We start from the raw sequence: 72,089 nt of genomic DNA, 5'->3' as shown, positions 1-72,089 counted from the left end.
TACACAATGGAATAATAGCCATGGAAAACAATGAACCACTGCTCTCTGAGGCACCACAAATGAGTCTGGAGATAATCACGAAACATGAGGTAAGTCGGAAAGCAAAAGACCTATATTCTATGATATCACTTATTGGCGTTATCTAATAACTGACACAAAGGAACATATTTCCACAGAGAAAGACACTCACAGACTTAGAAAACAAACTATGCTCATCTAAAGGGAAAGGTGGGGGGAATGGATAAATTAAGATTAGTGTTACTCTATGTATACAAACACATATTATATCCGTATCTCAAAAAGACCAACCATATAGCAAGGGAGGTGTGCGGAACCCTCAGTAACATTTTACATGGGAAGAGGATCTGTACTTGAATAGACATATATAATGTACAAACGAACCAGATTGTGTTCACCTAGGACAAACAATATTCTAAGCTTTACCCCAATTTAAAAAAAAAAAATTTAAAACCAAGAAGAAATAATGAGACATAAACTTATGGGGCTTTCTCCATGCACATTCCAATGTAATTTACAAACTAGGAACACGACTTCCAGAAAGGCTCTGCTGCCCTAGTAGCCAGATATGGGAATGGAGATATGCTGCCTGCTTGAGGCCACTTCCTACAACAGCAGCTTTAAACCCATTGCTAAAGGTCACTAAATATTCACCAAACTTGCAGTTCGGTAAAAGACACCTGCTTTCTAAAAAAATTCTGGGGTGGAAAATCGACCAAAAATTTCAAAAGAGGGCAACCTTCCAAGAACACAATTTCAAGAGTTCTATTGTACTCCCAATTGTTTCCTTTTTTTTAACAGAAAAGGAAACGGTGGAGAAAAATGATGAGTTTTACGAATTTTCAAAGACATGCAAACCCAAATTACAAAAACCTATCAGCTCACAGCAGCCAGTAGGGCCATTAGCATAAATGCTGCAAACAATAAATGCTGAAGCGATTGTGGAGAAATGCGTACCCTGGATTCTAAGGGGGACGTGGTAAGAGCCACTAATGAAAACACAAAGAAGGTGCTTTGAAAAGGGAAACACGGTGCTACCAGTCAATCAATCACACCCACTGCTGGGCCTATCACCTGAGAAAATGAGAATCGAAAAGTCACAGCCTGGCAATCCTGCACTCCAACAATATTTACCATAGCCAACACTTGGAAGCAATGAAAATGTCCATCAACCGAGGAATGCACAAAGTAGAAGTGGTCCACGTACACAGTGGAAAATTACTCCAATAAAAAATAAAAATTAAATGTAAAAATCCAACAAAAGTAAGGAGACATCAGCTTGTGTGGGTTTGTCCGGGCACACTCCACTCTAATTTATAACCGAGAAACACCACAGGCCGCAAGGGCTTTTCCCTAGTTACCAGGGTGGGGGACATAGAAAGGCTGCCGCCCTCTGGCAGTTACCTGCAAAAGCAGCTTTAAAGCCTGTGCTAATGGTCACTTCATAGGAACAAGTACTGCAGAACTGTAAATGAAACAGGCCCTCAAAATGTCTTGAGGGAGGTAAAGGCCAAAACATTTCAAAATGTGACACATACTTAAAGAGAACACTTTGAAGAACTAAGGGGTAATCACAGCTTGAAAAATAGAAAAGGATATGCCTTAAAGCTCAATTTCAACAGAATATGTGGCACATTCGAATTCAACCACAGACAGGTATCAGCTCACACTTGTCAGAATAACCATCAGCAAGAAAACTACAAACAATAAATGCTGAAGGTGTTGTGGAGAAATGCATACCCTCAACTTCAAAGGGGACGTAACTTGGAAAGGGCCACGAATGAGAACAGAATGGAGGTGCCTTAAAAAGGTAAACATTGAGCTACTATATGATCCAGCAGGCCCACTGCTCGACGTAAAACCTAAGAAGAGAGAATTGGAAAGGCACAGGCAGGCAAATCTGCACTGCACAGTATTACAATAGCCAAGATATGGAAGTAACCAAAAAGTCCACCAACAGATGGATGGACAAAGAAGAACTCCTCCATGTACAGATGGAATATTCGCTAGTGAAAAAAATGAAACAATGCCGTTTGCAGCACCATAGATGAGTCTAGACGTAATCACGCCACGTGTAGTAAGTGAGAAAGCAAAAGACACATATCCTATCATATCACTTTTAAGAGTTACTTAAAAATTGATACCAATGAAGATATTTCCACAGAGAAAGGCAATCACAGATTCATTAAAAAACTTATGGTTCACCAAATAGAAAGGGATGAGGATTGGATACATTACCACATTGGGGTTAACAGAGATATACAAACCATGTGAAATATATAACCACCAAAGACGTACGGAAGACCAGGAGAAGACTACTCAACATTGTGTCATAACCTACATGGGAAAAGGATGCGAGGAAGAATAGATGCATGTATATGTGTGAAAGAACCACATCTTGCACACCTAGAACAAACAAACCATTGTAATCATATATGCTGGGATAAAAAATAAAAAGTAAATTACAAATATGAACAAGAAGTAATGAGACATAAACTTAAAGGGCTTTTCCCTGGCACATTCCATTCTAATTTACAACCTAGAACACCACTTCCATTAAGGCTCTGTTTCCCTAGTAACCAAATATGGTAAAGGGGAAATGCTGCCACCTTGTGGCCGTTTCCTGCAAGAACAGCTTTAAACTCACAGCTGATGGTCACTTAACATTCCCAAGGACTCAGGGCTGTAAAGGACACCTGCCCTAAAAAATTGTGCTGAAGGAGGGAATGGACAAAACAATTCAAAACAGGCAAATGTTTCAAGAAGAGAGTATGAAGAGTTAAGTTTTACTCACGCTCTTTTAAAAAAAAGGAAAATGGATAAAAGCTCAACCTCAGGGAGTGTTAGACCCATGCAATCTAATCTACAAAAAGTTTCAACTTACACCAGTTGACTTACTATCAGCAAAAAGTCTACAAACAATAAATGCTGAAAGGGTTTTAGAGAACTGTGTACACTCTACCTGCTGGTGAGACGTGAAGGGGTAACAGCCAATAATGAGAACAGAAAGGAGCTGTGTTTAAAAGTAAAACTGCAGGCACCATTCGATGCAGCAGGCGCACCATTGGACCTCTCACCTGAGAAGACAAGAATCGAGAAGACACAGGCCGCAAAAGCTGCAGTGCAGCCTTATTCACAATAGCCAAGACAGTGAAGCAATCAAAATGTCCAACAACAGGTGAATGGATAAAGAAGAAGTGGTCCATGTACACAATGGAATAATAGCCATGGAAAACAATGAACCACTGCTCTCTGAGGCACCACAAATGAGTCTGGAGATAATCACGAAACATGAGGTAAGTCGGAAAGCAAAAGACCTATATTCTATGATATCACTTATTGGCGTTATCTAATAACTGACACAAAGGAACATATTTCCACAGAGAAAGACACTCACAGACTTAGAAAACAAACTATGCTCATCTAAAAGGAAAGGTGGGGGGAATGGATAAATTAAGATTAGTGTTACTCTATGTATACAAACACATATTATATCCGTATCTCAAAAAGACCAACCATATAGCAAGGGAGGTGTGCGGAACCCTCAGTAACATTTTACATGGGAAGAGGATCTGTACTTGAATAGACATATATAATGTACAAACGAACCAGATTGTGTTCACCTAGGACAAACAATATTCTAAGCTTTACCCCAATTTAAAAAAAAAATTTAAAACCAAGAAGAAATAATGAGACATAAACTTATGGGGCTTTCTCCATGCACATTCCAATGTAATTTACAAACTAGGAACACGACTTCCAGAAAGGCTCTGCTGCCCTAGTAGCCAGATATGGGAATGGAGATATGCTGCCTGCTTGAGGCCACTTCCTACAACAGCAGCTTTAAACCCATTGCTAAAGGTCACTAAATATTCACCAAACTTGCAGTTCGGTAAAAGACACCTGCTTTCTAAAAAAATTCTGGGGTGGAAAATCGACCAAAAATTTCAAAAGAGGGCAACCTTCCAAGAACACAATTTCAAGAGTTCTATTGTACTCCCAATTGTTTCCTTTTTTTTAACAGAAAAGGAAACGGTGGAGAAAAATGATGAGTTTTACGAATTTTCAAAGACATGCAAACCCAAATTACAAAAACCTATCAGCTCACAGCAGCCAGTAGGGCCATTAGCATAAATGCTGCAAACAATAAATGCTGAAGCGATTGTGGAGAAATGCGTACCCTGGATTCTAAGGGGGACGTGGTAAGAGCCACTAATGAAAACACAAAGAAGGTGCTTTGAAAAGGGAAACACGGTGCTACCAGTCAATCAATCACACCCACTGCTGGGCCTATCACCTGAGAAAATGAGAATCGAAAAGTCACAGCCTGGCAATCCTGCACTCCAACAATATTTACCATAGCCAACACTTGGAAGCAATGAAAATGTCCATCAACCGAGGAATGCACAAAGTAGAAGTGGTCCACGTACACAGTGGAAAATTACTCCAATAAAAAATAAAAATTAAATGTAAAAATCCAACAAAAGTAAGGAGACATCAGCTTGTGTGGGTTTGTCCGGGCACACTCCACTCTAATTTATAACCGAGAAACACCACAGGCCGCAAGGGCTTTTCCCTAGTTACCAGGGTGGGGGACATAGAAAGGCTGCCGCCCTCTGGCAGTTACCTGCAAAAGCAGCTTTAAAGCCTGTGCTAATGGTCACTTCATAGGAACAAGTACTGCAGAACTGTAAATGAAACAGGCCCTCAAAATGTCTTGAGGGAGGTAAAGGCCAAAACATTTCAAAATGTGACACATACTTAAAGAGAACACTTTGAAGAACTAAGGGGTAATCACAGCTTGAAAAATAGAAAAGGATATGCCTTAAAGCTCAATTTCAACAGAATATGTGGCACATTCGAATTCAACCACAGACAGGTATCAGCTCACACTTGTCAGAATAACCATCAGCAAGAAAACTACAAACAATAAATGCTGAAGGTGTTGTGGAGAAATGCATACCCTCAACTTCAAAGGGGACGTAACTTGGAAAGGGCCACGAATGAGAACAGAATGGAGGTGCCTTAAAAAGGTAAACATTGAGCTACTATATGATCCAGCAGGCCCACTGCTCGACGTAAAACCTAAGAAGAGAGAATTGGAAAGGCACAGGCAGGCAAATCTGCACTGCACAGTATTACAATAGCCAAGATATGGAAGTAACCAAAAAGTCCACCAACAGATGGATGGACAAAGAAGAACTCCTCCATGTACAGATGGAATATTCGCTAGTGAAAAAAATGAAACAATGCCGTTTGCAGCACCATAGATGAGTCTAGACGTAATCACGCCACGTGTAGTAAGTGAGAAAGCAAAAGACACATATCCTATCATATCACTTTTAAGAGTTACTTAAAAATTGATACCAATGAAGATATTTCCACAGAGAAAGGCAATCACAGATTCATTAAAAAACTTATGGTTCACCAAATAGAAAGGGATGAGGATTGGATACATTACCACATTGGGGTTAACAGAGATATACAAACCATGTGAAATATATAACCACCAAAGACGTACGGAAGACCAGGAGAAGACTACTCAACATTGTGTCATAACCTACATGGGAAAAGGATGCGAGGAAGAATAGATGCATGTATATGTGTGAAAGAACCACATCTTGCACACCTAGAACAAACAAACCATTGTAATCATATATGCTGGGATAAAAAATAAAAAGTAAATTACAAATATGAACAAGAAGTAATGAGACATAAACTTAAAGGGCTTTTCCCTGGCACATTCCATTCTAATTTACAACCTAGAACACCACTTCCATTAAGGCTCTGTTTCCCTAGTAACCAAATATGGTAAAGGGGAAATGCTGCCACCTTGTGGCCGTTTCCTGCAAGAACAGCTTTAAACTCACAGCTGATGGTCACTTAACATTCCCAAGGACTCAGGGCTGTAAAGGACACCTGCCCTAAAAAATTGTGCTGAAGGAGGGAATGGACAAAACAATTCAAAACAGGCAAATGTTTCAAGAAGAGAGTATGAAGAGTTAAGTTTTACTCACGCTCTTTTAAAAAAAAGGAAAATGGATAAAAGCTCAACCTCAGGGAGTGTTAGACCCATGCAATCTAATCTACAAAAAGTTTCAACTTACACCAGTTGACTTACTATCAGCAAAAAGTCTACAAACAATAAATGCTGAAAGGGTTTTAGAGAACTGTGTACACTCTACCTGCTGGTGAGACGTGAAGGGGTAACAGCCAATAATGAGAACAGAAAGGAGCTGTGTTTAAAAGTAAAACTGCAGGCACCATTCGATGCAGCAGGCGCACCATTGGACCTCTCACCTGAGAAGACAAGAATCGAGAAGACACAGGCCGCAAAAGCTGCAGTGCAGCCTTATTCACAATAGCCAAGACAGTGAAGCAATCAAAATGTCCAACAACAGGTGAATGGATAAAGAAGAAGTGGTCCATGTACACAATGGAATAATAGCCATGGAAAACAATGAACCACTGCTCTCTGAGGCACCACAAATGAGTCTGGAGATAATCACGAAACATGAGGTAAGTCGGAAAGCAAAAGACCTATATTCTATGATATCACTTATTGGCGTTATCTAATAACTGACACAAAGGAACATATTTCCACAGAGAAAGACACTCACAGACTTAGAAAACAAACTATGCTCATCTAAAAGGAAAGGTGGGGGGAATGGATAAATTAAGATTAGTGTTACTCTATGTATACAAACACATATTATATCCGTATCTCAAAAAGACCAACCATATAGCAAGGGAGGTGTGCGGAACCCTCAGTAACATTTTACATGGGAAGAGGATCTGTACTTGAATAGACATATATAATGTACAAACGAACCAGATTGTGTTCACCTAGGACAAACAATATTCTAAGCTTTACCCCAATTTAAAAAAAAAATTTAAAACCAAGAAGAAATAATGAGACATAAACTTATGGGGCTTTCTCCATGCACATTCCAATGTAATTTACAAACTAGGAACACGACTTCCAGAAAGGCTCTGCTGCCCTAGTAGCCAGATATGGGAATGGAGATATGCTTCCTGCTTGAGGCCACTTCCTACAACAGCAGCTTTAAACCCATTGCTAAAGGTCACTAAATATTCACCAAACTTGCAGTTCGGTAAAAGACACCTGCTTTCTAAAAAAATTCTGGGGTGGAAAATCGACCAAAAATTTCAAAAGAGGGCAACCTTCCAAGAACACAATTTCAAGAGTTCTATTGTACTCCCAATTGTTTCCTTTTTTTTAACAGAAAAGGAAACGGTGGAGAAAAATGATGAGTTTTACGAATTTTCAAAGACATGCAAACCCAAATTACAAAAACCTATCAGCTCACAGCAGCCAGTAGGGCCATTAGCATAAATGCTGCAAACAATAAATGCTGAAGCGATTGTGGAGAAATGCGTACACTGGATTCTAAGGGGGACGTGGTAAGAGCCACTAATGAAAACACAAAGAAGGTGCTTTGAAAAGGGAAACACGGTGCTACCAGTCAATCAATCACACCCACTGCTGGGCCTATCACCTGAGAAAATGAGAATCGAAAAGTCACAGCCTGGCAATCCTGCACTCCAACAATATTTACCATAGCCAACACTTGGAAGCAATGAAAATGTCCATCAACCGAGGAATGCACAAAGTAGAAGTGGTCCACGTACACAGTGGAAAATTACTCCAATAAAAAATAAAAATTAAATGTAAAAATCCAACAAAAGTAAGGAGACATCAGCTTGTGTGGGTTTGTCCGGGCACACTCCACTCTAATTTATAACCGAGAAACACCACAGGCCGCAAGGGCTTTTCCCTAGTTACCAGGGTGGGGGACATAGAAAGGCTGCCGCCCTCTGGCAGTTACCTGCAAAAGCAGCTTTAAAGCCTGTGCTAATGGTCACTTCATAGGAACAAGTACTGCAGAACTGTAAATGAAACAGGCCCTCAAAATGTCTTGAGGGAGGTAAAGGCCAAAACATTTCAAAATGTGACACATACTTAAAGAGAACACTTTGAAGAACTAAGGGGTAATCACAGCTTGAAAAATAGAAAAGGATATGCCTTAAAGCTCAATTTCAACAGAATATGTGGCACATTCGAATTCAACCACAGACAGGTATCAGCTCACACTTGTCAGAATAACCATCAGCCAGAAAACTACAAACAATAAATGCTGAAGGTGTTGTGGAGAAATGCATACCCTCAACTTCAAAGGGGACGTAACTTGGAAAGGGCCACGAATGAGAACAGAATGGAGGTGCCTTAAAAAGGTAAACATTGAGCTACTATATGATCCAGCAGGCCCACTGCTCGACGTAAAACCTAAGAAGAGAGAATTGGAAAGGCACAGGCAGGCAAATCTGCACTGCACAGTATTACAATAGCCAAGATATGGAAGTAACCAAAAAGTCCACCAACAGATGGATGGACAAAGAAGAACTCCTCCATGTACAGATGGAATATTCGCTAGTGAAAAAAATGAAACAATGCCGTTTGCAGCACCATAGATGAGTCTAGACGTAATCACGCCACGTGTAGTAAGTGAGAAAGCAAAAGACACATATCCTATCATATCACTTTTAAGAGTTACTTAAAAATTGATACCAATGAAGATATTTCCACAGAGAAAGGCAATCACAGATTCATTAAAAAACTTATGGTTCACCAAATAGAAAGGGATGAGGATTGGATACATTACCACATTGGGGTTAACAGAGATATACAAACCATGTGAAATATATAACCACCAAAGACGTACGGAAGACCAGGAGAAGACTACTCAACATTGTGTCATAACCTACATGGGAAAAGGATGCGAGGAAGAATAGATGCATGTATATGTGTGAAAGAACCACATCTTGCACACCTAGAACAAACAAACCATTGTAATCATATATGCTGGGATAAAAAATAAAAAGTAAATTACAAATATGAACAAGAAGTAATGAGACATAAACTTAAAGGGCTTTTCCCTGGCACATTCCATTCTAATTTACAACCTAGAACACCACTTCCATTAAGGCTCTGTTTCCCTAGTAACCAAATATGGTAAAGGGGAAATGCTGCCACCTTGTGGCCGTTTCCTGCAAGAACAGCTTTAAACTCACAGCTGATGGTCACTTAACATTCCCAAGGACTCAGGGCTGTAAAGGACACCTGCCCTAAAAAATTGTGCTGAAGGAGGGAATGGACAAAACAATTCAAAACAGGCAAATGTTTCAAGAAGAGAGTATGAAGAGTTAAGTTTTACTCACGCTCTTTTAAAAAAAAGGAAAATGGATAAAAGCTCAACCTCAGGGAGTGTTAGACCCATGCAATCTAATCTACAAAAAGTTTCAACTTACACCAGTTGACTTACTATCAGCAAAAAGTCTACAAACAATAAATGCTGAAAGGGTTTTAGAGAACTGTGTACACTCTACCTGCTGGTGAGACGTGAAGGGGTAACAGCCAATAATGAGAACAGAAAGGAGCTGTGTTTAAAAGTAAAACTGCAGGCACCATTCGATGCAGCAGGCGCACCATTGGACCTCTCACCTGAGAAGACAAGAATCGAGAAGACACAGGCCGCAAAAGCTGCAGTGCAGCCTTATTCACAATAGCCAAGACAGTGAAGCAATCAAAATGTCCAACAACAGGTGAATGGATAAAGAAGAAGTGGTCCATGTACACAATGGAATAATAGCCATGGAAAACAATGAACCACTGCTCTCTGAGGCACCACAAATGAGTCTGGAGATAATCACGAAACATGAGGTAAGTCGGAAAGCAAAAGACCTATATTCTATGATATCACTTATTGGCGTTATCTAATAACTGACACAAAGGAACATATTTCCACAGAGAAAGACACTCACAGACTTAGAAAACAAACTATGCTCATCTAAAAGGAAAGGTGGGGGGAATGGATAAATTAAGATTAGTGTTACTCTATGTATACAAACACATATTATATCCGTATCTCAAAAAGACCAACCATATAGCAAGGGAGGTGTGCGGAACCCTCAGTAACATTTTACATGGGAAGAGGATCTGTACTTGAATAGACATATATAATGTACAAACGAACCAGATTGTGTTCACCTAGGACAAACAATATTCTAAGCTTTACCCCAATTTAAAAAAAAAATTTAAAACCAAGAAGAAATAATGAGACATAAACTTATGGGGCTTTCTCCATGCACATTCCAATGTAATTTACAAACTAGGAACACGACTTCCAGAAAGGCTCTGCTGCCCTAGTAGCCAGATATGGGAATGGAGATATGCTTCCTGCTTGAGGCCACTTCCTACAACAGCAGCTTTAAACCCATTGCTAAAGGTCACTAAATATTCACCAAACTTGCAGTTCGGTAAAAGACACCTGCTTTCTAAAAAAATTCTGGGGTGGAAAATCGACCAAAAATTTCAAAAGAGGGCAACCTTCCAAGAACACAATTTCAAGAGTTCTATTGTACTCCCAATTGTTTCCTTTTTTTTAACAGAAAAGGAAACGGTGGAGAAAAATGATGAGTTTTACGAATTTTCAAAGACATGCAAACCCAAATTACAAAAACCTATCAGCTCACAGCAGCCAGTAGGGCCATTAGCATAAATGCTGCAAACAATAAATGCTGAAGCGATTGTGGAGAAATGCGTACCCTGGATTCTAAGGGGGACGTGGTAAGAGCCACTAATGAAAACACAAAGAAGGTGCTTTGAAAAGGGAAACACGGTGCTACCAGTCAATCAATCACACCCACTGCTGGGCCTATCACCTGAGAAAATGAGAATCGAAAAGTCACAGCCTGGCAATCCTGCACTCCAACAATATTTACCATAGCCAACACTTGGAAGCAATGAAAATGTCCATCAACCGAGGAATGCACAAAGTAGAAGTGGTCCACGTACACAGTGGAAAATTACTCCAAAAAAATAAAAATTAAATGTAAAAATCCAACAAAAGTAAGGAGACATCAGCTTGTGTGGGTTTGTCCGGGCACACTCCACTCTAATTTATAACCGAGAAACACCACAGGCCGCAAGGGCTTTTCCCTAGTTACCAGGGTGGGGGACATAGAAAGGCTGCCGCCCTCTGGCAGTTACCTGCAAAAGCAGCTTTAAAGCCTGTGCTAATGGTCACTTCATAGGAACAAGTACTGCAGAACTGTAAATGAAACAGGCCCTCAAAATGTCTTGAGGGAGGTAAAGGCCAAAACATTTCAAAATGTGACACATACTTAAAGAGAACACTTTGAAGAACTAAGGGGTAATCACAGCTTGAAAAATAGAAAAGGATATGCCTTAAAGCTCAATTTCAACAGAATATGTGGCACATTCGAATTCAACCACAGACAGGTATCAGCTCACACTTGTCAGAATAACCATCAGCAAGAAAACTACAAACAATAAATGCTGAAGGTGTTGTGGAGAAATGCATACCCTCAACTTCAAAGGGGACGTAACTTGGAAAGGGCCACGAATGAGAACAGAATGGAGGTGCCTTAAAAAGGTAAACATTGAGCTACTATATGATCCAGCAGGCCCACTGCTCGACGTAAAACCTAAGAAGAGAGAATTGGAAAGGCACAGGCAGGCAAATCTGCACTGCACAGTATTACAATAGCCAAGATATGGAAGTAACCAAAAAGTCCACCAACAGATGGATGGACAAAGAAGAACTCCTCCATGTACAGATGGAATATTCGCTAGTGAAAAAAATGAAACAATGCCGTTTGCAGCACCATAGATGAGTCTAGACGTAATCACGCCACGTGTAGTAAGTGAGAAAGCAAAAGACACATATCCTATCATATCACTTTTAAGAGTTACTTAAAAATTGATACCAATGAAGATATTTCCACAGAGAAAGGCAATCACAGATTCATTAAAAAACTTATGGTTCACCAAATAGAAAGGGATGAGGATTGGATACATTACCACATTGGGGTTAACAGAGATATACAAACCATGTGAAATATATAACCACCAAAGACGTACGGAAGACCAGGAGAAGACTACTCAACATTGTGTCATAACCTACATGGGAAAAGGATGCGAGGAAGAATAGATGCATGTATATGTGTGAAAGAACCACATCTTGCACACCTAGAACAAACAAACCATTGTAATCATATATGCTGGGATAAAAAATAAAAAGTAAATTACAAATATGAACAAGAAGTAATGAGACATAAACTTAAAGGGCTTTTCCCTGGCACATTCCATTCTAATTTACAACCTAGAACACCACTTCCATTAAGGCTCTGTTTCCCTAGTAACCAAATATGGTAAAGGGGAAATGCTGCCACCTTGTGGCCGTTTCCTGCAAGAACAGCTTTAAACTCACAGCTGATGGTCACTTAACATTCCCAAGGACTCAGGGCTGTAAAGGACACCTGCCCTAAAAAATTGTGCTGAAGGAGGGAATGGACAAAACAATTCAAAACAGGCAAATGTTTCAAGAAGAGAGTATGAAGAGTTAAGTTTTACTCACGCTCTTTTAAAAAAAAGGAAAATGGATAAAAGCTCAACCTCAGGGAGTGTTAGACCCATGCAATCTAATCTACAAAAAGTTTCAACTTACACCAGTTGACTTACTATCAGCAAAAAGTCTACAAACAATAAATGCTGAAAGGGTTTTAGAGAACTGTGTACACTCTACCTGCTGGTGAGACGTGAAGGGGTAACAGCCAATAATGAGAACAGAAAGGAGCTGTGTTTAAAAGTAAAACTGCAGGCACCATTCGATGCAGCAGGCGCACCATTGGACCTCTCACCTGAGAAGACAAGAATCGAGAAGACACAGGCCGCAAAAGCTGCAGTGCAGCCTTATTCACAATAGCCAAGACAGTGAAGCAATCAAAATGTCCAACAACAGGTGAATGGATAAAGAAGAAGTGGTCCATGTACACAATGGAATAATAGCCATGGAAAACAATGAACCACTGCTCTCTGAGGCACCACAAATGAGTCTGGAGATAATCACGAAACATGAGGTAAGTCGGAAAGCAAAAGACCTATATTCTATGATATCACTTATTGGCGTTATCTAATAACTGACACAAAGGAACATATTTCCACAGAGAAAGACACTCACAGACTTAGAAAACAAACTATGCTCATCTAAAAGGAAAGGTGGGGGGAATGGATAAATTAAGATTAGTGTTACTCTATGTATACAAACACATATTATATCCGTATCTCAAAAAGACCAACCATATAGCAAGGGAGGTGTGCGGAACCCTCAGTAACATTTTACATGGGAAGAGGATCTGTACTTGAATAGACATATATAATGTACAAACGAACCAGATTGTGTTCACCTAGGACAAACAATATTCTAAGCTTTACCCCAATTTAAAAAAAAAATTTAAAACCAAGAAGAAATAATGAGACATAAACTTATGGGGCTTTCTCCATGCACATTCCAATGTAATTTACAAACTAGGAACACGACTTCCAGAAAGGCTCTGCTGCCCTAGTAGCCAGATATGGGAATGGAGATATGCTTCCTGCTTGAGGCCACTTCCTACAACAGCAGCTTTAAACCCATTGCTAAAGGTCACTAAATATTCACCAAACTTGCAGTTCGGTAAAAGACACCTGCTTTCTAAAAAAATTCTGGGGTGGAAAATCGACCAAAAATTTCAAAAGAGGGCAACCTTCCAAGAACACAATTTCAAGAGTTCTATTGTACTCCCAATTGTTTCCTTTTTTTTAACAGAAAAGGAAACGGTGGAGAAAAATGATGAGTTTTACGAATTTTCAAAGACATGCAAACCCAAATTACAAAAACCTATCAGCTCACAGCAGCCAGAAGGGCCATTAGCATAAATGCTGCAAACAATAAATGCTGAAGCGATTGTGGAGAAATGCGTACCCTGGATTCTAAGGGGGACGTGGTAAGAGCCACTAATGAAAACACAAAGAAGGTGCTTTGAAAAGGGAAACACGGTGCTACCAGTCAATCAATCACACCCACTGCTGGGCCTATCACCTGAGAAAATGAGAATCGAAAAGTCACAGCCTGGCAATCCTGCACTCCAACAATATTTACCATAGCCAACACTTGGAAGCAATGAAAATGTCCATCAACCGAGGAATGCACAAAGTAGAAGTGGTCCACGTACACAGTGGAAAATTACTCCAAAAAAATAAAAATTAAATGTAAAAATCCAACAAAAGTAAGGAGACATCAGCTTGTGTGGGTTTGTCCGGGCACACTCCACTCTAATTTATAACCGAGAAACACCACAGGCCGCAAGGGCTTTTCCCTAGTTACCAGGGTGGGGGACATAGAAAGGCTGCCGCCCTCTGGCAGTTACCTGCAAAAGCAGCTTTAAAGCCTGTGCTAATGGTCACTTCATAGGAACAAGTACTGCAGAACTGTAAATGAAACAGGCCCTCAAAATGTCTTGAGGGAGGTAAAGGCCAAAACATTTCAAAATGTGACACATACTTAAAGAGAACACTTTGAAGAACTAAGGGGTAATCACAGCTTGAAAAATAGAAAAGGATATGCCTTAAAGCTCAATTTCAACAGAATATGTGGCACATTCGAATTCAACCACAGACAGGTATCAGCTCACACTTGTCAGAATAACCATCAGCAAGAAAACTACAAACAATAAATGCTGAAGGTGTTGTGGAGAAATGCATACCCTCAACTTCAAAGGGGACGTAACTTGGAAAGGGCCACGAATGAGAACAGAATGGAGGTGCCTTAAAAAGGTAAACATTGAGCTACTATATGATCCAGCAGGCCCACTGCTCGACGTAAAACCTAAGAAGAGAGAATTGGAAAGGCACAGGCAGGCAAATCTGCACTGCACAGTATTACAATAGCCAAGATATGGAAGTAACCAAAAAGTCCACCAACAGATGGATGGACAAAGAAGAACTCCTCCATGTACAGATGGAATATTCGCTAGTGAAAAAAATGAAACAATGCCGTTTGCAGCACCATAGATGAGTCTAGACGTAATCACGCCACGTGTAGTAAGTGAGAAAGCAAAAGACACATATCCTATCATATCACTTTTAAGAGTTACTTAAAAATTGATACCAATGAAGATATTTCCACAGAGAAAGGCAATCACAGATTCATTAAAAAACTTATGGTTCACCAAATAGAAAGGGATGAGGATTGGATACATTACCACATTGGGGTTAACAGAGATATACAAACCATGTGAAATATATAACCACCAAAGACGTACGGAAGACCAGGAGAAGACTACTCAACATTGTGTCATAACCTACATGGGAAAAGGATGCGAGGAAGAATAGATGCATGTATATGTGTGAAAGAACCACATCTTGCACACCTAGAACAAACAAACCATTGTAATCATATATGCTGGGATAAAAAATAAAAAGTAAATTACAAATATGAACAAGAAGTAATGAGACATAAACTTAAAGGGCTTTTCCCTGGCACATTCCATTCTAATTTACAACCTAGAACACCACTTCCATTAAGGCTCTGTTTCCCTAGTAACCAAATATGGTAAAGGGGAAATGCTGCCACCTTGTGGCCGTTTCCTGCAAGAACAGCTTTAAACTCACAGCTGATGGTCACTTAACATTCCCAAGGACTCAGGGCTGTAAAGGACACCTGCCCTAAAAAATTGTGCTGAAGGAGGGAATGGACAAAACAATTCAAAACAGGCAAATGTTTCAAGAAGAGAGTATGAAGAGTTAAGTTTTACTCACGCTCTTTAAAAAAAAAGGAAAATGGATAAAAGCTCAACCTCAGGGAGTGTTAGACCCATGCAATCTAATCTACAAAAAGTTTCAACTTACACCAGTTGACTTACTATCAGCAAAAAGTCTACAAACAATAAATGCTGAAAGGGTTTTAGAGAACTGTGTACACTCTACCTGCTGGTGAGACGTGAAGGGGTAACAGCCAATAATGAGAACAGAAAGGAGCTGTGTTTAAAAGTAAAACTGCAGGCACCATTCGATGCAGCAGGCGCACCATTGGACCTCTCACCTGAGAAGACAAGAATCGAGAAGACACAGGCCGCAAAAGCTGCAGTGCAGCCTTATTCACAATAGCCAAGACAGTGAAGCAATCAAAATGTCCAACAACAGGTGAATGGATAAAGAAGAAGTGGTCCATGTACACAATGGAATAATAGCCATGGAAAACAATGAACCACTGCTCTCTGAGGCACCACAAATGAGTCTGGAGATAATCACGAAACATGAGGTAAGTCGGAAAGCAAAAGACCTATATTCTATGATATCACTTATTGGCGTTATCTAATAACTGACACAAAGGAACATATTTCCACAGAGAAAGACACTCACAGACTTAGAAAACAAACTATGCTCATCTAAAAGGAAAGGTGGGGGGAATGGATAAATTAAGATTAGTGTTACTCTATGTATACAAACACATATTATATCCGTATCTCAAAAAGACCAACCATATAGCAAGGGAGGTGTGCGGAACCCTCAGTAACATTTTACATGGGAAGAGGATCTGTACTTGAATAGACATATATAATGTACAAACGAACCAGATTGTGTTCACCTAGGACAAACAATATTCTAAGCTTTACCCCAATTTTAAAAAAAAATTTAAAACCAAGAAGAAATAATGAGACATAAACTTATGGGGCTTTCTCCATGCACATTCCAATGTAATTTACAAACTAGGAACACGACTTCCAGAAAGGCTCTGCTGCCCTAGTAGCCAGATATGGGAATGGAGATATGCTTCCTGCTTGAGGCCACTTCCTACAACAGCAGCTTTAAACCCATTGCTAAAGGTCACTAAATATTCACCAAACTTGCAGTTCGGTAAAAGACACCTGCTTTCTAAAAAAATTCTGGGGTGGAAAATCGACCAAAAATTTCAAAAGAGGGCAACCTTCCAAGAACACAATTTCAAGAGTTCTATTGTACTCCCAATTGTTTCCTTTTTTTTAACAGAAAAGGAAACGGTGGAGAAAAATGATGAGTTTTACGAATTTTCAAAGACATGCAAACCCAAATTACAAAAACCTATCAGCTCACAGCAGCCAGTAGGGCCATTAGCATAAATGCTGCAAACAATAAATGCTGAAGCGATTGTGGAGAAATGCGTACCCTGGATTCTAAGGGGGACGTGGTAAGAGCCACTAATGAAAACACAAAGAAGGTGCTTTGAAAAGGGAAACACGGTGCTACCAGTCAATCAATCACACCCACTGCTGGGCCTATCACCTGAGAAAATGAGAATCGAAAAGTCACAGCCTGGCAATCCTGCACTCCAACAATATTTACCATAGCCAACACTTGGAAGCAATGAAAATGTCCATCAACCGAGGAATGCACAAAGTAGAAGTGGTCCACGTACACAGTGGAAAATTACTCCAATAAAAAATAAAAATTAAATGTAAAAATCCAACAAAAGTAAGGAGACATCAGCTTGTGTGGGTTTGTCCGGGCACACTCCACTCTAATTTATAACCGAGAAACACCACAGGCCGCAAGGGCTTTTCCCTAGTTACCAGGGTGGGGGACATAGAAAGGCTGCCGCCCTCTGGCAGTTACCTGCAAAAGCAGCTTTAAAGCCTGTGCTAATGGTCACTTCATAGGAACAAGTACTGCAGAACTGTAAATGAAACAGGCCCTCAAAATGTCTTGAGGGAGGTAAAGGCCAAAACATTTCAAAATGTGACACATACTTAAAGAGAACACTTTGAAGAACTAAGGGGTAATCACAGCTTGAAAAATAGAAAAGGATATGCCTTAAAGCTCAATTTCAACAGAATATGTGGCACATTCGAATTCAACCACAGACAGGTATCAGCTCACACTTGTCAGAATAACCATCAGCAAGAAAACTACAAACAATAAATGCTGAAGGTGTTGTGGAGAAATGCATACCCTCAACTTCAAAGGGGACGTAACTTGGAAAGGGCCACGAATGAGAACAGAATGGAGGTGCCTTAAAAAGGTAAACATTGAGCTACTATATGATCCAGCAGGCCCACTGCTCGACGTAAAACCTAAGAAGAGAGAATTGGAAAGGCACAGGCAGGCAAATCTGCACTGCACAGTATTACAATAGCCAAGATATGGAAGTAACCAAAAAGTCCACCAACAGATGGATGGACAAAGAAGAACTCCTCCATGTACAGATGGAATATTCGCTAGTGAAAAAAATGAAACAATGCCGTTTGCAGCACCATAGATGAGTCTAGACGTAATCACGCCACGTGTAGTAAGTGAGAAAGCAAAAGACACATATCCTATCATATCACTTTTAAGAGTTACTTAAAAATTGATACCAATGAAGATATTTCCACAGAGAAAGGCAATCACAGATTCATTAAAAAACTTATGGTTCACCAAATAGAAAGGGATGAGGATTGGATACATTACCACATTGGGGTTAACAGAGATATACAAACCATGTGAAATATATAACCACCAAAGACGTACGGAAGACCAGGAGAAGACTACTCAACATTGTGTCATAACCTACATGGGAAAAGGATGCGAGGAAGAATAGATGCATGTATATGTGTGAAAGAACCACATCTTGCACACCTAGAACAAACAAACCATTGTAATCATATATGCTGGGATAAAAAATAAAAAGTAAATTACAAATATGAACAAGAAGTAATGAGACATAAACTTAAAGGGCTTTTCCCTGGCACATTCCATTCTAATTTACAACCTAGAACACCACTTCCATTAAGGCTCTGTTTCCCTAGTAACCAAATATGGTAAAGGGGAAATGCTGCCACCTTGTGGCCGTTTCCTGCAAGAACAGCTTTAAACTCACAGCTGATGGTCACTTAACATTCCCAAGGACTCAGGGCTGTAAAGGACACCTGCCCTAAAAAATTGTGCTGAAGGAGGGAATGGACAAAACAATTCAAAACAGGCAAATGTTTCAAGAAGAGAGTATGAAGAGTTAAGTTTTACTCACGCTCTTTTAAAAAAAAGGAAAATGGATAAAAGCTCAACCTCAGGGAGTGTTAGACCCATGCAATCTAATCTACAAAAAGTTTCAACTTACACCAGTTGACTTACTATCAGCAAAAAGTCTACAAACAATAAATGCTGAAAGGGTTTTAGAGAACTGTGTACACTCTACCTGCTGGTGAGACGTGAAGGGGTAACAGCCAATAATGAGAACAGAAAGGAGCTGTGTTTAAAAGTAAAACTGCAGGCACCATTCGATGCAGCAGGCGCACCATTGGACCTCTCACCTGAGAAGACAAGAATCGAGAAGACACAGGCCGCAAAAGCTGCAGTGCAGCCTTATTCACAATAGCCAAGACAGTGAAGCAATCAAAATGTCCAACAACAGGTGAATGGATAAAGAAGAAGTGGTCCATGTACACAATGGAATAATAGCCATGGAAAACAATGAACCACTGCTCTCTGAGGCACCACAAATGAGTCTGGAGATAATCACGAAACATGAGGTAAGTCGGAAAGCAAAAGACCTATATTCTATGATATCACTTATTGGCGTTATCTAATAACTGACACAAAGGAACATATTTCCACAGAGAAAGACACTCACAGACTTAGAAAACAAACTATGCTCATCTAAAGGGAAAGGTGGGGGGAATGGATAAATTAAGATTAGTGTTACTCTATGTATACAAACACATATTATATCCGTATCTCAAAAAGACCAACCATATAGCAAGGGAGGTGTGCGGAACCCTCAGTAACATTTTACATGGGAAGAGGATCTGTACTTGAATAGACATATATAATGTACAAACGAACCAGATTGTGTTCACCTAGGACAAACAATATTCTAAGCTTTACCCCAATTTAAAAAAAAAAAATTTAAAACCAAGAAGAAATAATGAGACATAAACTTATGGGGCTTTCTCCATGCACATTCCAATGTAATTTACAAACTAGGAACACGACTTCCAGAAAGGCTCTGCTGCCCTAGTAGCCAGATATGGGAATGGAGATATGCTGCCTGCTTGAGGCCACTTCCTACAACAGCAGCTTTAAACCCATTGCTAAAGGTCACTAAATATTCACCAAACTTGCAGTTCGGTAAAAGACACCTGCTTTCTAAAAAAATTCTGGGGTGGAAAATCGACCAAAAATTTCAAAAGAGGGCAACCTTCCAAGAACACAATTTCAAGAGTTCTATTGTACTCCCAATTGTTTCCTTTTTTTTAACAGAAAAGGAAACGGTGGAGAAAAATGATGAGTTTTACGAATTTTCAAAGACATGCAAACCCAAATTACAAAAACCTATCAGCTCACAGCAGCCAGTAGGGCCATTAGCATAAATGCTGCAAACAATAAATGCTGAAGCGATTGTGGAGAAATGCGTACCCTGGATTCTAAGGGGGACGTGGTAAGAGCCACTAATGAAAACACAAAGAAGGTGCTTTGAAAAGGGAAACACGGTGCTACCAGTCAATCAATCACACCCACTGCTGGGCCTATCACCTGAGAAAATGAGAATCGAAAAGTCACAGCCTGGCAATCCTGCACTCCAACAATATTTACCATAGCCAACACTTGGAAGCAATGAAAATGTCCATCAACCGAGGAATGCACAAAGTAGAAGTGGTCCACGTACACAGTGGAAAATTACTCCAATAAAAAATAAAAATTAAATGTAAAAATCCAACAAAAGTAAGGAGACATCAGCTTGTGTGGGTTTGTCCGGGCACACTCCACTCTAATTTATAACCGAGAAACACCACAGGCCGCAAGGGCTTTTCCCTAGTTACCAGGGTGGGGGACATAGAAAGGCTGCCGCCCTCTGGCAGTTACCTGCAAAAGCAGCTTTAAAGCCTGTGCTAATGGTCACTTCATAGGAACAAGTACTGCAGAACTGTAAATGAAACAGGCCCTCAAAATGTCTTGAGGGAGGTAAAGGCCAAAACATTTCAAAATGTGACACATACTTAAAGAGAACACTTTGAAGAACTAAGGGGTAATCACAGCTTGAAAAATAGAAAAGGATATGCCTTAAAGCTCAATTTCAACAGAATATGTGGCACATTCGAATTCAACCACAGACAGGTATCAGCTCACACTTGTCAGAATAACCATCAGCCAGAAAACTACAAACAATAAATGCTGAAGGTGTTGTGGAGAAATGCATACCCTCAACTTCAAAGGGGACGTAACTTGGAAAGGGCCACGAATGAGAACAGAATGGAGGTGCCTTAAAAAGGTAAACATTGAGCTACTATATGATCCAGCAGGCCCACTGCTCGACGTAAAACCTAAGAAGAGAGAATTGGAAAGGCACAGGCAGGCAAATCTGCACTGCACAGTATTACAATAGCCAAGATATGGAAGTAACCAAAAAGTCCACCAACAGATGGATGGACAAAGAAGAACTCCTCCATGTACAGATGGAATATTCGCTAGTGAAAAAAATGAAACAATGCCGTTTGCAGCACCATAGATGAGTCTAGACGTAATCACGCCACGTGTAGTAAGTGAGAAAGCAAAAGACACATATCCTATCATATCACTTTTAAGAGTTACTTAAAAATTGATACCAATGAAGATATTTCCACAGAGAAAGGCAATCACAGATTCATTAAAAAACTTATGGTTCACCAAATAGAAAGGGATGAGGATTGGATACATTACCACATTGGGGTTAACAGAGATATACAAACCATGTGAAATATATAACCACCAAAGACGTACGGAAGACCAGGAGAAGACTACTCAACATTGTGTCATAACCTACATGGGAAAAGGATGCGAGGAAGAATAGATGCATGTATATGTGTGAAAGAACCACATCTTGCACACCTAGAACAAACAAACCATTGTAATCATATATGCTGGGATAAAAAATAAAAAGTAAATTACAAATATGAACAAGAAGTAATGAGACATAAACTTAAAGGGCTTTTCCCTGGCACATTCCATTCTAATTTACAACCTAGAACACCACTTCCATTAAGGCTCTGTTTCCCTAGTAACCAAATATGGTAAAGGGGAAATGCTGCCACCTTGTGGCCGTTTCCTGCAAGAACAGCTTTAAACTCACAGCTGATGGTCACTTAACATTCCCAAGGACTCAGGGCTGTAAAGGACACCTGCCCTAAAAAATTGTGCTGAAGGAGGGAATGGACAAAACAATTCAAAACAGGCAAATGTTTCAAGAAGAGAGTATGAAGAGTTAAGTTTTACTCACGCTCTTTTAAAAAAAAGGAAAATGGATAAAAGCTCAACCTCAGGGAGTGTTAGACCCATGCAATCTAATCTACAAAAAGTTTCAACTTACACCAGTTGACTTACTATCAGCAAAAAGTCTACAAACAATAAATGCTGAAAGGGTTTTAGAGAACTGTGTACACTCTACCTGCTGGTGAGACGTGAAGGGGTAACAGCCAATAATGAGAACAGAAAGGAGCTGTGTTTAAAAGTAAAACTGCAGGCACCATTCGATGCAGCAGGCGCACCATTGGACCTCTCACCTGAGAAGACAAGAATCGAGAAGACACAGGCCGCAAAAGCTGCAGTGCAGCCTTATTCACAATAGCCAAGACAGTGAAGCAATCAAAATGTCCAACAACAGGTGAATGGATAAAGAAGAAGTGGTCCATGTACACAATGGAATAATAGCCATGGAAAACAATGAACCACTGCTCTCTGAGGCACCACAAATGAGTCTGGAGATAATCACGAAACATGAGGTAAGTCGGAAAGCAAAAGACCTATATTCTATGATATCACTTATTGGCGTTATCTAATAACTGACACAAAGGAACATATTTCCACAGAGAAAGACACTCACAGACTTAGAAAACAAACTATGCTCATCTAAAAGGAAAGGTGGGGGGAATGGATAAATTAAGATTAGTGTTACTCTATGTATACAAACACATATTATATCCGTATCTCAAAAAGACCAACCATATAGCAAGGGAGGTGTGCGGAACCCTCAGTAACATTTTACATGGGAAGAGGATCTGTACTTGAATAGACATATATAATGTACAAACGAACCAGATTGTGTTCACCTAGGACAAACAATATTCTAAGCTTTACCCCAATTTAAAAAAAAAATTTAAAACCAAGAAGAAATAATGAGACATAAACTTATGGGGCTTTCTCCATGCACATTCCAATGTAATTTACAAACTAGGAACACGACTTCCAGAAAGGCTCTGCTGCCCTAGTAGCCAGATATGGGAATGGAGATATGCTTCCTGCTTGAGGCCACTTCCTACAACAGCAGCTTTAAACCCATTGCTAAAGGTCACTAAATATTCACCAAACTTGCAGTTCGGTAAAAGACACCTGCTTTCTAAAAAAATTCTGGGGTGGAAAATCGACCAAAAATTTCAAAAGAGGGCAACCTTCCAAGAACACAATTTCAAGAGTTCTATTGTACTCCCAATTGTTTCCTTTTTTTTAACAGAAAAGGAAACGGTGGAGAAAAATGATGAGTTTTACGAATTTTCAAAGACATGCAAACCCAAATTACAAAAACCTATCAGCTCACAGCAGCCAGTAGGGCCATTAGCATAAATGCTGCAAACAATAAATGCTGAAGCGATTGTGGAGAAATGCGTACCCTGGATTCTAAGGGGGACGTGGTAAGAGCCACTAATGAAAACACAAAGAAGGTGCTTTGAAAAGGGAAACACGGTGCTACCAGTCAATCAATCACACCCACTGCTGGGCCTATCACCTGAGAAAATGAGAATCGAAAAGTCACAGCCTGGCAATCCTGCACTCCAACAATATTTACCATAGCCAACACTTGGAAGCAATGAAAATGTCCATCAACCGAGGAATGCACAAAGTAGAAGTGGTCCACGTACACAGTGGAAAATTACTCCAATAAAAAATAAAAATTAAATGTAAAAATCCAACAAAAGTAAGGAGACATCAGCTTGTGTGGGTTTGTCCGGGCACACTCCACTCTAATTTATAACCGAGAAACACCACAGGCCGCAAGGGCTTTTCCCTAGTTACCAGGGTGGGGGACATAGAAAGGCTGCCGCCCTCTGGCAGTTACCTGCAAAAGCAGCTTTAAAGCCTGTGCTAATGGTCACTTCATAGGAACAAGTACTGCAGAACTGTAAATGAAACAGGCCCTCAAAATGTCTTGAGGGAGGTAAAGGCCAAAACATTTCAAAATGTGACACATACTTAAAGAGAACACTTTGAAGAACTAAGGGGTAATCACAGCTTGAAAAATAGAAAAGGATATGCCTTAAAGCTCAATTTCAACAGAATATGTGGCACATTCGAATTCAACCACAGACAGGTATCAGCTCACACTTGTCAGAATAACCATCAGCCAGAAAACTACAAACAATAAATGCTGAAGGTGTTGTGGAGAAATGCATACCCTCAACTTCAAAGGGGACGTAACTTGGAAAGGGCCACGAATGAGAACAGAATGGAGGTGCCTTAAAAAGGTAAACATTGAGCTACTATATGATCCAGCAGGCCCACTGCTCGAAGTAAAACCTAAGAAGAGAGAATTGGAAAGGCACAGGCAGGCAAATCTGCACTGCACAGTATTACAATAGCCAAGATATGGAAGTAACCAAAAAGTCCACCAACAGATGGATGGACAAAGAAGAACTCCTCCATGTACAGATGGAATATTCGCTAGTGAAAAAAATGAAACAATGCCGTTTGCAGCACCATAGATGAGTCTAGACGTAATCACGCCACGTGTAGTAAGTGAGAAAGCAAAAGACACATATCCTATCATATCACTTTTAAGAGTTACTTAAAAATTGATACCAATGAAGATATTTCCACAGAGAAAGGCAATCACAGATTCATTAAAAAACTTATGGTTCACCAAATAGAAAGGGATGAGGATTGGATACATTACCACATTGGGGTTAACAGAGATATACAAACCATGTGAAATATATAACCACCAAAGACGTACGGAAGACCAGGAGAAGACTACTCAACATTGTGTCATAACCTACATGGGAAAAGGATGCGAGGAAGAATAGATGCATGTATATGTGTGAAAGAACCACATCTTGCACACCTAGAACAAACAAACCATTGTAATCATATATGCTGGGATAAAAAATAAAAAGTAAATTACAAATATGAACAAGAAGTAATGAGACATAAACTTAAAGGGCTTTTCCCTGGCACATTCCATTCTAATTTACAACCTAGAACACCACTTCCATTAAGGCTCTGTTTCCCTAGTAACCAAATATGGTAAAGGGGAAATGCTGCCACCTTGTGGCCGTTTCCTGCAAGAACAGCTTTAAACTCACAGCTGATGGTCACTTAACATTCCCAAGGACTCAGGGCTGTAAAGGACACCTGCCCTAAAAAATTGTGCTGAAGGAGGGAATGGACAAAACAATTCAAAACAGGCAAATGTTTCAAGAAGAGAGTATGAAGAGTTAAGTTTTACTCACGCTCTTTTAAAAAAAAGGAAAATGGATAAAAGCTCAACCTCAGGGAGTGTTAGACCCATGCAATCTAATCTACAAAAAGTTTCAACTTACACCAGTTGACTTACTATCAGCAAAAAGTCTACAAACAATAAATGCTGAAAGGGTTTTAGAGAACTGTGTACACTCTACCTGCTGGTGAGACGTGAAGGGGTAACAGCCAATAATGAGAACAGAAAGGAGCTGTGTTTAAAAGTAAAACTGCAGGCACCATTCGATGCAGCAGGCGCACCATTGGACCTCTCACCTGAGAAGACAAGAATCGAGAAGACACAGGCCGCAAAAGCTGCAGTGCAGCCTTATTCACAATAGCCAAGACAGTGAAGCAATCAAAATGTCCAACAACAGGTGAATGGATAAAGAAGAAGTGGTCCATGTACACAATGGAATAATAGCCATGGAAAACAATGAACCACTGCTCTCTGAGGCACCACAAATGAGTCTGGAGATAATCACGAAACATGAGGTAAGTCGGAAAGCAAAAGACCTATATTCTATGATATCACTTATTGGCGTTATCTAATAACTGACACAAAGGAACATATTTCCACAGAGAAAGACACTCACAGACTTAGAAAACAAACTATGCTCATCTAAAAGGAAAGGTGGGGGGAATGGATAAATTAAGATTAGTGTTACTCTATGTATACAAACACATATTATATCCGTATCTCAAAAAGACCAACCATATAGCAAGGGAGGTGTGCGGAACCCTCAGTAACATTTTACATGGGAAGAGGATCTGTACTTGAATAGACATATATAATGTACAAACGAACCAGATTGTGTTCACCTAGGACAAACAATATTCTAAGCTTTACCCCAATTTTAAAAAAAAATTTAAAACCAAGAAGAAATAATGAGACATAAACTTATGGGGCTTTCTCCATGCACATTCCAATGTAATTTACAAACTAGGAACACGACTTCCAGAAAGGCTCTGCTGCCCTAGTAGCCAGATATGGGAATGGAGATATGCTTCCTGCTTGAGGCCACTTCCTACAACAGCAGCTTTAAACCCATTGCTAAAGGTCACTAAATATTCACCAAACTTGCAGTTCGGTAAAAGACACCTGCTTTCTAAAAAAATTCTGGGGTGGAAAATCGACCAAAAATTTCAAAAGAGGGCAACCTTCCAAGAACACAATTTCAAGAGTTCTATTGTACTCCCAATTGTTTCCTTTTTTTTAACAGAAAAGGAAACGGTGGAGAAAAATGATGAGTTTTACGAATTTTCAAAGACATGCAAACCCAAATTACAAAAACCTATCAGCTCACAGCAGCCAGTAGGGCCATTAGCATAAATGCTGCAAACAATAAATGCTGAAGCGATTGTGGAGAAATGCGTACCCTGGATTCTAAGGGGGACGTGGTAAGAGCCACTAATGAAAACACAAAGAAGGTGCTTTGAAAAGGGAAACACGGTGCTACCAGTCAATCAATCACACCCACTGCTGGGCCTATCACCTGAGAAAATGAGAATCGAAAAGTCACAGCCTGGCAATCCTGCACTCCAACAATATTTACCATAGCCAACACTTGGAAGCAATGAAAATGTCCATCAACCGAGGAATGCACAAAGTAGAAGTGGTCCACGTACACAGTGGAAAATTACTCCAATAAAAAATAAAAATTAAATGTAAAAATCCAACAAAAGTAAGGAGACATCAGCTTGTGTGGGTTTGTCCGGGCACACTCCACTCTAATTTATAACCGAGAAACACCACAGGCCGCAAGGGCTTTTCCCTAGTTACCAGGGTGGGGGACATAGAAAGGCTGCCGCCCTCTGGCAGTTACCTGCAAAAGCAGCTTTAAAGCCTGTGCTAATGGTCACTTCATAGGAACAAGTACTGCAGAACTGTAAATGAAACAGGCCCTCAAAATGTCTTGAGGGAGGTAAAGGCCAAAACATTTCAAAATGTGACACATACTTAAAGAGAACACTTTGAAGAACTAAGGGGTAATCACAGCTTGAAAAATAGAAAAGGATATGCCTTAAAGCTCAATTTCAACAGAATATGTGGCACATTCGAATTCAACCACAGACAGGTATCAGCTCACACTTGTCAGAATAACCATCAGCAAGAAAACTACAAACAATAAATGCTGAAGGTGTTGTGGAGAAATGCATACCCTCAACTTCAAAGGGGACGTAACTTGGAAAGGGCCACGAATGAGAACAGAATGGAGGTGCCTTAAAAAGGTAAACATTGAGCTACTATATGATCCAGCAGGCCCACTGCTCGACGTAAAACCTAAGAAGAGAGAATTGGAAAGGCACAGGCAGGCAAATCTGCACTGCACAGTATTACAATAGCCAAGATATGGAAGTAACCAAAAAGTCCACCAACAGATGGATGGACAAAGAAGAACTCCTCCATGTACAGATGGAATATTCGCTAGTGAAAAAAATGAAACAATGCCGTTTGCAGCACCATAGATGAGTCTAGACGTAATCACGCCACGTGTAGTAAGTGAGAAAGCAAAAGACACATATCCTATCATATCACTTTTAAGAGTTACTTAAAAATTGATACCAATGAAGATATTTCCACAGAGAAAGGCAATCACAGATTCATTAAAAAACTTATGGTTCACCAAATAGAAAGGGATGAGGATTGGATACATTACCACATTGGGGTTAACAGAGATATACAAACCATGTGAAATATATAACCACCAAAGACGTACGGAAGACCAGGAGAAGACTACTCAACATTGTGTCATAACCTACATGGGAAAAGGATGCGAGGAAGAATAGATGCATGTATATGTGTGAAAGAACCACATCTTGCACACCTAGAACAAACAAACCATTGTAATCATATATGCTGGGATAAAAAATAAAAAGTAAATTACAAATATGAACAAGAAGTAATGAGACATAAACTTAAAGGGCTTTTCCCTGGCACATTCCATTCTAATTTACAACCTAGAACACCACTTCCATTAAGGCTCTGTTTCCCTAGTAACCAAATATGGTAAAGGGGAAATGCTGCCACCTTGTGGCCGTTTCCTGCAAGAACAGCTTTAAACTCACAGCTGATGGTCACTTAACATTCCCAAGGACTCAGGGCTGTAAAGGACACCTGCCCTAAAAAATTGTGCTGAAGGAGGGAATGGACAAAACAATTCAAAACAGGCAAATGTTTCAAGAAGAGAGTATGAAGAGTTAAGTTTTACTCACGCTCTTTTAAAAAAAAGGAAAATGGATAAAAGCTCAACCTCAGGGAGTGTTAGACCCATGCAATCTAATCTACAAAAAGTTTCAACTTACACCAGTTGACTTACTATCAGCAAAAAGTCTACAAACAATAAATGCTGAAAGGGTTTTAGAGAACTGTGTACACTCTACCTGCTGGTGAGACGTGAAGGGGTAACAGCCAATAATGAGAACAGAAAGGAGCTGTGTTTAAAAGTAAAACTGCAGGCACCATTCGATGCAGCAGGCGCACCATTGGACCTCTCACCTGAGAAGACAAGAATCGAGAAGACACAGGCCGCAAAAGCTGCAGTGCAGCCTTATTCACAATAGCCAAGACAGTGAAGCAATCAAAATGTCCAACAACAGGTGAATGGATAAAGAAGAAGTGGTCCATGTACACAATGGAATAATAGCCATGGAAAACAATGAACCACTGCTCTCTGAGGCACCACAAATGAGTCTGGAGATAATCACGAAACATGAGGTAAGTCGGAAAGCAAAAGACCTATATTCTATGATATCACTTATTGGCGTTATCTAATAACTGACACAAAGGAACATATTTCCACAGAGAAAGACACTCACAGACTTAGAAAACAAACTATGCTCATCTAAAAGGAAAGGTGGGGGGAATGGATAAATTAAGATTAGTGTTACTCTATGTATACAAACACATATTATATCCGTATCTCAAAAAGACCAACCATATAGCAAGGGAGGTGTGCGGAACCCTCAGTAACATTTTACATGGGAAGAGGATCTGTACTTGAATAGACATATATAATGTACAAACGAACCAGATTGTGTTCACCTAGGACAAACAATATTCTAAGCTTTACCCCAATTTAAAAAAAAAAATTTAATACCAAGAAGAAATAATGAGACATAAACTTATGGGGCTTTCTCCATGCACATTCCAATGTAATTTACAAACTAGGAACACGACTTCCAGAAAGGCTCTGCTGCCCTAGTAGCCAGATATGGGAATGGAGATATGCTTCCTGCTTGAGGCCACTTCCTACAACAGCAGCTTTAAACCCATTGCTAAAGGTCACTAAATATTCACCAAACTTGCAGTTCGGTAAAAGACACCTGCTTTCTAAAAAAATTCTGGGGTGGAAAATCGACCAAAAATTTCAAAAGAGGGCAACCTTCCAAGAACACAATTTCAAGAGTTCTATTGTACTCCCAATTGTTTCCTTTTTTTTAACAGAAAAGGAAACGGTGGAGAAAAATGATGAGTTTTACGAATTTTCAAAGACATGCAAACCCAAATTACAAAAACCTATCAGCTCACAGCAGCCAGTAGGGCCATTAGCATAAATGCTGCAAACAATAAATGCTGAAGCGATTGTGGAGAAATGCGTACCCTGGATTCTAAGGGGGACGTGGTAAGAGCCACTAATGAAAACACAAAGAAGGTGCTTTGAAAAGGGAAACACGGTGCTACCAGTCAATCAATCACACCCACTGCTGGGCCTATCACCTGAGAAAATGAGAATCGAAAAGTCACAACCTGGCAATCCTGCACTCCAACAATATTTACCATAGCCAACACTTGGAAGCAATGAAAATGTCCATCAACCGAGGAATGCACAAAGTAGAAGTGGTCCACGTACACAGTGGAAAATTACTCCAAAAAAATAAAAATTAAATGTAAAAATCCAACAAAAGTAAGGAGACATCAGCTTGTGTGGGTTTGTCCGGGCACACTCCACTCTAATTTATAACCGAGAAACACCACAGGCCGCAAGGGCTTTTCCCTAGTTACCAGGGTGGGGGACATAGAAAGGCTGCCGCCCTCTGGCAGTTACCTGCAAAAGCAGCTTTAAAGCCTGTGCTAATGGTCACTTCATAGGAACAAGTACTGCAGAACTGTAAATGAAACAGGCCCTCAAAATGTCTTGAGGGAGGTAAAGGCCAAAACATTTCAAAATGTGACACATACTTAAAGAGAACACTTTGAAGAACTAAGGGGTAATCACAGCTTGAAAAATAGAAAAGGATATGCCTTAAAGCTCAATTTCAACAGAATATGTGGCACATTCGAATTCAACCACAGACAGGTATCAGCTCACACTTGTCAGAATAACCATCAGCAAGAAAACTACAAACAATAAATGCTGAAGGTGTTGTGGAGAAATGCATACCCTCAACTTCAAAGGGGACGTAACTTGGAAAGGGCCACGAATGAGAACAGAATGGAGGTGCCTTAAAAAGGTAAACATTGAGCTACTATATGATCCAGCAGGCCCACTGCTCGACGTAAAACCTAAGAAGAGAGAATTGGAAAGGCACAGGCAGGCAAATCTGCACTGCACAGTATTACAATAGCCAAGATATGGAAGTAACCAAAAAGTCCACCAACAGATGGATGGACAAAGAAGAACTCCTCCATGTACAGATGGAATATTCGCTAGTGAAAAAAATGAAACAATGCCGTTTGCAGCACCATAGATGAGTCTAGACGTAATCACGCCACGTGTAGTAAGTGAGAAAGCAAAAGACACATATCCTATCATATCACTTTTAAGAGTTACTTAAAAATTGATACCAATGAAGATATTTCCACAGAGAAAGGCAATCACAGATTCATTAAAAAACTTATGGTTCACCAAATAGAAAGGGATGAGGATTGGATACATTACCACATTGGGGTTAACAGAGATATACAAACCATGTGAAATATATAACCACCAAAGACGTACGGAAGACCAGGAGAAGACTACTCAACATTGTGTCATAACCTACATGGGAAAAGGATGCGAGGAAGAATAGATGCATGTATATGTGTGAAAGAACCACATCTTGCACACCTAGAACAAACAAACCATTGTAATCATATATGCTGGGATAAAAAATAAAAAGTAAATTACAAATATGAACAAGAAGTAATGAGACATAAACTTAAAGGGCTTTTCCCTGGCACATTCCATTCTAATTTACAACCTAGAACACCACTTCCATTAAGGCTCTGTTTCCCTAGTAACCAAATATGGTAAAGGGGAAATGCTGCCACCTTGTGGCCGTTTCCTGCAAGAACAGCTTTAAACTCACAGCTGATGGTCACTTAACATTCCCAAGGACTCAGGGCTGTAAAGGACACCTGCCCTAAAAAATTGTGCTGAAGGAGGGAATGGACAAAACAATTCAAAACAGGCAAATGTTTCAAGAAGAGAGTATGAAGAGTTAAGTTTTACTCACGCTCTTTTAAAAAAAAGGAAAATGGATAAAAGCTCAACCTCAGGGAGTGTTAGACCCATGCAATCTAATCTACAAAAAGTTTCAACTTACACCAGTTGACTTACTATCAGCAAAAAGTCTACAAACAATAAATGCTGAAAGGGTTTTAGAGAACTGTGTACACTCTACCTGCTGGTGAGACGTGAAGGGGTAACAGCCAATAATGAGAACAGAAAGGAGCTGTGTTTAAAAGTAAAACTGCAGGCACCATTCGATGCAGCAGGCGCACCATTGGACCTCTCACCTGAGAAGACAAGAATCGAGAAGACACAGGCCGCAAAAGCTGCAGTGCAGCCTTATTCACAATAGCCAAGACAGTGAAGCAATCAAAATGTCCAACAACAGGTGAATGGATAAAGAAGAAGTGGTCCATGTACACAATGGAATAATAGCCATGGAAAACAATGAACCACTGCTCTCTGAGGCACCACAAATGAGTCTGGAGATAATCACGAAACATGAGGTAAGTCGGAAAGCAAAAGACCTATATTCTATGATATCACTTATTGGCGTTATCTAATAACTGACACAAAGGAACATATTTCCACAGAGAAAGACACTCACAGACTTAGAAAACAAACTATGCTCATCTAAAAGGAAAGGTGGGGGGAATGGATAAATTAAGATTAGTGTTACTCTATGTATACAAACACATATTATATCCGTATCTCAAAAAGACCAACCATATAGCAAGGGAGGTGTGCGGAACCCTCAGTAACATTTTACATGGGAAGAGGATCTGTACTTGAATAGACATATATAATGTACAAACGAACCAGATTGTGTTCACCTAGGACAAACAATATTCTAAGCTTTACCCCAATTTAAAAAAAAAATTTAAAACCAAGAAGAAATAATGAGACATAAACTTATGGGGCTTTCTCCATGCACATTCCAATGTAATTTACAAACTAGGAACACGACTTCCAGAAAGGCTCTGCTGCCCTAGTAGCCAGATATGGGAATGGAGATATGCTTCCTGCTTGAGGCCACTTCCTACAACAGCAGCTTTAAACCCATTGCTAAAGGTCACTAAATATTCACCAAACTTGCAGTTCGGTAAAAGACACCTGCTTTCTAAAAAAATTCTGGGGTGGAAAATCGACCAAAAATTTCAAAAGAGGGCAACCTTCCAAGAACACAATTTCAAGAGTTCTATTGTACTCCCAATTGTTTCCTTTTTTTTAACAGAAAAGGAAACGGTGGAGAAAAATGATGAGTTTTACGAATTTTCAAAGACATGCAAACCCAAATTACAAAAACCTATCAGCTCACAGCAGCCAGTAGGGCCATTAGCATAAATGCTGCAAACAATAAATGCTGAAGCGATTGTGGAGAAATGCGTACCCTGGATTCTAAGGGGGACGTGGTAAGAGCCACTAATGAAAACACAAAGAAGGTGCTTTGAAAAGGGAAACACGGTGCTACCAGTCAATCAATCACACCCACTGCTGGGCCTATCACCTGAGAAAATGAGAATCGAAAAGTCACAGCCTGGCAATCCTGCACTCCAACAATATTTACCATAGCCAACACTTGGAAGCAATGAAAATGTCCATCAACCGAGGAATGCACAAAGTAGAAGTGGTCCACGTACACAGTGGAAAATTACTCCAAAAAAATAAAAATTAAATGTAAAAATCCAACAAAAGTAAGGAGACATCAGCTTGTGTGGGTTTGTCCGGGCACACTCCACTCTAATTTATAACCGAGAAACACCACAGGCCGCAAGGGCTTTTCCCTAGTTACCAGGGTGGGGGACATAGAAAGGCTGCCGCCCTCTGGCAGTTACCTGCAAAAGCAGCTTTAAAGCCTGTGCTAATGGTCACTTCATAGGAACAAGTACTGCAGAACTGTAAATGAAACAGGCCCTCAAAATGTCTTGAGGGAGGTAAAGGCCAAAACATTTCAAAATGTGACACATACTTAAAGAGAACACTTTGAAGAACTAAGGGGTAATCACAGCTTGAAAAATAGAAAAGGATATGCCTTAAAGCTCAATTTCAACAGAATATGTGGCACATTCGAATTCAACCACAGACAGGTATCAGCTCACACTTGTCAGAATAACCATCAGCAAGAAAACTACAAACAATAAATGCTGAAGGTGTTGTGGAGAAATGCATACCCTCAACTTCAAAGGGGACGTAACTTGGAAAGGGCCACGAATGAGAACAGAATGGAGGTGCCTTAAAAAGGTAAACATTGAGCTACTATATGATCCAGCAGGCCCACTGCTCGACGTAAAACCTAAGAAGAGAGAATTGGAAAGGCACAGGCAGGCAAATCTGCACTGCACAGTATTACAATAGCCAAGATATGGAAGTAACCAAAAAGTCCACCAACAGATGGATGGACAAAGAAGAACTCCTCCATGTACAGATGGAATATTCGCTAGTGAAAAAAATGAAACAATGCCGTTTGCAGCACCATAGATGAGTCTAGACGTAATCACGCCACGTGTAGTAAGTGAGAAAGCAAAAGACACATATCCTATCATATCACTTTTAAGAGTTACTTAAAAATTGATACCAATGAAGATATTTCCACAGAGAAAGGCAATCACAGATTCATTAAAAAACTTATGGTTCACCAAATAGAAAGGGATGAGGATTGGATACATTACCACATTGGGGTTAACAGAGATATACAAACCATGTGAAATATATAACCACCAAAGACGTACGGAAGACCAGGAGAAGACTACTCAACATTGTGTCATAACCTACATGGGAAAAGGATGCGAGGAAGAATAGATGCATGTATATGTGTGAAAGAACCACATCTTGCACACCTAGAACAAACAAACCATTGTAATCATATATGCTGGGATAAAAAATAAAAAGTAAATTACAAATATGAACAAGAAGTAATGAGACATAAACTTAAAGGGCTTTTCCCTGGCACATTCCATTCTAATTTACAACCTAGAACACCACTTCCATTAAGGCTCTGTTTCCCTAGTAACCAAATATGGTAAAGGGGAAATGCTGCCACCTTGTGGCCGTTTCCTGCAAGAACAGCTTTAAACTCACAGCTGATGGTCACTTAACATTCCCAAGGACTCAGGGCTGTAAAGGACACCTGCCCTAAAAAATTGTGCTGAAGGAGGGAATGGACAAAACAATTCAAAACAGGCAAATGTTTCAAGAAGAGAGTATGAAGAGTTAAGTTTTACTCACGCTCTTTTAAAAAAAAGGAAAATGGATAAAAGCTCAACCTCAGGGAGTGTTAGACCCATGCAATCTAATCTACAAAAAGTTTCAACTTACACCAGTTGACTTACTATCAGCAAAAAGTCTACAAACAATAAATGCTGAAAGGGTTTTAGAGAACTGTGTACACTCTACCTGCTGGTGAGACGTGAAGGGGTAACAGCCAATAATGAGAACAGAAAGGAGCTGTGTTTAAAAGTAAAACTGCAGGCACCATTCGATGCAGCAGGCGCACCATTGGACCTCTCACCTGAGAAGACAAGAATCGAGAAGACACAGGCCGCAAAAGCTGCAGTGCAGCCTTATTCACAATAGCCAAGACAGTGAAGCAATCAAAATGTCCAACAACAGGTGAATGGATAAAGAAGAAGTGGTCCATGTACACAATGGAATAATAGCCATGGAAAACAATGAACCACTGCTCTCTGAGGCACCACAAATGAGTCTGGAGATAATCACGAAACATGAGGTAAGTCGGAAAGCAAAAGACCTATATTCTATGATATCACTTATTGGCGTTATCTAATAACTGACACAAAGGAACATATTTCCACAGAGAAAGACACTCACAGACTTAGAAAACAAACTATGCTCATCTAAAAGGAAAGGTGGGGGGAATGGATAAATTAAGATTAGTGTTACTCTATGTATACAAACACATATTATATCCGTATCTCAAAAAGACCAACCATATAGCAAGGGAGGTGTGCGGAACCCTCAGTAACATTTTACATGGGAAGAGGATCTGTACTTGAATAGACATATATAATGTACAAACGAACCAGATTGTGTTCACCTAGGACAAACAATATTCTAAGCTTTACCCCAATTTAAAAAAAAAATTTAAAACCAAGAAGAAATAATGAGACATAAACTTATGGGGCTTTCTCCATGCACATTCCAATGTAATTTACAAACTAGGAACACGACTTCCAGAAAGGCTCTGCTGCCCTAGTAGCCAGATATGGGAATGGAGATATGCTTCCTGCTTGAGGCCACTTCCTACAACAGCAGCTTTAAACCCATTGCTAAAGGTCACTAAATATTCACCAAACTTGCAGTTCGGTAAAAGACACCTGCTTTCTAAAAAAATTCTGGGGTGGAAAATCGACCAAAAATTTCAAAAGAGGGCAACCTTCCAAGAACACAATTTCAAGAGTTCTATTGTACTCCCAATTGTTTCCTTTTTTTTAACAGAAAAGGAAACGGTGGAGAAAAATGATGAGTTTTACGAATTTTCAAAGACATGCAAACCCAAATTACAAAAACCTATCAGCTCACAGCAGCCAGTAGGGCCATTAGCATAAATGCTGCAAACAATAAATGCTGAAGCGATTGTGGAGAAATGCGTACCCTGGATTCTAAGGGGGACGTGGTAAGAGCCACTAATGAAAACACAAAGAAGGTGCTTTGAAAAGGGAAACACGGTGCTACCAGTCAATCAATCACACCCACTGCTGGGCCTATCACCTGAGAAAATGAGAATCGAAAAGTCACAGCCTGGCAATCCTGCACTCCAACAATATTTACCATAGCCAACACTTGGAAGCAATGAAAATGTCCATCAACCGAGGAATGCACAAAGTAGAAGTGGTCCACGTACACAGTGGAAAATTACTCCAAAAAAATAAAAATTAAATGTAAAAATCCAACAAAAGTAAGGAGACATCAGCTTGTGTGGGTTTGTCCGGGCACACTCCACTCTAATTTATAACCGAGAAACACCACAGGCCGCAAGGGCTTTTCCCTAGTTACCAGGGTGGGGGACATAGAAAGGCTGCCGCCCTCTGGCAGTTACCTGCAAAAGCAGCTTTAAAGCCTGTGCTAATGGTCACTTCATAGGAACAAGTACTGCAGAACTGTAAATGAAACAGGCCCTCAAAATGTCTTGAGGGAGGTAAAGGCCAAAACATTTCAAAATGTGACACATACTTAAAGAGAACACTTTGAAGAACTAAGGGGTAATCACAGCTTGAAAAATAGAAAAGGATATGCCTTAAAGCTCAATTTCAACAGAATATGTGGCACATTCGAATTCAACCACAGACAGGTATCAGCTCACACTTGTCAGAATAACCATCAGCAAGAAAACTACAAACAATAAATGCTGAAGGTGTTGTGGAGAAATGCATACCCTCAACTTCAAAGGGGACGTAACTTGGAAAGGGCCACGAATGAGAACAGAATGGAGGTGCCTTAAAAAGGTAAACATTGAGCTACTATATGATCCAGCAGGCCCACTGCTCGACGTAAAACCTAAGAAGAGAGAATTGGAAAGGCACAGGCAGGCAAATCTGCACTGCACAGTATTACAATAGCCAAGATATGGAAGTAACCAAAAAGTCCACCAACAGATGGATGGACAAAGAAGAACTCCTCCATGTACAGATGGAATATTCGCTAGTGAAAAAAATGAAACAATGCCGTTTGCAGCACCATAGATGAGTCTAGACGTAATCACGCCACGTGTAGTAAGTGAGAAAGCAAAAGACACATATCCTATCATATCACTTTTAAGAGTTACTTAAAAATTGATACCAATGAAGATATTTCCACAGAGAAAGGCAATCACAGATTCATTAAAAAACTTATGGTTCACCAAATAGAAAGGGATGAGGATTGGATACATTACCACATTGGGGTTAACAGAGATATACAAACCATGTGAAATATATAACCACCAAAGACGTACGGAAGACCAGGAGAAGACTACTCAACATTGTGTCATAACCTACATGGGAAAAGGATGCGAGGAAGAATAGATGCATGTATATGTGTGAAAGAACCACATCTTGCACACCTAGAACAAACAAACCATTGTAATCATATATGCTGGGATAAAAAATAAAAAGTAAATTACAAATATGAACAAGAAGTAATGAGACATAAACTTAAAGGGCTTTTCCCTGGCACATTCCATTCTAATTTACAACCTAGAACACCACTTCCATTAAGGCTCTGTTTCCCTAGTAACCAAATATGGTAAAGGGGAAATGCTGCCACCTTGTGGCCATTTCCTGCAAGAACAGCTTTAAACTCACAGCTGATGGTCACTTAACATTCCCAAGGACTCAGGGCTGTAAAGGACACCTGCCCTAAAAAATTGTGCTGAAGGAGGGAATGGACAAAACAATTCAAAACAGGCAAATGTTTCAAGAAGAGAGTATGAAGAGTTAAGTTTTACTCACGCTCTTTTAAAAAAAAGGAAAATGGATAAAAGCTCAACCTCAGGGAGTGTTAGACCCATGCAATCTAATCTACAAAAAGTTTCAACTTACACCAGTTGACTTACTATCAGCAAAAAGTCTACAAACAATAAATGCTGAAAGGGTTTTAGAGAATTGTGTACACTCTACCTGCTGGTGAGACGTGAAGGGGTAACAGCCAATAATGAGAACAGAAAGGAGCTGTGTTTAAAAGTAAAACTGCAGGCACCATTCGATGCAGCAGGCGCACCATTGGACCTCTCACCTGAGAAGACAAGAATCGAGAAGACACAGGCCGCAAAAGCTGCAGTGCAGCCTTATTCACAATAGCCAAGACAGTGAAGCAATCAAAATGTCCAACAACAGGTGAATGGATAAAGAAGAAGTGGTCCATGTACACAATGGAATAATAGCCATGGAAAACAATAAACCACTGCTCTCTGAGGCACCACAAATGAGTCTGGAGATAATCACGAAACATGAGGTAAGTCGGAAAGCAAAAGACCTATATTCTATGATATCACTTATTGGCGTTATCTAATAACTGACACAAAGGAACATATTTCCACAGAGAAAGACACTCACAGACTTAGAAAACAAACTATGCTCATCTAAAAGGAAAGGTGGGGGGAATGGATAAATTAAGATTAGTGTTACTCTATGTATACAAACACATATTATATCCGTATCTCAAAAAGACCAACCATATAGCAAGGGAGGTGTGCGGAACCCTCAGTAACATTTTACATGGGAAGAGGATCTGTACTTGAATAGACATATATAATGTACAAACGAACCAGATTGTGTTCACCTAGGACAAACAATATTCTAAGCTTTACCCCAATTTAAAAAAAAAAATTAAAACCAAGAAGAAATAATGAGACATAAACTTATGGGGCTTTCTCCATGCACATTCCAATGTAATTTACAAACTAGGAACACGACTTCCAGAAAGGCTCTGCTGCCCTAGTAGCCAGATATGGGAATGGAGATATGCTTCCTGCTTGAGGCCACTTCCTACAACAGCAGCCTTAAACCCATTGCTAAAGGTCACTAAATATTCACCAAACTTGCAGTTCGCTAAAAGACACCTGCTTTCTAAAAAAATTCTGGGGTGGAAAATCGACCAAAAATTTCAACAGAGGGCAACCTTCCAAGAACACAATTTCAAGAGTTCTATTGTACTCCCAATTGTTTCCTTTTTTTTAACAGAAAAGAAAACGGTGGAGAAAAATGATGAGTTTTACGAATTTTCAAAGACATGCAAACCCAAATTACAAAAACCTATCAGCTCACAGCAGCCAGAAGGGCCATTAGCATAAATGCTGCAAACAATAAATGCTGAAGCGATTGTGGAGAAATGCGTACCCTCGATTCTAAGGGGGACATGGTAAGAGCCACTAATGAAAACACAAAGAAGGTGCTTTGAAAAGGGAAACACGGTGCTACCAGTCAATCAATCACACCCACTGCTGGGCCTATCACCTGAGAAAATGAGAATCGAAAAGTCACAACCTGGCAATCCTGCACTCCAACAATATTTACCATAGCCAACACTTGGAAGCAATGAAAATGTCCATCAACCGAGGAATGCACAAAGTAGAAGTGGTCCACGTACACAGTGGAAAATTACTCCAAAAAAATAAAAATTAAATGTAAAAATCCAACAAAAGTAAGGAGACATCAGCTTGTGTGGGTTTGTCCGGGCACACTCCACTCTAATTTATAACCGAGAAACACCACAGGCCGCAAGGGCTTTTCCCTAGTTACCAGGGTGGGGGACATAGAAAGGCTGCCGCCCTCTGGCAGTTACCTGCAAAAGCAGCTTTAAAGCCTGTGCTAATGGTCACTTCATAGGAACAAGTACTGCAGAACTGTAAATGAAACAGGCCCTCAAAATGTCTTGAGGGAGGTAAAGGCCAAAACATTTCAAAATGTGACACATACTTAAAGAGAACACTTTGAAGAACTAAGGGGTAATCACAGCTTGAAAAATAGAAAAGGATATGCCTTAAAGCTCAATTTCAACAGAATATGTGGCACATTCGAATTCAACCACAGACAGGTATCAGCTCACACTTGTCAGAATAACCATCAGCAAGAAAACTACAAACAATAAATGATGAGGGTGTTGTGGAGAAATGCATACCCTCAACTTCAAAGGGGACGTAACTTGGAAAGGGCCACGAATGAGAACAGAATGGAGGTGCCTTAAAAAGGTAAACATTGAGCTACTATATGATCCAGCAGGCCCACTGCTCGACGTAAAACCTAAGAAGAGAGAATTGGAAAGGCACAGGCAGGCAAATCTGCACTGCACAGTATTACAATAGCCAAGATATGGAAGTAACCAAAAAGTCCACCAACAGATGGATGGACAAAGAAGAACTCCTCCATGTACAGATGGAATATTCGCTAGTGAAAAAAATGAAACAATGCCGTTTGCAGCACCATAGATGAGTCTAGACGTAATCACGCCACGTGTAGTAAGTGAGAAAGCAAAAGACACATATCCTATCATATCACTTTTAAGAGTTACTTAAAAATTGATACCAATGAAGATATTTCCACAGAGAAAGGCAATCACAGATTCATTAAAAAACTTATGGTTCACCAAATAGAAAGGGATGAGGATTGGATACATTACCACATTGGGGTTAACAGAGATATACAAACCATGTGAAATATATAACCACCAAAGACGTACGGAAGACCAGGAGAAGACTACTCAACATTGTGTCATAACCTACATGGGAAAAGGATGCGAGGAAGAATAGATGCATGTATATGTGTGAAAGAACCACATCTTGCACACCTAGAACAAACAAACCATTGTAATCATATATGCTGGGATAAAAAATAAAAAGTAAATTACAAATATGAACAAGAAGTAATGAGACATAAACTTAAAGGGCTTTTCCCTGGCACATTCCATTCTAATTTACAACCTAGAACACCACTTCCATTAAGGCTCTGTTTCCCTAGTAACCAAATATGGTAAAGGGGAAATGCTGCCACCTTGTGGCCGTTTCCTGCAAGAACAGCTTTAAACTCACAGCTGATGGTCACTTAACATTCCCAAGGACTCAGGGCTGTAAAGGACACCTGCCCTAAAAAATTGTGCTGAAGGAGGGAATGGACAAAACAATTCAAAACAGGCAAATGTTTCAAGAAGAGAGTATGAAGAGTTAAGTTTTACTCACGCTCTTTTAAAAAAAAGGAAAATGGATAAAAGCTCAACCTCAGGGAGTGTTAGACCCATGCAATCTAATCTACAAAAAGTTTCAACTTACACCAGTTGACTTACTATCAGCAAAAAGTCTACAAACAATAAATGCTGAAAGGGTTTTAGAGAACTGTGTACACTCTACCTGCTGGTGAGACGTGAAGGGGTAACAGCCAATAATGAGAACAGAAAGGAGCTGTGTTTAAAAGTAAAACTGCAGGCACCATTCGATGCAGCAGGCGCACCATTGGACCTCTCACCTGAGAAGACAAGAATCGAGAAGACACAGGCCGCAAAAGCTGCAGTGCAGCCTTATTCACAATAGCCAAGACAGTGAAGCAATCAAAATGTCCAACAACAGGTGAATGGATAAAGAAGAAGTGGTCCATGTACACAATGGAATAATAGCCATGGAAAACAATGAACCACTGCTCTCTGAGGCACCACAAATGAGTCTGGAGATAATCACGAAACATGAGGTAAGTCGGAAAGCAAAAGACCTATATTCTATGATATCACTTATTGGCGTTATCTAATAACTGACACAAAGGAACATATTTCCACAGAGAAAGACACTCACAGACTTAGAAAACAAACTATGCTCATCTAAAAGGAAAGGTGGGGGGAATGGATAAATTAAGATTAGTGTTACTCTATGTATACAAACACATATTATATCCGTATCTCAAAAAGACCAACCATATAGCAAGGGAGGTGTGCGGAACCCTCAGTAACATTTTACATGGGAAGAGGATCTGTACTTGAATAGACATATATAATGTACAAACGAACCAGATTGTGTTCACCTAGGACAAACAATATTCTAAGCTTTACCCCAATTTAAAAAAAAAATTTAAAACCAAGAAGAAATAATGAGACATAAACTTATGGGGCTTTCTCCATGCACATTCCAATGTAATTTACAAACTAGGAACACGACTTCCAGAAAGGCTCTGCTGCCCTAGTAGCCAGATATGGGAATGGAGATATGCTTCCTGCTTGAGGCCACTTCCTACAACAGCAGCTTTAAACCCATTGCTAAAGGTCACTAAATATTCACCAAACTTGCAGTTCGGTAAAAGACACCTGCTTTCTAAAAAAATTCTGGGGTGGAAAATCGACCAAAAATTTCAAAAGAGGGCAACCTTCCAAGAACACAATTTCAAGAGTTCTATTGTACTCCCAATTGTTTCCTTTTTTTTAACAGAAAAGGAAACGGTGGAGAAAAATGATGAGTTTTACGAATTTTCAAAGACATGCAAACCCAAATTACAAAAACCTATCAGCTCACAGCAGCCAGTAGGGCCATTAGCATAAATGCTGCAAACAATAAATGCTGAAGCGATTGTGGAGAAATGCGTACCCTGGATTCTAAGGGGGACGTGGTAAGAGCCACTAATGAAAACACAAAGAAGGTGCTTTGAAAAGGGAAACACGGTGCTACCAGTCAATCAATCACACCCACTGCTGGGCCTATCACCTGAGAAAATGAGAATCGAAAAGTCACAGCCTGGCAATCCTGCACTCCAACAATATTTACCATAGCCAACACTTGGAAGCAATGAAAATGTCCATCAACCGAGGAATGCACAAAGTAGAAGTGGTCCACGTACACAGTGGAAAATTACTCCAAAAAAATAAAAATTAAATGTAAAAATCCAACAAAAGTAAGGAGACATCAGCTTGTGTGGGTTTGTCCGGGCACACTCCACTCTAATTTATAACCGAGAAACACCACAGGCCGCAAGGGCTTTTCCCTAGTTACCAGGGTGGGGGACATAGAAAGGCTGCCGCCCTCTGGCAGTTACCTGCAAAAGCAGCTTTAAAGCCTGTGCTAATGGTCACTTCATAGGAACAAGTACTGCAGAACTGTAAATGAAACAGGCCCTCAAAATGTCTTGAGGGAGGTAAAGGCCAAAACATTTCAAAATGTGACACATACTTAAAGAGAACACTTTGAAGAACTAAGGGGTAATCACAGCTTGAAAAATAGAAAAGGATATGCCTTAAAGCTCAATTTCAACAGAATATGTGGCACATTCGAATTCAACCACAGACAGGTATCAGCTCACACTTGTCAGAATAACCATCAGCAAGAAAACTACAAACAATAAATGCTGAAGGTGTTGTGGAGAAATGCATACCCTCAACTTCAAAGGGGACGTAACTTGGAAAGGGCCACGAATGAGAACAGAATGGAGGTGCCTTAAAAAGGTAAACATTGAGCTACTATATGATCCAGCAGGCCCACTGCTCGACGTAAAACCTAAGAAGAGAGAATTGGAAAGGCACAGGCAGGCAAATCTGCACTGCACAGTATTACAATAGCCAAGATATGGAAGTAACCAAAAAGTCCACCAACAGATGGATGGACAAAGAAGAACTCCTCCATGTACAGATGGAATATTCGCTAGTGAAAAAAATGAAACAATGCCGTTTGCAGCACCATAGATGAGTCTAGACGTAATCACGCCACGTGTAGTAAGTGAGAAAGCAAAAGACACATATCCTATCATATCACTTTTAAGAGTTACTTAAAAATTGATACCAATGAAGATATTTCCACAGAGAAAGGCAATCACAGATTCATTAAAAAACTTATGGTTCACCAAATAGAAAGGGATGAGGATTGGATACATTACCACATTGGGGTTAACAGAGATATACAAACCATGTGAAATATATAACCACCAAAGACGTACGGAAGACCAGGAGAAGACTACTCAACATTGTGTCATAACCTACATGGGAAAAGGATGCGAGGAAGAATAGATGCATGTATATGTGTGAAAGAACCACATCTTGCACACCTAGAACAAACAAACCATTGTAATCATATATGCTGGGATAAAAAATAAAAAGTAAATTACAAATATGAACAAGAAGTAATGAGACATAAACTTAAAGGGCTTTTCCCTGGCACATTCCATTCTAATTTACAACCTAGAACACCACTTCCATTAAGGCTCTGTTTCCCTAGTAACCAAATATGGTAAAGGGGAAATGCTGCCACCTTGTGGCCATTTCCTGCAAGAACAGCTTTAAACTCACAGCTGATGGTCACTTAACATTCCCAAGGACTCAGGGCTGTAAAGGACACCTGCCCTAAAAAATTGTGCTGAAGGAGGGAATGGACAAAACAATTCAAAACAGGCAAATGTTTCAAGAAGAGAGTATGAAGAGTTAAGTTTTACTCACGCTCTTTTAAAAAAAAGGAAAATGGATAAAAGCTCAACCTCAGGGAGTGTTAGACCCATGCAATCTAATCTACAAAAAGTTTCAACTTACACCAGTTGACTTACTATCAGCAAAAAGTCTACAAACAATAAATGCTGAAAGGGTTTTAGAGAATTGTGTACACTCTACCTGCTGGTGAGACGTGAAGGGGTAACAGCCAATAATGAGAACAGAAAGGAGCTGTGTTTAAAAGTAAAACTGCAGGCACCATTCGATGCAGCAGGCGCACCATTGGACCTCTCACCTGAGAAGACAAGAATCGAGAAGACACAGGCCGCAAAAGCTGCAGTGCAGCCTTATTCACAATAGCCAAGACAGTGAAGCAATCAAAATGTCCAACAACAGGTGAATGGATAAAGAAGAAGTGGTCCATGTACACAATGGAATAATAGCCATGGAAAACAATAAACCACTGCTCTCTGAGGCACCACAAATGAGTCTGGAGATAATCACGAAACATGAGGTAAGTCGGAAAGCAAAAGACCTATATTCTATGATATCACTTATTGGCGTTATCTAATAACTGACACAAAGGAACATATTTCCACAGAGAAAGACACTCACAGACTTAGAAAACAAACTATGCTCATCTAAAAGGAAAGGTGGGGGGAATGGATAAATTAAGATTAGTGTTACTCTATGTATACAAACACATATTATATCCGTATCTCAAAAAGACCAACCATATAGCAAGGGAGGTGTGCGGAACCCTCAGTAACATTTTACATGGGAAGAGGATCTGTACTTGAATAGACATATATAATGTACAAACGAACCAGATTGTGTTCACCTAGGACAAACAATATTCTAAGCTTTACCCCAATTTAAAAAAAAAAATTAAAACCAAGAAGAAATAATGAGACATAAACTTATGGGGCTTTCTCCATGCACATTCCAATGTAATTTACAAACTAGGAACACGACTTCCAGAAAGGCTCTGCTGCCCTAGTAGCCAGATATGGGAATGGAGATATGCTTCCTGCTTGAGGCCACTTCCTACAACAGCAGCCTTAAACCCATTGCTAAAGGTCACTAAATATTCACCAAACTTGCAGTTCGCTAAAAGACACCTGCTTTCTAAAAAAATTCTGGGGTGGAAAATCGACCAAAAATTTCAACAGAGGGCAACCTTCCAAGAACACAATTTCAAGAGTTCTATTGTACTCCCAATTGTTTCCTTTTTTTTAACAGAAAAGAAAACGGTGGAGAAAAATGATGAGTTTTACGAATTTTCAAAGACATGCAAACCCAAATTACAAAAACCTATCAGCTCACAGCAGCCAGAAGGGCCATTAGCATAAATGCTGCAAACAATAAATGCTGAAGCGATTGTGGAGAAATGCGTACCCTCGATTCTAAGGGGGACATGGTAAGAGCCACTAATGAAAACACAAAGAAGGTGCTTTGAAAAGGGAAACACGGTGCTACCAGTCAATCAATCACACCCACTGCTGGGCCTATCACCTGAGAAAATGAGAATCGAAAAGTCACAACCTGGCAATCCTGCACTCCAACAATATTTACCATAGCCAACACTTGGAAGCAATGAAAATGTCCATCAACCGAGGAATGCACAAAGTAGAAGTGGTCCACGTACACAGTGGAAAATTACTCCAAAAAAATAAAAATTAAATGTAAAAATCCAACAAAAGTAAGGAGACATCAGCTTGTGTGGGTTTGTCCGGGCACACTCCACTCTAATTTATAACCGAGAAACACCACAGGCCGCAAGGGCTTTTCCCTAGTTACCAGGGTGGGGGACATAGAAAGGCTGCCGCCCTCTGGCAGTTACCTGCAAAAGCAGCTTTAAAGCCTGTGCTAATGGTCACTTCATAGGAACAAGTACTGCAGAACTGTAAATGAAACAGGCCCTCAAAATGTCTTGAGGGAGGTAAAGGCCAAAACATTTCAAAATGTGACACATACTTAAAGAGAACACTTTGAAGAACTAAGGGGTAATCACAGCTTGAAAAATAGAAAAGGATATGCCTTAAAGCTCAATTTCAACAGAATATGTGGCACATTCGAATTCAACCACAGACAGGTATCAGCTCACACTTGTCAGAATAACCATCAGCAAGAAAACTACAAACAATAAATGATGAGGGTGTTGTGGAGAAATGCATACCCTCAACTTCAAAGGGGACGTAACTTGGAAAGGGCCACGAATGAGAACAGAATGGAGGTGCCTTAAAAAGGTAAACATTGAGCTACTATATGATCCAGCAGGCCCACTGCTCGACGTAAAACCTAAGAAGAGAGAATTGGAAAGGCACAGGCAGGCAAATCTGCACTGCACAGTATTACAATAGCCAAGATATGGAAGTAACCAAAAAGTCCACCAACAGATGGATGGACAAAGAAGAACTCCTCCATGTACAGATGGAATATTCGCTAGTGAAAAAAATGAAACAATGCCGTTTGCAGCACCATAGATGAGTCTAGACGTAATCACGCCACGTGTAGTAAGTGAGAAAGCAAAAGACACATATCCTATCATATCACTTTTAAGAGTTACTTAAAAATTGATACCAATGAAGATATTTCCACAGAGAAAGGCAATCACAGATTCATTAAAAAACTTATGGTTCACCAAATAGAAAGGGATGAGGATTGGATACATTACCACATTGGGGTTAACAGAGATATACAAACCATGTGAAATATATAACCACCAAAGACGTACGGAAGACCAGGAGAAGACTACTCAACATTGTGTCATAACCTACATGGGAAAAGGATGCGAGGAAGAATAGATGCATGTATATGTGTGAAAGAACCACATCTTGCACACCTAGAACAAACAAACCATTGTAATCATATATGCTGGGATAAAAAATAAAAAGTAAATTACAAATATGAACAAGAAGTAATGAGACATAAACTTAAAGGGCTTTTCCCTGGCACATTCCATTCTAATTTACAACCTAGAACACCACTTCCATTAAGGCTCTGTTTCCCTAGTAACCAAATATGGTAAAGGGGAAATGCTGCCACCTTGTGGCCGTTTCCTGCAAGAACAGCTTTAAACTCACAGCTGATGGTCACTTAACATTCCCAAGGACTCAGGGCTGTAAAGGACACCTGCCCTAAAAAATTGTGCTGAAGGAGGGAATGGACAAAACAATTCAAAACAGGCAAATGTTTCAAGAAGAGAGTATGAAGAGTTAAGTTTTACTCACGCTCTTTTAAAAAAAAGGAAAATGGATAAAAGCTCAACCTCAGGGAGTGTTAGACCCATGCAATCTAATCTACAAAAAGTTTCAACTTACACCAGTTGACTTACTATCAGCAAAAAGTCTACAAACAATAAATGCTGAAAGGGTTTTAGAGAACTGTGTACACTCTACCTGCTGGTGAGACGTGAAGGGGTAACAGCCAATAATGAGAACAGAAAGGAGCTGTGTTTAAAAGTAAAACTGCAGGCACCATTCGATGCAGCAGGCGCACCATTGGACCTCTCACCTGAGAAGACAAGAATCGAGAAGACACAGGCCGCAAAAGCTGCAGTGCAGCCTTATTCACAATAGCCAAGACAGTGAAGCAATCAAAATGTCCAACAACAGGTGAATGGATAAAGAAGAAGTGGTCCATGTACACAATGGAATAATAGCCATGGAAAACAATGAACCACTGCTCTCTGAGGCACCACAAATGAGTCTGGAGATAATCACGAAACATGAGGTAAGTCGGAAAGCAAAAGACCTATATTCTATGATATCACTTATTGGCGTTATCTAATAACTGACACAAAGGAACATATTTCCACAGAGAAAGACACTCACAGACTTAGAAAACAAACTATGCTCATCTAAAAGGAAAGGTGGGGGGAATGGATAAATTAAGATTAGTGTTACTCTATGTATACAAACACATATTATATCCGTATCTCAAAAAGACCAACCATATAGCAAGGGAGGTGTGCGGAACCCTCAGTAACATTTTACATGGGAAGAGGATCTGTACTTGAATAGACATATATAATGTACAAACGAACCAGATTGTGTTCACCTAGGACAAACAATATTCTAAGCTTTACCCCAATTTAAAAAAAAAATTTAAAACCAAGAAGAAATAATGAGACATAAACTTATGGGGCTTTCTCCATGCACATTCCAATGTAATTTACAAACTAGGAACACGACTTCCAGAAAGGCTCTGCTGCCCTAGTAGCCAGATATGGGAATGGAGATATGCTTCCTGCTTGAGGCCACTTCCTACAACAGCAGCTTTAAACCCATTGCTAAAGGTCACTAAATATTCACCAAACTTGCAGTTCGGTAAAAGACACCTGCTTTCTAAAAAAATTCTGGGGTGGAAAATCGACCAAAAATTTCAAAAGAGGGCAACCTTCCAAGAACACAATTTCAAGAGTTCTATTGTACTCCCAATTGTTTCCTTTTTTTTAACAGAAAAGGAAACGGTGGAGAAAAATGATGAGTTTTACGAATTTTCAAAGACATGCAAACCCAAATTACAAAAACCTATCAGCTCACAGCAGCCAGTAGGGCCATTAGCATAAATGCTGCAAACAATAAATGCTGAAGCGATTGTGGAGAAATGCGTACCCTGGATTCTAAGGGGGACGTGGTAAGAGCCACTAATGAAAACACAAAGAAGGTGCTTTGAAAAGGGAAACACGGTGCTACCAGTCAATCAATCACACCCACTGCTGGGCCTATCACCTGAGAAAATGAGAATCGAAAAGTCACAGCCTGGCAATCCTGCACTCCAACAATATTTACCATAGCCAACACTTGGAAGCAATGAAAATGTCCATCAACCGAGGAATGCACAAAGTAGAAGTGGTCCACGTACACAGTGGAAAATTACTCCAAAAAAATAAAAATTAAATGTAAAAATCCAACAAAAGTAAGGAGACATCAGCTTGTGTGGGTTTGTCCGGGCACACTCCACTCTAATTTATAACCGAGAAACACCACAGGCCGCAAGGGCTTTTCCCTAGTTACCAGGGTGGGGGACATAGAAAGGCTGCCGCCCTCTGGCAGTTACCTGCAAAAGCAGCTTTAAAGCCTGTGCTAATGGTCACTTCATAGGAACAAGTACTGCAGAACTGTAAATGAAACAGGCCCTCAAAATGTCTTGAGGGAGGTAAAGGCCAAAACATTTCAAAATGTGACACATACTTAAAGAGAACACTTTGAAGAACTAAGGGGTAATCACAGCTTGAAAAATAGAAAAGGATATGCCTTAAAGCTCAATTTCAACAGAATATGTGGCACATTCGAATTCAACCACAGACAGGTATCAGCTCACACTTGTCAGAATAACCATCAGCAAGAAAACTACAAACAATAAATGCTGAAGGTGTTGTGGAGAAATGCATACCCTCAACTTCAAAGGGGACGTAACTTGGAAAGGGCCACGAATGAGAACAGAATGGAGGTGCCTTAAAAAGGTAAACATTGAGCTACTATATGATCCAGCAGGCCCACTGCTCGACGTAAAACCTAAGAAGAGAGAATTGGAAAGGCACAGGCAGGCAAATCTGCACTGCACAGTATTACAATAGCCAAGATATGGAAGTAACCAAAAAGTCCACCAACAGATGGATGGACAAAGAAGAACTCCTCCATGTACAGATGGAATATTCGCTAGTGAAAAAAATGAAACAATGCCGTTTGCAGCACCATAGATGAGTCTAGACGTAATCACGCCACGTGTAGTAAGTGAGAAAGCAAAAGACACATATCCTATCATATCACTTTTAAGAGTTACTTAAAAATTGATACCAATGAAGATATTTCCACAGAGAAAGGCAATCACAGATTCATTAAAAAACTTATGGTTCACCAAATAGAAAGGGATGAGGATTGGATACATTACCACATTGGGGTTAACAGAGATATACAAACCATGTGAAATATATAACCACCAAAGACGTACGGAAGACCAGGAGAAGACTACTCAACATTGTGTCATAACCTACATGGGAAAAGGATGCGAGGAAGAATAGATGCATGTATATGTGTGAAAGAACCACATCTTGCACACCTAGAACAAACAAACCATTGTAATCATATATGCTGGGATAAAAAATAAAAAGTAAATTACAAATATGAACAAGAAGTAATGAGACATAAACTTAAAGGGCTTTTCCCTGGCACATTCCATTCTAATTTACAACCTAGAACACCACTTCCATTAAGGCTCTGTTTCCCTAGTAACCAAATATGGTAAAGGGGAAATGCTGCCACCTTGTGGCCATTTCCTGCAAGAACAGCTTTAAACTCACAGCTGATGGTCACTTAACATTCCCAAGGACTCAGGGCTGTAAAGGACACCTGCCCTAAAAAATTGTGCTGAAGGAGGGAATGGACAAAACAATTCAAAACAGGCAAATGTTTCAAGAAGAGAGTATGAAGAGTTAAGTTTTACTCACGCTCTTTTAAAAAAAAGGAAAATGGATAAAAGCTCAACCTCAGGGAGTGTTAGACCCATGCAATCTAATCTACAAAAAGTTTCAACTTACACCAGTTGACTTACTATCAGCAAAAAGTCTACAAACAATAAATGCTGAAAGGGTTTTAGAGAATTGTGTACACTCTACCTGCTGGTGAGACGTGAAGGGGTAACAGCCAATAATGAGAACAGAAAGGAGCTGTGTTTAAAAGTAAAACTGCAGGCACCATTCGATGCAGCAGGCGCACCATTGGACCTCTCACCTGAGAAGACAAGAATCGAGAAGACACAGGCCGCAAAAGCTGCAGTGCAGCCTTATTCACAATAGCCAAGACAGTGAAGCAATCAAAATGTCCAACAACAGGTGAATGGATAAAGAAGAAGTGGTCCATGTACACAATGGAATAATAGCCATGGAAAACAATAAACCACTGCTCTCTGAGGCACCACAAATGAGTCTGGAGATAATCACGAAACATGAGGTAAGTCGGAAAGCAAAAGACCTATATTCTATGATATCACTTATTGGCGTTATCTAATAACTGACACAAAGGAACATATTTCCACAGAGAAAGACACTCACAGACTTAGAAAACAAACTATGCTCATCTAAAAGGAAAGGTGGGGGGAATGGATAAATTAAGATTAGTGTTACTCTATGTATACAAACACATATTATATCCGTATCTCAAAAAGACCAACCATATAGCAAGGGAGGTGTGCGGAACCCTCAGTAACATTTTACATGGGAAGAGGATCTGTACTTGAATAGACATATATAATGTACAAACGAACCAGATTGTGTTCACCTAGGACAAACAATATTCTAAGCTTTACCCCAATTTAAAAAAAAAAATTAAAACCAAGAAGAAATAATGAGACATAAACTTATGGGGCTTTCTCCATGCACATTCCAATGTAATTTACAAACTAGGAACACGACTTCCAGAAAGGCTCTGCTGCCCTAGTAGCCAGATATGGGAATGGAGATATGCTTCCTGCTTGAGGCCACTTCCTACAACAGCAGCCTTAAACCCATTGCTAAAGGTCACTAAATATTCACCAAACTTGCAGTTCGCTAAAAGACACCTGCTTTCTAAAAAAATTCTGGGGTGGAAAATCGACCAAAAATTTCAACAGAGGGCAACCTTCCAAGAACACAATTTCAAGAGTTCTATTGTACTCCCAATTGTTTCCTTTTTTTTAACAGAAAAGAAAACGGTGGAGAAAAATGATGAGTTTTACGAATTTTCAAAGACATGCAAACCCAAATTACAAAAACCTATCAGCTCACAGCAGCCAGAAGGGCCATTAGCATAAATGCTGCAAACAATAAATGCTGAAGCGATTGTGGAGAAATGCGTACCCTCGATTCTAAGGGGGACATGGTAAGAGCCACTAATGAAAACACAAAGAAGGTGCTTTGAAAAGGGAAACACGGTGCTACCAGTCAATCAATCACACCCACTGCTGGGCCTATCACCTGAGAAAATGAGAATCGAAAAGTCACAACCTGGCAATCCTGCACTCCAACAATATTTACCATAGCCAACACTTGGAAGCAATGAAAATGTCCATCAACCGAGGAATGCACAAAGTAGAAGTGGTCCACGTACACAGTGGAAAATTACTCCAAAAAAATAAAAATTAAATGTAAAAATCCAACAAAAGTAAGGAGACATCAGCTTGTGTGGGTTTGTCCGGGCACACTCCACTCTAATTTATAACCGAGAAACACCACAGGCCGCAAGGGCTTTTCCCTAGTTACCAGGGTGGGGGACATAGAAAGGCTGCCGCCCTCTGGCAGTTACCTGCAAAAGCAGCTTTAAAGCCTGTGCTAATGGTCACTTCATAGGAACAAGTACTGCAGAACTGTAAATGAAACAGGCCCTCAAAATGTCTTGAGGGAGGTAAAGGCCAAAACATTTCAAAATGTGACACATACTTAAAGAGAACACTTTGAAGAACTAAGGGGTAATCACAGCTTGAAAAATAGAAAAGGATATGCCTTAAAGCTCAATTTCAACAGAATATGTGGCACATTCGAATTCAACCACAGACAGGTATCAGCTCACACTTGTCAGAATAACCATCAGCAAGAAAACTACAAACAATAAATGATGAGGGTGTTGTGGAGAAATGCATACCCTCAACTTCAAAGGGGACGTAACTTGGAAAGGGCCACGAATGAGAACAGAATGGAGGTGCCTTAAAAAGGTAAACATTGAGCTACTATATGATCCAGCAGGCCCACTGCTCGACGTAAAACCTAAGAAGAGAGAATTGGAAAGGCACAGGCAGGCAAATCTGCACTGCACAGTATTACAATAGCCAAGATATGGAAGTAACCAAAAAGTCCACCAACAGATGGATGGACAAAGAAGAACTCCTCCATGTACAGATGGAATATTCGCTAGTGAAAAAAATGAAACAATGCCGTTTGCAGCACCATAGATGAGTCTAGACGTAATCACGCCACGTGTAGTAAGTGAGAAAGCAAAAGACACATATCCTATCATATCACTTTTAAGAGTTACTTAAAAATTGATACCAATGAAGATATTTCCACAGAGAAAGGCAATCACAGATTCATTAAAAAACTTATGGTTCACCAAATAGAAAGGGATGAGGATTGGATACATTACCACATTGGGGTTAACAGAGATATACAAACCATGTGAAATATATAACCACCAAAGACGTACGGAAGACCAGGAGAAGACTACTCAACATTGTGTCATAACCTACATGGGAAAAGGATGCGAGGAAGAATAGATGCATGTATATGTGTGAAAGAACCACATCTTGCACACCTAGAACAAACAAACCATTGTAATCATATATGCTGGGATAAAAAATAAAAAGTAAATTACAAATATGAACAAGAAGTAATGAGACATAAACTTAAAGGGCTTTTCCCTGGCACATTCCATTCTAATTTACAACCTAGAACACCACTTCCATTAAGGCTCTGTTTCCCTAGTAACCAAATATGGTAAAGGGGAAATGCTGCCACCTTGTGGCCGTTTCCTGCAAGAACAGCTTTAAACTCACAGCTGATGGTCACTTAACATTCCCAAGGACTCAGGGCTGTAAAGGACACCTGCCCTAAAAAATTGTGCTGAAGGAGGGAATGGACAAAACAATTCAAAACAGGCAAATGTTTCAAGAAGAGAGTATGAAGAGTTAAGTTTTACTCACGCTCTTTTAAAAAAAAGGAAAATGGATAAAAGCTCAACCTCAGGGAGTGTTAGACCCATGCAATCTAATCTACAAAAAGTTTCAACTTACACCAGTTGACTTACTATCAGCAAAAAGTCTACAAACAATAAATGCTGAAAGGGTTTTAGAGAACTGTGTACACTCTACCTGCTGGTGAGACGTGAAGGGGTAACAGCCAATAATGAGAACAGAAAGGAGCTGTGTTTAAAAGTAAAACTGCAGGCACCATTCGATGCAGCAGGCGCACCATTGGACCTCTCACCTGAGAAGACAAGAATCGAGAAGACACAGGCCGCAAAAGCTGCAGTGCAGCCTTATTCACAATAGCCAAGACAGTGAAGCAATCAAAATGTCCAACAACAGGTGAATGGATAAAGAAGAAGTGGTCCATGTACACAATGGAATAATAGCCATGGAAAACAATAAACCACTGCTCTCTGAGGCACCACAAATGAGTCTGGAGATAATCACGAAACATGAGGTAAGTCGGAAAGCAAAAGACCTATATTCTATGATATCACTTATTGGCGTTATCTAATAACTGACACAAAGGAACATATTTCCACAGAGAAAGACACTCACAGACTTAGAAAACAAACTATGCTCATCTAAAAGGAAAGGTGGGGGGAATGGATAAATTAAGATTAGTGTTACTCTATGTATACAAACACATATTATATCTGTATCTCAAAAAGACCAACCATATAGCAAGGGAGGTGTGCGGAACCCTCAGTAACATTTTACATGGGAAGAGGATCTGTACTTGAATAGACATATATAATGTACAAACGAACCAGATTGTGTTCACCTAGGACAAACAATATTCTAAGCTTTACCCCAATTTAAAAAAAAAATTTAAAACCAAGAAGAAATAATGAGACATAAACTTATGGGGCTTTCTCCATGCACATTCCAATGTAATTTACAAACTAGGAACACGACTTCCAGAAAGGCTCTGCTGCCCTAGTAGCCAGATATGGGAATGGAGATATGCTTCCTGCTTGAGGCCACTTCCTACAACAGCAGCTTTAAACCCATTGTTAAAGGTCACTAAATATTCACCAAACTTGCAGTTCGGTAAAAGACACCTGCTTTCTAAAAAAATTCTGGGGTGGAAAATCGACCAAAAATTTCAAAAGAGGGCAACCTTCCAAGAACACAATTTCAAGAGTTCTATTGTACTCCCAATTGTTTCCTTTTTTTTAACAGAAAAGGAAACGGTGGAGAAAAATGATGAGTTTTACGAATTTTCAAAGACATGCAAACCCAAATTACAAAAACCTATCAGCTCACAGCAGCCAGTAGGGCCATTAGCATAAATGCTGCAAACAATAAATGCTGAAGCGATTGTGGAGAAATGCGTACCCTGGATTCTAAGGGGGACGTGGTAAGAGCCACTAATGAAAACACAAAGAAGGTGCTTTGAAAAGGGAAACACGGTGCTACCAGTCAATCAATCACACCCACTGCTGGGCCTATCACCTGAGAAAATGAGAATCGAAAAGTCACAGCCTGGCAATCCTGCACTCCAACAATATTTACCATAGCCAACACTTGGAAGCAATGAAAATGTCCATCAACCGAGGAATGCACAAAGTAGAAGTGGTCCACGTACACAGTGGAAAATTACTCCAAAAAAATAAAAATTAAATGTAAAAATCCAACAAAAGTAAGGAGACATCAGCTTGTGTGGGTTTGTCCGGGCACACTCCACTCTAATTTATAACCGAGAAACACCACAGGCCGCAAGGGCTTTTCCCTAGTTACCAGGGTGGGGGACATAGAAAGGCTGCCGCCCTCTGGCAGTTACCTGCAAAAGCAGCTTTAAAGCCTGTGCTAATGGTCACTTCATAGGAACAAGTACTGCAGAACTGTAAATGAAACAGGCCCTCAAAATGTCTTGAGGGAGGTAAAGGCCAAAACATTTCAAAATGTGACACATACTTAAAGAGAACACTTTGAAGAACTAAGGGGTAATCACAGCTTGAAAAATAGAAAAGGATATGCCTTAAAGCTCAATTTCAACAGAATATGTGGCACATTCGAATTCAACCACAGACAGGTATCAGCTCACACTTGTCAGAATAACCATCAGCAAGAAAACTACAAACAATAAATGCTGAAGGTGTTGTGGAGAAATGCATACCCTCAACTTCAAAGGGGACGTAACTTGGAAAGGGCCACGAATGAGAACAGAATGGAGGTGCCTTAAAAAGGTAAACATTGAGCTACTATATGATCCAGCAGGCCCACTGCTCGACGTAAAACCTAAGAAGAGAGAATTGGAAAGGCACAGGCAGGCAAATCTGCACTGCACAGTATTACAATAGCCAAGATATGGAAGTAACCAAAAAGTCCACCAACAGATGGATGGACAAAGAAGAACTCCTCCATGTACAGATGGAATATTCGCTAGTGAAAAAAATGAAACAATGCCGTTTGCAGCACCATAGATGAGTCTAGACGTAATCACGCCACGTGTAGTAAGTGAGAAAGCAAAAGACACATATCCTATCATATCACTTTTAAGAGTTACTTAAAAATTGATACCAATGAAGATATTTCCACAGAGAAAGGCAATCACAGATTCATTAAAAAACTTATGGTTCACCAAATAGAAAGGGATGAGGATTGGATACATTACCACATTGGGGTTAACAGAGATATACAAACCATGTGAAATATATAACCACCAAAGACGTACGGAAGACCAGGAGAAGACTACTCAACATTGTGTCATAACCTACATGGGAAAAGGATGCGAGGAAGAATAGATGCATGTATATGTGTGAAAGAACCACATCTTGCACACCTAGAACAAACAAACCATTGTAATCATATATGCTGGGATAAAAAATAAAAAGTAAATTACAAATATGAACAAGAAGTAATGAGACATAAACTTAAAGGGCTTTTCCCTGGCACATTCCATTCTAATTTACAACCTAGAACACCACTTCCATTAAGGCTCTGTTTCCCTAGTAACCAAATATGGTAAAGGGGAAATGCTGCCACCTTGTGGCCGTTTCCTGCAAGAACAGCTTTAAACTCACAGCTGATGGTCACTTAACATTCCCAAGGACTCAGGGCTGTAAAGGACACCTGCCCTAAAAAATTGTGCTGAAGGAGGGAATGGACAAAACAATTCAAAACAGGCAAATGTTTCAAGAAGAGAGTATGAAGAGTTAAGTTTTACTCACGCTCTTTTAAAAAAAAGGAAAATGGATAAAAGCTCAACCTCAGGGAGTGTTAGACCCATGCAATCTAATCTACAAAAAGTTTCAACTTACACCAGTTGACTTACTATCAGCAAAAAGTCTACAAACAATAAATGCTGAAAGGGTTTTAGAGAACTGTGTACACTCTACCTGCTGGTGAGACGTGAAGGGGTAACAGCCAATAATGAGAACAGAAAGGAGCTGTGTTTAAAAGTAAAACTGCAGGCACCATTCGATACAGCAGACGCACCATTGGACCTCTCACCTGAGAAGACAAGAATCGAGAAGACACAGGCCGCAAAAGCTGCAGTGCAGCCTTATTCACAATAGCCAAGACAGTGAAGCAATCAAAATGTCCAACAACAGGTGAATGGATAAAGAAGAAGTGGTCCATGTACACAATGGAATAATAGCCATGGAAAACAATGAACCACTGCTCTCTGAGGCACCACAAATGAGTCTGGAGATAATCACGAAACATGAGGTAAGTCGGAAAGCAAAAGACCTATATTCTATGATATCACTTATTGGCGTTATCTAATAACTGACACAAAGGAACATATTTCCACAGAGAAAGACACTCACAGACTTAGAAAACAAACTATGCTCATCTAAAAGGAAAGGTGGGGGGAATGGATAAATTAAGATTAGTGTTACTCTATGTATACAAACACATATTATATCCGTATCTCAAAAAGACCAACCATATAGCAAGGGAGGTGTGCGGAACCCTCAGTAACATTTTACATGGGAAGAGGATCTGTACTTGAATAGACATATATAATGTACAAACGAACCAGATTGTGTTCACCTAGGACAAACAATATTCTAAGCTTTACCCCAATTTAAAAAAAAAAATTAAAACCAAGAAGAAATAATGAGACATAAACTTATGGGGCTTTCTCCATGCACATTCCAATGTAATTTACAAACTAGGAACACGACTTCCAGAAAGGCTCTGCTGCCCTAGTAGCCAGATATGGGAATGGAGATATGCTTCCTGCTTGAGGCCACTTCCTACAACAGCAGCCTTAAACCCATTGCTAAAGGTCACTAAATATTCACCAAACTTGCAGTTCGCTAAAAGACACCTGCTTTCTAAAAAAATTCTGGGGTGGAAAATCGACCAAAAATTTCAACAGAGGGCAACCTTCCAAGAACACAATTTCAAGAGTTCTATTGTACTCCCAATTGTTTCCTTTTTTTTAACAGAAAAGAAAACGGTGGAGAAAAATGATGAGTTTTACGAATTTTCAAAGACATGCAACCCAAATTACAAAAACCTATCAGCTCACAGCAGCCAGAAGGGCCATTAGCATAAATGCTGCAAACAATAAATGCTGAAGCGATTGTGGAGAAATGCGTACCCTCGATTCTAAGGGGGACATGGTAAGAGCCACTAATGAAAACACAAAGAAGGTGCTTTGAAAAGGGAAACACGGTGCTACCAGTCAATCAATCACACCCACTGCTGGGCCTATCACCTGAGAAAATGAGAATCAAAAAGTCACAGGCTGGCAATCCTGCACTCCAACAATATTTACCATAGCCAACACTTGGAAGCAATGAAAATGTCCATCAACCGATTAATGCACAAAGTAGAAGTGGTCCACGTACACAGTGGAAAATTACGCCAATAAAAAATAAAAATTAAATGGAAAAATCCAACAAAAGTAAGGAGACATCAGCTTGTGTGGGTTTGTCCGGGCACACTCCACTCTAATTTATAACCGAGAAACACCACAGGCCTCAAGGGCTTTTCCCTAGTTACCAGGGTGGGGGACATAGAAAGGCTGCCGCCCTCTGGCAGTTACCTGCAAAAGCAGCTTTAAAGCCTGTGCTAATGGTCACTTCATAGGAACAAGTACTGCAGAACTGTAAATGAAACAGGCCCTCAAAATGTCTTGAGGGAGGTAAAGGCCAAAACATTTCAAAATGTGACACATACTTAAAGAGAACACTTTGAAGAACTAAGGGGTAATCACAGCTTGAAAAATAGAAAAGGACATGCCTTAAAGCTCAATTTCAACAGATTATGCGGCACATTCGAATTCAACCACAGACAGGTATCAGCTCACACTTGTCAGAATAACCATCAGCAAGAAAACTACAAACAATAAATGCTGAAGGTGTTGTGGAGAAATGCATACCCTCAACTTCAAAGGGGACGTAACTTGGAAAGGGCCACGAATGAGAACAGAATGGAGGTGCCTTAAAAAGGTAAACATTGAGCTACCATATGATCCAGCAGGCCCACTCCTCGACGTATAACCTAAGAAGAGAGAATTGGAAAGACACAGGCAGGCAAATCTGCATTGCACACCATTACAATAGCCAAGATATGGAAGTAACCAAAAAGTCCACCAACAGATGGGTGGACAATGAAGAACTCCTCCATGTACAGATGGAATATTCGCTAGTGAAAAAAATGAAACAATGCCGTTTGCAGCACCATAGATGAGTCTAGACGTAATCACGCCACGTGTAGTAAGTGAGAAAGCAAAAGACACATATCCTATCATATCACTTTTAAGAGTTACTTAAAAATTGATACCAATGAAGATATTTCCACAAGGAAAGGCAATCACAGATTCATTAAAACACTTATGGTTCACCAAATAGAAAGGGATGAGGATTGGATACATTACCACATTGGGGTTAACAGAGATATACAAACCATGTGAAATATATAACCACCAAAGACGTACGGAAGACCAGGAGAAGACTACTCAACATTGTGTCATAACCTACATGGGAAAAGGATGCGAGGAAGAATAGATGCATGTATATGTGTGAAAGAACCACATCTTGCACACCTAGAACAAACAAACCATTGTAATCATATATGCTGGGATAAAAAATAAAAAGTAAATTACAAATATGAACAAGAAGTAATGAGACATAAACTTAAAGGGCTTTTCCCTGGCACATTCCATTCTAATTTACAACCTACAACACCACTTCCATTAAGGCTCTGTTTCCCTAGTAACCAAATATGGTAAAGCGGAAATGCTGCCACCTTGTGGCCGTTTCCTGCAAGAGCAGCTTTAAACTCACAGCTAATGGTCACTTAACATTCCCAAGGACTCAGGGCTGTAAAGGACACCTGCCCTAAAAAATTGTGCTGAAGGAGGGAATGGACAAAACAATTCAAAACAGGCAAATGTTTCAAGAAGAGAGTATGAAGAGTTAAGTTTTACTCACGCTCTTTTAAAAAAAAGGAAAATGGATAAAAGCTCAACCTCAGGGAATGTTAGACCCATGCAATCTAATCTACAAAAAGTTTCAACTTACACCAGTTGACTTACTATCAGCAAAAAGTCTACAAACAATAAATGCTGAAAGGGTTTTAGAGAACTGTGTACACTCTACCTGCTGGTGAGACGTGAAGGGGTAACAGCCAATAATGAGAACAGAAAGGAGCTGTGTTTAAAAGTAAAACTGCAGGCACCATTCGATACAGCAGACGCACCATTGGACCTCTCACCTGAGAAGACAAGAATCGAGAAGACACAGGCCGCAAAAGCTGCAGTGCAGCCTTATTCACAATAGCCAAGACAGTGGGGCAATCAAAATGTCCAACAACAGGTGAATGGATAAAGAAGAAGTGGTCCATGTACACAATGGAATAATAGCCATGGAAAACAATGAACCACTGCTCTCTGAGGCACCACAAATGAGTCTGGAGATAATCACGAAACATGAGGTAAGTCGGAAAGCAAAAGACCTATATTCTATGATATCACTTATAGGCGTTATCTAATAACTGACACAAAGGAACATATTTCCACAGAGAAAGACACTCACAGACTTAGAAAACAAACTATGCTCATCTAAAAGGAAAGGTGGGGGGAATGGATAAATTAAGATTAGTGTTACTATATGTATACAAACACATATTATATACATATCTCAAAAAGACCAACCATATAGCAAGGGAGGTGTGCGGAACCCTCAGTAACATTTTACATGGGAAGAGGATCTGTACTTGAATAGACATATATAATGTACAAACGAACCAGATGGTGTACACCTAGGACAAACAATATTCTAAGCTTTACCCCAATTAAAAAAAAATTTAATACCAAGAAGAAATAATGAGACATAAACTTATGGGGCTTTCTCCATGCACATTCCAATGTAATTTACAAACTAGGAACACGACTTCCAGAAAGGCTCTGCTGCCCTAGTAGCCAGATATGGGAATGGAGATATGCTTCCTGCTTGAGGCCACTTCCTACAACAGCAGCCTTAAACCCATTGCTAAAGGTCACTAAATATTCACCAAACTTGCAGTTCGGTAAAAGACACCTGCTTTCTAAAAAAATTCTGGGGTGGAAAATCGACCAAAAATTTCAAAAGAGGGCAACCTTCCAAGAACACAATTTCAAGAGTTCTATTGTACTCCCAATTGTTTCCTTTTTTTTAACAGAAAAGAAAACGGTGGAGAAAAATGATGAGTTTTACGAATTTTCAAAGACATGCAAACCCAAATTACAAAAACCTATCAGCTCACAGCAGCCAGAAGGGCCATTAGCATAAATGCTGCAAACAATAAATGCTGAAGCGATTGTGGAGAAATGCGTACCCTCGATTCTAAGGGGGACGTGGTAAGAGCCAATAATGAAAACACAAAGAAGGTGCTTTGAAAAGGGAAACACGGTGCTACCAGTCAATCAGTCACACCCACTGCTGGGCCTATCACCTGAGAAAATGAGAATCGAAAAGTCACAGCCTGGCAATCCTGCACTCCAACAATATTTACCATAGCCAACACTTGGAAGCAATGAAAATGTCCATCAACCGAGGAATGCACAAAGTAGAAGTGGTCCACGTACACAGTGGAAAATTACTCCAAAAAAATAAAAATTAAATGTAAAAATCCAACAAAAGTAAGGAGACATCAGCTTGTGTGGGTTTGTCCGGGCACACTCCACTCTAATTTATAACCGAGAAACACCACAGGCCGCAAGGGCTTTTCCCTAGTTACCAGGGTGGGGGACATAGAAAGGCTGCCGCCCTCTGGCAGTTACCTGCAAAAGCAGCTTTAAAGCCTGTGCTAATGGTCACTTCATAGGAACAAGTACTGCAGAACTGTAAATGAAACAGGCCCTCAAAATGTCTTGAGGGAGGTAAAGGCCAAAACATTTCAAAATGTGACACATACTTAAAGAGAACACTTTGAAGAACTAAGGGGTAATCACAGCTTGAAAAATAGAAAAGGACATGCCTTAAAGCTCAATTTCAACGGATTATGTGGCACATTCGAATTCAACCACAGACAGGTATCAGCTCACACTTGTCAGAATAACCATCAGCAAGAAAACTACAAACAATAAATGCTGAAGGTGTTGTGGAGAAATGCATACCCTCAACTTCAAAGGGGACGTAACTTGGAAAGGGCCACGAATGAGAACAGAATGGAGGTGCCTTAAAAAGGTAAACATTGAGCTACTATATGATCCAGCAGGCCCACTGCTCGACGTAAAACCTAAGAAGAGAGAATTGGAAAGGCACAGGCAGGCAAATCTGCACTGCACAGTATTACAATAGCCAAGATATGGAAGTAACCAAAAAGTCCACCAACAGATGGATGGACAAAGAAGAACTCCTCCATGTACAGATGGAATATTCGCTAGTGAAAAAAATGAAACAATGCCGTTTGCAGCACCATAGATGAGTCTAGACGTAATCACGCCACGTGTAGTAAGTGAGAAAGCAAAAGACACATATCCTATCATATCACTTTTAAGAGTTACTTAAAAATTGATACCAATGAAGATATTTCCACAGAGAAAGGCAATCACAGATTCATTAAAAAACTTATGGTTCACCAAATAGAAAGGGATGAGGATTGGATACATTACCACATTGGGGTTAACAGAGATATACAAACCATGTGAAATATATAACCACCAAAGACGTACGGAAGACCAGGAGAAGACTACTCAACATTGTGTCATAACCTACATGGGAAAAGGATGCGAGGAAGAATAGATGCATGTATATGTGTGAAAGAACCACATCTTGCACACCTAGAACAAACAAACCATTGTAATCATATATGCTGGGATAAAAAATAAAAAGTAAATTACAAATATGAACAAGAAGTAATGAGACATAAACTTAAAGGGCTTTTCCCTGCCACATTCCATTCTAATTTACAACCTAGAACACCACTTCCATTAAGGCTCTGTTTCCCTAGTAACCAAATATGGTAAAGGGGAAATGCTGCCACCTTGTGGCCGTTTCCTGCAAGAACAGCTTTAAACTCACAGCTGATGGTCACTTAACATTCCCAAGGACTCAGGGCTGTAAAGGACACCTGCCCTAAAAAATTGTGCTGAAGGAGGGAATGGACAAAACAATTCAAAACAGGCAAATGTTTCAAGAAGAGAGTATGAAGAGTTAAGTTTTACTCACGCTCTTTTAAAAAAAAGGAAAATGGATAAAAGCTCAACCTCAGGGAGTGTTAGACCCATGCAATCTAATCTACAAAAAGTTTCAACTTACACCAGTTGACTTACTATCAGCAAAAAGTCTACAAACAATAAATGCTGAAAGGGTTTTAGAGAACTGTGTACACTCTACCTGCTGGTGAGACGTGAAGGGGTAACAGCCAATAATGAGAACAGAAAGGAGCTGTGTTTAAAAGTAAAACTGCAGGCACCATTCGATGCAGCAGGCGCACCATTGGACCTCTCACCTGAGAAGACAAGAATCGAGAAGACACAGGCCGCAAAAGCTGCAGTGCAGCCTTATTCACAATAGCCAAGACAGTGAAGCAATCAAAATGTCCAACAACAGGTGAATGGATAAAGAAGAAGTGGTCCATGTACACAATGGAATAATAGCCATGGAAAACAATGAACCACTGCTCTCTGAGGCACCACAAATGAGTCTGGAGATAATCACGAAACATGAGGTAAGTCGGAAAGCAAAAGACCTATATTCTATGATATCACTTATTGGCGTTATCTAATAACTGACACAAAGGAACATATTTCCACAGAGAAAGACACTCACAGACTTAGAAAACAAACTATGCTCATCTAAAAGGAAAGGTGGGGGGAATGGATAAATTAAGATTAGTGTTACTCTATGTATACAAACACATATTATATCCGTATCTCAAAAAGACCAACCATATAGCAAGGGAGGTGTGCGGAACCCTCAGTAACATTTTACATGGGAAGAGGATCTGTACTTGAATAGACATATATAATGTACAAACGAACCAGATTGTGTTCACCTAGGACAAACAATATTCTAAGCTTTACCCCAATTTAAAAAAAAAATTTAAAACCAAGAAGAAATAATGAGACATAAACTTATGGGGCTTTCTCCATGCACATTCCAATGTAATTTACAAACTAGGAACACGACTTCCAGAAAGGCTCTGCTGCCCTAGTAGCCAGATATGGGAATGGAGATATGCTTCCTGCTTGAGGCCACTTCCTACAACAGCAGCCTTAAACCCATTGCTAAAGGTCACTAAATATTCACCAAACTTGCAGTTCGCTAAAAGACACCTGCTTTCTAAAAAAATTCTGGGGTGGAAAATCGACCAAAAATTTCAACAGAGGGCAACCTTCCAAGAACACAATTTCAAGAGTTCTATTGTACTCCCAATTGTTTCCTTTTTTTTAACAGAAAAGGAAACGGTGGAGAAAAATGATGAGTTTTACGAATTTTCAAAGACATGCAAACCCAAATTACAAAAACCTATCAGCTCACAGCAGCCAGAAGGGCCATTAGCATAAATGCTGCAAACAATAAATGCTGAAGCGATTGTGGAGAAATGCGTACCCTCGATTCTAAGGGGGACATGGTAAGAGCCACTAATGAAAACACAAAGAAGGTGCTTTGAAAAGGGAAACACGGTGCTACCAGTCAATCAATCACACCCACTGCTGGGCCTATCACCTGAGAAAATGAGAATCAAAAAGTCACAGGCTGGCAATCCTGCACTCCAACAATATTTACCATAGCCAACACTTGGAAGCAATGAAAATGTCCATCAACCGATTAATGCACAAAGTAGAAGTGGTCCACGTACACAGTGGAAAATTACGCCAATAAAAAATAAAAATTAAATGTAAAAATCCAACAAAAGTAAGGAGACATCAGCTTGTGTGGGTTTGTCCGGGCACACTCCACTCTAATTTATAACCAAGAAACACCACAGGCCGCAAGGGCTTTTCCCTAGTTACCAGGGTGGGGGACATAGAAAGGCTGCCGCCCTCTGGCAGTTACCTGCAAAAGCAGCTTTAAAGCCTGTGCTAATGGTCACTTCATAGGAACAAGTACTGCAGAACTGTAAATGAAACAGGCCCTCAAAATGTCTTGAGGGAGGTAAAGGCCAAAACATTTCAAAATGTGACACATACTTAAAGAGAACACTTTGAAGAACTAAGGGGTAATCACAGCTTGAAAAATAGAAAAGGACATGCCTTAAAGCTCAATTTCAACAGATTATGCGGCACATTCGAATTCAACCACAGACAGGTATCAGCTCACACTTGTCAGAATAACCATCAGCAAGAAAACTACAAACAATAAATGCTGAAGGTGTTGTGGAGAAAAGCATACCCTCAACTTCAAAGGGGACGTAACTTGGAAAGGGCCACGAATGAGAACAGAATGGAGGTGCCTTAAAAAGGTAAACATTGAGCTACCATATGATCCAGCAGGCCCACTCCTCGACGTATAACCTAAGAAGAGAGAACTGGAAAGACACAGGCAGGCAAATCTGCATTGCACACCATTACAATAGCCAAGATATGGAAGTAACCAAAAAGTCCACCAACAGATGGATGGACAAAGAAGAACTCCTCCATGTACAGATGGAATATTCGCTAGTGAAAAAAATGAAACAATGCCGTTTGCAGCACCATAGATGAGTCTAGACGTAATCACGCCACGTGTAGTAAGTGAGAAAGCAAAAGACACATATCCTATCATATCACTTTTAAAAGATACTTAAAAATTGATACCAATGAAGATATTTCCACAGAGAAAGGCAATCACAGATTCATTAAAAAACTTATGGTTCACCAAATAGAAAGGGATGAGGATTGGACACATTGCCACATTGGGGTTAACAGAGATATACAAACCATGTGAAATATATAACCACCAAAGACGTACGGAAGACCAGGAGAAGACTACTCAACATTGTGTCATAACCTACATGGGAAAAGGATGCGAGGAAGAATAGATACATGTATATGTGTGAAAGAACCACATCTTGCACACCTAGAACAAACAAACCATTGTAATCATATATGCTGGGATAAAAAATAAAAAGTAAATTACAAATATGAACAAGAAGTAATGAGACATAAACTTAAAGGGCTTTTCCCTGGCACATTCCATTCTAATTTACAACCTACAACACCACTTCCATTAAGGCTCTGTTTCCCTAGTAACCAAATATGGTAAAGCGGAAATGCTGCCACCTTGTGGCCGTTTCCTGCAAGAGCAGCTTTAAACTCACAGCTAATGGTCACTTAACATTCCCAAGGACTCAGGGCTGTAAAGGACACCTGCCCTAAAAAATTGTGCTGAAGGAGGGAATGGACAAAACAATTCAAAACAGGCAAATGTTTCAAGAAGAGAGTATGAAGAGTTAAGTTTTACTCACGCTCTTTTAAAAAAAAGGAAAATGGATAAAAGCTCAACCTCAGGGAATGTTAGACCCATGCAATCTAATCTACAAAAAGTTTCAACTTACACCAGTTGACTTACTATCAGCAAAAAGTCTACAAACAATAAATGCTGAAAGGGTTTTAGAGAACTGTGTACACTCTACCTGCTGGTGAGACGTGAAGGGGTAACAGCCAATAATGAGAACAGAAAGGAGCTGTGTTTAAAAGTAAAACTGCAGGCACCATTCGATACAGCAGACGCACCATTGGACCTCTCACCTGAGAAGACAAGAATCGAGAAGACACAGGCCGCAAAAGCTGCAGTGCAGCCTTATTCACAATAGCCAAGACAGTGGGGCAATCAAAATGTCCAACAACAGGTGAATGGATAAAGAAGAAGTGGTCCATGTACACAATGGAATAATAGCCATGGAAAACAATGAACCACTGCTCTCTGAGGCACCACAAATGAGTCTGGAGATAATCACGAAACATGAGGTAAGTCGGAAAGCAAAAGACCTATATTCTATGATATCACTTATAGGCGTTATCTAATAACTGACACAAAGGAACATATTTCCACAGAGAAAGACACTCACAGACTTAGAAAACAAACTATGCTCATCTAAAAGGAAAGGTGGGGGGAATGGATAAATTAAGATTAGTGTTACTATATGTATACAAACACATATTATATACATATCTCAAAAAGACCAACCATATAGCAAGGGAGGTGTGCGGAACCCTCAGTAACATTTTACATGGGAAGAGGATCTGTACTTGAATAGACATATATAATGTACAAACGAACCAGATGGTGTACACCTAGGACAAACAATATTCTAAGCTTTACCCCAATTAAAAAAAAATTTAATACCAAGAAGAAATAATGAGACATAAACTTATGGGGCTTTCTCCATGCACATTCCAATGTAATTTACAAACTAGGAACACGACTTCCAGAAAGGCTCTGCTGCCCTAGTAGCCAGATATGGGAATGGAGATATGCTTCCTGCTTGAGGCCACTTCCTACAACAGCAGCCTTAAACCCATTGCTAAAGGTCACTAAATATTCACCAAACTTGCAGTTCGGTAAAAGACACCTGCTTTCTAAAAAAATTCTGCGGTGGAAAATCGACCAAAAATTTCAAAAGAGGGCAACCTTCCAAGAACACAATTTCAAGAGTTCTATTGTACTCCCAATTGTTTCCTTTTTTTTAACAGAAAAGAAAACGGTGGAGAAAAATGATGAGTTTTACGAATTTTCAAAGACATGCAAACCCAAATTACAAAAACCTATCAGCTCACAGCAGCCAGAAGGGCCATTAGCATAAATGCTGCAAACAATAAATGCTGAAGCGATTGTGGAGAAATGCGTACCCTCGATTCTAAGGGGGACGTGGTAAGAGCCAATAATGAAAACACAAAGAAGGTGCTTTGAAAAGGGAAACACGGTGCTACCAGTCAATCAGTCACACCCACTGCTGGGCCTATCACCTGAGAAAATGAGAATCGAAAAGTCACAGCCTGGCAATCCTGCACTCCAACAATATTTACCATAGCCAACACTTGGAAGCAATGAAAATGTCCATCAACCGAGGAATGCACAAAGTAGAAGTGGTCCACGTACACAGTGGAAAATTACTCCAAAAAAATAAAAATTAAATGTAAAAATCCAACAAAAGTAAGGAGACATCAGCTTGTGTGGGTTTGTCCGGGCACACTCCACTCTAATTTATAACCGAGAAACACCACAGGCCGCAAGGGCTTTTCCCTAGTTACCAGGGTGGGGGACATAGAAAGGCTGCCGCCCTCTGGCAGTTACCTGCAAAAGCAGCTTTAAAGCCTGTGCTAATGGTCACTTCATAGGAACAAGTACTGCAGAACTGTAAATGAAACAGGCCCTCAAAATGTCTTGAGGGAGGTAAAGGCCAAAACATTTCAAAATGTGACACATACTTAAAGAGAACACTTTGAAGAACTAAGGGGTAATCACAGCTTGAAAAATAGAAAAGGACATGCCTTAAAGCTCAATTTCAACGGATTATGTGGCACATTCGAATTCAACCACAGACAGGTATCAGCTCACACTTGTCAGAATAACCATCAGCAAGAAAACTACAAACAATAAATGCTGAAGGTGTTGTGGAGAAATGCATACCCTCAACTTCAAAGGGGACGTAACTTGGAAAGGGCCACGAATGAGAACAGAATGGAGGTGCCTTAAAAAGGTAAACATTGAGCTACTATATGATCCAGCAGGCCCACTGCTCGACGTAAAACCTAAGAAGAGAGAATTGGAAAGGCACAGGCAGGCAAATCTGCACTGCACAGTATTACAATAGCCAAGATATGGAAGTAACCAAAAAGTCCACCAACAGATGGATGGACAAAGAAGAACTCCTCCATGTACAGATGGAATATTCGCTAGTGAAAAAAATGAAACAATGCCGTTTGCAGCACCATAGATGAGTCTAGACGTAATCACGCCACGTGTAGTAAGTGAGAAAGCAAAAGACACATATCCTATCATATCACTTTTAAGAGTTACTTAAAAATTGATACCAATGAAGATATTTCCACAGAGAAAGGCAATCACAGATTCATTAAAAAACTTATGGTTCACCAAATAGAAAGGGATGAGGATTGGATACATTACCACATTGGGGTTAACAGAGATATACAAACCATGTGAAATATATAACCACCAAAGACGTACGGAAGACCAGGAGAAGACTACTCAACATTGTGTCATAACCTACATGGGAAAAGGATGCGAGGAAGAATAGATGCATGTATATGTGTGAAAGAACCACATCTTGCACACCTAGAACAAACAAACCATTGTAATCATATATGCTGGGATAAAAAATAAAAAGTAAATTACAAATATGAACAAGAAGTAATGAGACATAAACTTAAAGGGCTTTTCCCTGGCACATTCCATTCTAATTTACAACCTAGAACACCACTTCCATTAAGGCTCTGTTTCCCTAGTAACCAAATATGGTAAAGGGGAAATGCTGCCACCTTGTGGCCGTTTCCTGCAAGAACAGCTTTAAACTCACAGCTGATGGTCACTTAACATTCCCAAGGACTCAGGGCTGTAAAGGACACCTGCCCTAAAAAATTGTGCTGAAGGAGGGAATGGACAAAACAATTCAAAACAGGCAAATGTTTCAAGAAGAGAGTATGAAGAGTTAAGTTTTACTCACGCTCTTTTAAAAAAAAGGAAAATGGATAAAAGCTCAACCTCAGGGAGTGTTAGACCCATGCAATCTAATCTACAAAAAGTTTCAACTTACACCAGTTGACTTACTATCAGCAAAAAGTCTACAAACAATAAATGCTGAAAGGGTTTTAGAGAACTGTGTACACTCTACCTGCTGGTGAGACGTGAAGGGGTAACAGCCAATAATGAGAACAGAAAGGAGCTGTGTTTAAAAGTAAAACTGCAGGCACCATTCGATGCAGCAGGCGCACCATTGGACCTCTCACCTGAGAAGACAAGAATCGAGAAGACACAGGCCGCAAAAGCTGCAGTGCAGCCTTATTCACAATAGCCAAGACAGTGAAGCAATCAAAATGTCCAACAACAGGTGAATGGATAAAGAAGAAGTGGTCCATGTACACAATGGAATAATAGCCATGGAAAACAATAAACCACTGCTCTCTGAGGCACCACAAATGAGTCTGGAGATAATCACGAAACATGAGGTAAGTCGGAAAGCAAAAGACCTATATTCTATGATATCACTTATTGGCGTTATCTAATAACTGACACAAAGGAACATATTTCCACAGAGAAAGACACTCACAGACTTAGAAAACAAACTATGCTCATCTAAAAGGAAAGGTGGGGGGAATGGATAAATTAAGATTAGTGTTACTCTATGTATACAAACACATATTATATCCGTATCTCAAAAAGACCAACCATATAGCAAGGGAGGTGTGCGGAACCCTCAGTAACATTTTACATGGGAAGAGGATCTGTACTTGAATAGACATATATAATGTACAAACGAACCAGATTGTGTTCACCTAGGACAAACAATATTCTAAGCTTTACCCCAATTTAAAAAAAAAAATTAAAACCAAGAAGAAATAATGAGACATAAACTTATGGGGCTTTCTCCATGCACATTCCAATGTAATTTACAAACTAGGAACACGACTTCCAGAAAGGCTCTGCTGCCCTAGTAGCCAGATATGGGAATGGAGATATGCTTCCTGCTTGAGGCCACTTCCTACAACAGCAGCCTTAAACCCATGCTAAAGGTCACTAAATATTCACCAAACTTGCAGTTCGCTAAAAGACACCTGCTTTCTAAAAAAATTCTGGGGTGGAAAATCGACCAAAAATTTCAACAGAGGGCAACCTTCCAAGAACACAATTTCAAGAGTTCTATTGTACTCCCAATTGTTTCCTTTTTTTTAACAGAAAAGAAAACGGTGGAGAAAAATGATGAGTTTTACGAATTTTCAAAGACATGCAAACCCAAATTACAAAAACCTATCAGCTCACAGCAGCCAGAAGGGCCATTAGCATAAATGCTGCAAACAATAAATGCTGAAGCGATTGTGGAGAAATGCGTACCCTCGATTCTAAGGGGGACATGGTAAGAGCCACTAATGAAAACACAAAGAAGGTGCTTTGAAAAGGGAAACACGGTGCTACCAGTCAATCAATCACACCCACTGCTGGGCCTATCACCTGAGAAAATGAGAATCAAAAAGTCACAGGCTGGCAATCCTGCACTCCAACAATATTTACCATAGCCAACACTTGGAAGCAATGAAAATGTCCATCAACCGATTAATGCACAAAGTAGAA

Source organism: Balaenoptera ricei, chromosome 9 (assembly GCF_028023285.1).
Source record: "Balaenoptera ricei isolate mBalRic1 chromosome 9, mBalRic1.hap2, whole genome shotgun sequence".
NCBI classification, from domain to species: domain Eukaryota; kingdom Metazoa; phylum Chordata; class Mammalia; order Artiodactyla; family Balaenopteridae; genus Balaenoptera; species Balaenoptera ricei.
Note: the sequence above shows the minus strand (reverse complement) of the source record.